This window comes from Entelurus aequoreus, linkage group LG16 (assembly GCF_033978785.1).
Source record: "Entelurus aequoreus isolate RoL-2023_Sb linkage group LG16, RoL_Eaeq_v1.1, whole genome shotgun sequence".
Lineage (NCBI taxonomy): Eukaryota > Metazoa > Chordata > Actinopteri > Syngnathiformes > Syngnathidae > Entelurus > Entelurus aequoreus.
The window spans coordinates 2207674-2279762 of record NC_084746.1 but is presented as its reverse complement, the minus strand read 5'-3'; the positions used below and the strand labels follow the sequence as shown (position 1 = coordinate 2279762).

Here is a 72089-nt window from a genome sequence, read left to right as displayed (position 1 = left end):
CCCAGCCCTCCCCTCTTAATACCATACATTTGTCTGCAGTAACAATATCACAACAATCCAATGGCAGCCGCAATTGAGTTCCGGCCTTTTCTCATTTTTAGTAAAAGAGAAGCCGGCTAAGTGGATCAGTGGCGTCGTCTAATGACAGCTCGTATTATGTCATATCCTTCTAAATAATGTTCATCTGCGAGGCAATGGAAGCTCATTTCTGTGGATTTCCCATTCCTTATAAACATATATATATATATATATATATATATATATATATATATATATATATATATATATATATATATATATATATATATATATATATATATATATATATATATATATATATATATATATATATATATATATGTATGTATATATATATATATATATATATATATATATATATATATATATATATATATATATATATATATATATATATATATATATATATATATATATATACACACTCATGTTTTTTGCAAATAATCATTAACTTAGAATTGAATGGCAGCAACACATTGCAAAAAAGTTGTCACAGGGGCATGTTCACCACTGTGTTACATGGCCTTTCCTTTTAACAACACTCAGTAAAGGTTTGGGAACTGAGGAGACACATTTTTGAAGCTTCTCCGGTGGAATTCTTTCCCATTCTTGCTTGATGTACAGCTTAAGTTGTTCAACAGTCCGGGGGTCTCCCTTGTGCTATTTTACCCGCACTCTTTTACTATGAAGCCACGTTGATGTAACACGTGGCTTGGCATTGTCTTGCTGGAATAAGCAGGGGCGTCCATGGTAACGTTGCTTGGATGGCAACATATGTTGCTCCAAAAGCTGTATGTACCTTTCAGCATTAATGGTGCCTTCACAGATGTGTAAGTTACCCATGTCTTGGGCACTAATACACCCCCATACCATCACACATGCTGCCTTTTACACTTTGCGCCTAGAACAATCCGGATGGTTCTTTTCCTCTTTCGTCCGGAGGACACAACGTCCACAGTTTCCAAAAACAATTTGAAATGTGGACTCGTCGGACCACATAACACTTTTCCACTTTGCATCAGTCCATCTTAGATGAGCTCGGGCCCAGCGAAGCCGACGGCGTTTCTGGGTGTTGTTGATAAACGGTTTTCGCCTTGCAAAGGAGAGTTTTAACTTGCACTTACAGATGTAGCGACCAACTGTAGTTACTGACAGTGGGTTTCTGTAGTGTTCCTGAGCCCATGCGGTGATATCCTTTACACACTGATGTGGCTTGTTGATGCAGTACAGCCTGAGGGATGGAAGGTCACGGGCTTAGCTGCTTACGTGCAGTGATTTCTCCAGATTCTCTGAACCCTTTGATGATATTACGGAGCGTAGATGGTGAAATCCCTAAATTCCTTGCAATAGCTGCTTGAGAAAGGTTGTTCTTAAACTGTTCAACAATTTGCTCAGGCATTTGTTGACAAAGTGGTGACCCTCGCCCCATCCTTGTTTGTGAATGACTGAGCATTTCATGGAATCTACTTTTATACCCAATCATGGCACCCACCTGTTCCCAATTTGCCTGCACACCTGTGGGATGTTCCAAATAAGTGTTTGATGAGCATTCCTCAACTTTATCAGTATTTATTGCCACCTTTCCCAACTTCTTTGTCACGTGTTGCTGCCATCAAATTCTAAAATTAATGATTATTTGCAACAAAAAAAAAAGTTAATCTTATTGAACATGAAATATGTTGTCTTTGTAGCATATTCAACTGAATATGGCTTAAAAATGATTCGCAAATCATTGTATTCCGTTTATATTTACATCTAACACAATATGGAAACGGGGTTTGTACTTGAATGCACGTCAATTATTTGTTCAAAACCTGCTAACAGTTTTATTTAAAGTCCTGTCAGGGTTTAATTTGAAGTGAAATTTCAGGATTCAGATTGTCCCCACTCACCTTTGCACAGAAGCATGCATGGACTTGATCCGGGACGTGCAACAACAAACCTTCCAGGTAAGCATACGCAGTTAATGTAAAGCAGGGGTCACCAACCTTTTTGAAAGCAAGAGCTACTTTTTGGGTACTGATTAATGCGAAGGGCTACCAGTCTGATACACACTTAGATAAATTGCCAGAAATAGCCAATTTGCTCAATTTACCTTTAACTCTATGTTATTATTAATAATTAATGATATTTACACTTAATTGAACGGTTTAAAAGAGGAGAAAACATGAAAAAAATGACAATTAAATTTTGAAACATAGTTTATCTTCAATTTCGACTCTTTAAAATTCAAAATTCAACCGAAAAAAAGAAGAGAAAAACTTAAAAAAAACAATTTATGGAACATCATTAGTAATTTTTCCTGATTAAGATTAATTTTAGAATTTTGATGACATGTTTTAAATAAGTTAAAATCCAATCTACACTTTGTTAGAATTTATAACAAATTGGACCAAGCTATATTTCTAACAAAGACAAATCATTATTTCTTCTAGATTTTCCAGAACAAAAATTTTAAAAGAAATGCAAAAGACTTTGAAATAAGATTTAAATTTGATTCTACAGATTTTCTAGATTTGCCAGAATAATTTTTTTGAATTTTAATCATAATAAGTTTGAAGAAATATTTCACAAATATTCTTTGTCGAAAAAACAGAAGCTAAAATGAAGAATTAAATTAAAATGTATTTATTATTCTTTACAATAAAAAAATACATTTACTTGAACATTGATTTAAATTGTCAGGAAAGAAGAGGAAGGAATTTAAAAGGTAAAAAGGTATATGTGTTTAAAAATCCTAAAATCATTTTTAAGGTTGTATTTTTTCTCTAAAATTGTCTTTCTGAAAGTTATAAGAAGCAAAGTAAAAAAATTAATGCATTTATTTTAACAAGTGAAGACCAAGTCTTTAAAATATTTTCTTGGATTTTCAAATTCTATTTGAGTTTTGTCTCTCTTAGAATTAAAAATGTCGGGCAAAGCGAGACCAGCTTGCTAGTAAATAAATAAAATGTAAAAAATAGAGGCAGCTCACTGGTAAGTGCTGCTATTTGAGCTATTTTTAGAACAGGCCGGCGGGCTACTCATCTGGTCCTTACGGGCTACCTGGTGCCCGCGGGCACCACGTTGGTGACCCCTGATGTAAAGCAGTCAATAGTTTGTTGTGCTTAATCACGCGAGCTAACTCGTTAGTTTTGACGGCCCTGATAATTGGATACATGGATAGATTAGATAGACGCACAAAGTGTTTTCTCACCTGCAAAACTTTCATTTTAATTGCCTTGACTTCTGGCACCAAGTGCTGCGGTATAAAAAGGTGCAGAAGAAGAAGACCTGCAGCAGCAAAGTCTATTTTTAGCGCGTCTGTTGTGCTTTACTGCAGGATGTGGGCGTGAAATGACAAGCGCGTGCGGTGCAACTTGTCTTTAATGATATATGAACCTCATCTCGTACGGACTACAAAAAGGAAGAGATTTTTCAACAGCGCCTTACCTTTTTGGTTTAAATATTCAACATATTTTAGCATAACAACAGAAGATGCTAAGCATCTGCAACTATATTTGTATCTGCTGTCGTGGAATTATGCATGGTTTAATTCCTGTCCAGTCCATAGTGGATCTAACATAATAGTGTGAGAGTCCAGTCCATACTGGATCTAACATAATAGTGTGAGAGTCCAGTCCATAGTGGATCTAACATAATAGTGGGAGAGTCCAGTCCATAGTGGATCTAACATAATAGTGTGAGAGTCCAGTCCATAGTGGATCTAACATAATAGTGTGAGAGTCCAGTCCATAGTGGATCTAACATAATAGTGTGAGAGTCCAGTCCATAGTGGATCTAACATAATAGTGTGAGAGTCCAGTCCATAGTGGATCTAACATAATAGTGAGAGTCCAGTCCATAGTGGATCTAACATAATAGTGTGAGAGTCCAGTCCATAGTGGATCTAACATAACAGTGTGAGAGTCCAGTCCATAGTGGATCTAACATAATAGTGAGAGTCCAGTCCATAGTGGATCTAACATAATAGTGAGAGTCCAGTCCATAGTGGATCTAACATACTAGTGAGAGTCCAGTCCATAGTGGATCTAACATAATAGTGTGAGAGTCCAGTCCATAGTGGATCTAACATAATAGTGAGAGTCCAGTCCATAGTGGATCTAACATAATAGTGAGAGTCCAGTCCATAGTGGATCTAACATAATAGTGAGAGTCCAGTCCATAGTGGATCTAACATAATAGTGAGAGTCCAGTCCATAGTGGATCCAACATAATAGTGAGAGTCCAGTCCATAGTGGATCTAACATAATAGTGAGAGTCCAGTCCATAGTGGATCTAACATAATAGTGAGAGTCCAGTCCATAATAGTGAGAGTCCAGTCCATAGTGGATCTAACATAATAGTGAGAGTCCAGTCCATAGTGGATCTAACATAATAGTGAGAGTCCAGTCCATAGTGGATCTAACATAATAGTGAGAGTCCAGTCCATAGTGGATCTAACATAATAGTGAGAGTCCAGTCCATAGTGGATCTAACATAATAGTGTGAGAGTCCAGTCCATAGTGGATCTAACATAATAGTGAGAGTCCAGTCCATAGTGGATCTAACATAATAGTGAGAGTCCAGTCCATAGTGGATCTAACATAATAGTGAGAGTCCAGTCCATAGTGGATCTAACATAATAGTGAGAGTCCAGTCCATAGTGGATCTAACATAATAGTGAGAGTCCAGTCCATAGTGGATCTAACATAATAGTGAGAGTCCAGTCCATAGTGGATCTAACATAATAGTGAGAGTCCAGTCCATTGTGGATCTAACATAATAGTGAGAGTCCAGTCCATAGTGGATCTAACATAATAGTGAGAGTCCAGTCCATAGTGGATCTAACATAATAGTGAGAGTCCAGTCCATAGTGGATCCAACATAATAGTGAGAGTCCAGTCCATAGTGGATCTAACATAATAGTGAGAGTCCAGTCCATAGTGGATCTAACATAATAGTGAGAGTCCAGTCCATAATAGTGAGAGTCCAGTCCATAGTGGATCTAACATAATAGTGAGAGTCCAGTCCATAGTGGATCTAACATAATAGTGAGAGTCCAGTCCATAGTGGATCTAACATAATAGTGAGAGTCCAGTCCATAGTGGAACTAACACAATATTGTGAAAGTCCAGTCCAACATCTGCGGTCCCCTCCAAGGTTTCTCATTGTCATCCCATCGGGTTGAGTTTTTCTTTGCCCTGATGTGGGATCTGAGCCGAGGTTGTCGTTGTGGCTTGTGCAGCCCTTTGAGACACTTTTGATTTAGGGCTATATAAATAAACATTGATTGATTGATTGATTGACACTCTAACCACAAGGCCACTGAGCAGGCTTAGTAATAACAATAATGAGGGCAAAATTAATTAAAATGCACAAGAGAGGTTGCACAAAATCAGGTAATTGTAAGTCAAGGAGCAGCTTCAGAAAAACAAAGAAAACGGTATTGTTTAACCTGCCAAGTTAACTACAACAATATTACGGGCAAAAGGAATCCAGGTTCGCAAAATAAAGCACAACGTAGAATTTGGCTGGCAGAGTAGACTTTGTATCAACTCTGAGGAGAGGTGCAGCATCTTGAAAAAAACAAAGAAAACATTTGTAAAATGCAAATGAGTAGGATAGGCATACTTGCCAACCCTCCTGTTTTTAGCGGGAGAATCCCGGTATTCAGCGCCTCTCCCGACAACCTCCCGACAGAGGTTTTCTCCCGAAAAACTCCCGGTATTCAGCCGGAGCTGGAGGCCACGCCCCCTCCAGCTCAATGCGGACCTGAGTGGGGACAGCCGTTCTCACGTCCGCTTTCCCACAATATAAACAGCTTGCCTGCCCAATGACGTCATAACATCTAGGGCTTTTCGAGAGTAGAGTGCACAACAAGGAGAGAGAGTTCTTGGTTTCTTATGTGAGTTTATTGTTAGGCAGTTTCATTAACGTCCTCCCAGCGCGGTAACAACACACAACAACAGCAGTCACGTTTAGTCTACCGTAAAGCAGTTTGTCTGCCGTAAACAGCAATGTTATGACACTCTTAAACAGGACAATACTGCCATCTACTGGATAGCCTGCAGAACACTGAAATTCAAGTATGTCTTTTATTTATATGTATAATAAAATTTAAAAAAATTTAAAAATATATATATATAGCTAGAATTCACTGAAAGTCAAGTATTTCATACATATATATATATATATATATATATATATATATATATATATATATATATATATATATATATATATATATATATATATATATATATATATATATATATATATATATATATATATATATTAGGGATGTCCGATAATGGCTTTTTGCCGATATCCGATATTCCGATATTGTCCAACTCTTTAATTACCGATACCGATATCAACCGATATATGCAGTCGTGGAATTAACACATTATTATGCCTAATTTGGACAACCATGTATGGTGAAGATAAGGTACTTTTTAAAAATAATAATAAAATAGGATAACTAAATTAAAAACATTTTCTTCAATAAAAAAGAAAGTAAAACAATATAAAAACAGTTACATAGAAACTAGTAATTAATGAAAATGAGTAAGATTAACTGTTAAAGGTTAGTACTATTAGTGGAGCAGCAGCACGCACAATCATGTGTGCTTACGGACTGTATCCCTTGCAAGCTGTATTGATATATATTGATATATAATGTAGGAAGCAGAATATTAATAACAGAAAGAAATGGGGGGAGGAGAATTGTTCATATGCAATCAAGGCCTTTTTCGTATGTCGATATAAATATATATCAAAAGTATTTGGCCACCTGCCTTGACTCACATATGACCTTGAAGTGCCATCCCATTCCTCACCCATAGGGTTCAATATGATGTGGGTCCACCTTTTGCAGCTATTACAGCTTCAACTCTTCTGGGAAGGGCTGTCCACAAGGTTGCGGAGTGTGTTTATTACTATTTTCCACCATTCTTCCAAAAGCGCACACTGATGTTGGTGGAGAAGGCCTGGCTCTCAGTCTCCATTCTAATTCCTCCCAAAGGTGTTCTGTCGGGTTCAGGTCAGGACTCTGTGCAGGCCAGTCAAGTTCATCCTCACCAGACTCTGTCATCATGTCTTTATGGACCTTGCTTTGTTCACGGGTGCACAGTCATGTTGGAAGAGGAAGGGGCCCGCTCCAAACTGTTCCCACAAGGTTGGGCGCATGGAATTGGCCAAAATGTTTTGGTATCCTGGAGCATTCAAAGTTCCATTCACTGGAACTAAGGGACCAAGCCCAACACCTGATAAACAACCCCACACCATAATTCCTCATCCACCAAATTTTACACTCGGCACAATGCAGTCCGAAATGTAGCGTTCTCCTGGCAACCTCCAAACTCAAATAGACAGACATACATATACACATACTGTACATATACATTCACTGTACAAATATACATATACACATACATGTACATATACATTCACTGTACAAACATACATATACACATACTGTACATATACATTCACTGTACAAACATACATATACACATACTGTACATATACATTCACTGTACAAACATACACATACACATACATGTACATATACACTCACTGTACAAACATACCTATACACATACATGTACATATACATTCACTGTACAAACATACATATACACATACATGTACATATACATTCACTGTACAAACATACATATACACATACTGTACATATACAGTCACTGTACAAACATACATATACACATACATGTACATATACATTCACTGTACAAACATACATATACACATACATGTACATATACATTCACTGTACAAACATACATATACACATCCTGTACATATACAGTCACTGTACAAACATACATATACACATCCTGTACATATACAGTCACTGTACAAACATACATATACACATACTGTACATATACATTCACTGTACAAACATACATATACACATACATGTACATATACATTCACTGTACAAACATACATATACACATACATGTACATATACATTCACTGTACAAACATACATATACACATACTGTACATCAGAGGTGTGGACTCGAGTCACATGACTTGGACTCGAGTCAGACTCGAGTCATGAATTTGATGACTTTAGACTCGACTTGACAAAATGTAAAGAGACTTGCAACTCGACTTAGACTTTAACATCAATGACTTGTGACTTCACTTGGACTTGAGGCTTTTGACTTGACATGACTTGCTACTTTCCCCAAAACCCAAACCTTAAAAAGTTATTTGGGAGCGCTCCGTATCTTTCATTTTATACGTCTGTGTCTATCAGCGTGTGTGCTGCGTGTCAGCGTGTGTGCTGTCAGTACAACAGCCAATCAAATTAGATCTACGTTGTTTTCATCACACAGCATTCATCCAATCCAATTGCAGGACAACCACCGAACAAGAATTGTCAAACAATGCGCCAGTGAGAAACAATTATGCCAAAGTTGGTTTCGTTCGGGTATAAAAACTACGACTTGGTCAACAAAAAACGAATTGCCGTATGCAAATCACGCAGTTCGAATATTACAGACGGAGACGCAACAACTTCCAACTTCGTTCGACATTTGAAGTTGCACAAAGAAGGGTAAGTTTTGAATGTAAGATAACGTTTATTGGCTAAGTAACATGACTTTTATTTGCTGTGTAGTTAAATCAGTGAGGCTGTAAACTCACTGCTAACGTTATAACCATAGACATGTTTTAAGGGTACGCAGCATCGAGCGCTACTGCCTACTGGCGCAGACGAGACGCGGGGCCGCCATCTTGGAGTGGTGATCCGCTCCACTCAGTGCAATTCATTTGGCAGGAGCAATGAACTGTCAGCACATTTAATTAATCTTACCTCACTGAATACCACTGATTTTCACGCGTTTTTTTTGTCATACGTGTAGCTATGATAACGGACACATGTTTTGGCGTTTTTATTATTCATAGTTTGCTTAACAGTAATATAATATTCTTATACGCTATAAATGACCAGACGTCCGAGATCAAAACTGGGAATATAATCCCAGAGAAGGGGGAAAAAAACGGTCAGCTATTTTTAAGTTGAAGAAACAATATGATTAGATTATATATACTTGCGTATATCCTACACAAACAATGTATGAATACATTAGATATCTATATATTTTAGGGACCTATAGACTGTAACTCTGTTGCTGCAGCAGCAGAGAGTTTATTCTGTCTTGACACTTTGTATTGATATTTTGTATTACATTCTTCCCTTAAATGATCATGTTTACAGTGATTGTTTTATATCTATTTTTTATGTATGTCGCTTTGGATAAAAGCGTCTGCCAAATACTTAAACATATATAAACACCTGAAAGTCTTTATATCAGCTAAAACCACCAATCTGTTTCACTGGATTCAGAATAAAACCAAATGCTGTCTTACCCGACAATGTTAGTATTTGAATATTGTTACTTGAAGACTTATTCCTGGTTACAATTATACTGTTAAGAAAGTATTGTCTTATACTTTGCCTAAAATGAGAATGCATCATAATCAGTGGCGGCTGGTGAATTTTGTTTTAGGTGGGGCTGAAAGTTTGTAAAGCAAACCCCTGTAGGGGCGTCATCCTCCCCCAGAAGATTTATTTGTGATTCTCACATACAAATATTGAAGATCTTTGCTCCTTCTCAACTTTGTGGTAATGTTATTTTCATAAAATACAACCAATAGTATGTTAATGTTTGTTTTTGCAAATGTGTTTATTCTGTAAAGGAATGAGTTAAATGTTTAAAATTGTTTAAACTATTAAAATGACTGGTTAATAGTGCTATTATGAATTGCAATGTCAGCACCATTTTTTTTCCTGCAATTTCGAATGCACTTGTTTTAATAAATAAATACAGCGTTTTAAAAGCATACACAATCTGTGTAAAAATATTAGTCTGTGGTTAAAAGGACTTGAAAGGACTCGAAACTCAAAATGCCGGACTTGGGACTTGACTTGAGACTTTCTAGTCTTGACTTTGGACTTGACTCGGGACTTGCCTGTCTTGACTCGGGACTTGACTCGAGACTTGAGGGCAAAGACTTGAGACTTACTTGTGACTTGCAAAGCAATGACTTGGTCCCACCTCTGCTGTACATATACAAGTATATATACATACATACACTCATGCATATAATCAGGTTTCATCAAACATATATTAATGTTGTTGCCCTAGGGTAAACTGGGTATTACACATGGCACACTGACAAAGCTTAACCTATTAATACTATAACAATCTACAAGGTTAATATAGCTGGCACACCACCAGCAGACATCATTAAGAAATTAAACTCAGTTGACAGTAAAAAGTCGTCGTCGCAATTGTTGGATATGACTTTAAAGCATAACCAAGCATGCATCACTATAGCTCTTGTCTCAAAGTAGGTGTACTGTCACCACCTGTCACATCACACTGTTAGAATAATTATGTATATATTATCACACTAACTTTAGTGTGCTTGGGGTCCGTTGCTTTAGTTATTGGCTATTGTGCTCAAGTTATACTTTTCTAATCTATGCAAGGACAAAACTTCTTGTCTGAGGGGTGGCCTCAGCCACAGATGTTATCTTTGTTTTAGCCCGCTAACAGCCAAGGACTTCAACGACCTCAACGAAGATAAGGTGACAGCACGCAGACGAAGCGGGGACTTCAAGGACCTCAACGAAGATAAGATGACAACACTCAGACGAAGCGGGGACAAGGCAAAATCACAAGACCCCCAGCACATTCCGTCACGTATTGTGCGTCCTGGACTTGCTTTGCATGATATATGTGACCAGTCCTTTTAGAGGCGGCCTTAGTGTTGTTGACTGTAGAACTCCTGAATAAATAGAGGGACGCAGGAGCTGAACCTTAGAGCGTAGGGCGAGACTGTGACTAAGTGTGCAGCTCCAGGCGTTCTCCTCATGACCTAAATTGAGCTGTCTCTGCATGATTCCTTGCTTCTTGTCTGATTAACAGATGTCATCAGTGTTTAAACCTGACACACACCCTGACTTATTTGGACTTTTTTGCTGTTTTCCTGTGTGTGGTGTTTTACTTCTTGTCTTGCGCTCCTATTTTGGTGCGTTGACCAGCATTCCTCCAATGGGGAATTCAAATTGCTAGTCTCTCCCAGATTCTTTTTATGGCAATAAGCTGATGTTCATATTCAATCAACAGGCAGTAGTTGGTATTTTGTGGTTTATTCTCCAAGCTTAGAGGACAAACGTGAGACCAATCTAGCACACCAGCGTTCCCCAGCCCGGTCCAAATCGGTCTCTCTTCCAACTCACGGAAGTGCTGTGATTTTCTCCTTCCTCCCCCTCCCCACCTGCTGTTTCCCCAGTCTAGCTGTGCTCCTTATCTTAGGAATGTAATGGCAGTCTCAACAAAGAGAATAAACAGCGCTCTGACTCTAACCAAGGACACTCGAATCCAAGCACTTTGTACCACACGAGACATTAGCTGATGTAAATATGACTATAGGAGTTTTTAGAAAGAAGTAACACTTAAATATGGATATGATTCTGATCTGCTTCCCACAGTGGCTTTTCCTGTTTTTTGGTATTTTCCTGTTGCAGTTTCATGTGTTCATTCGAGCGATATTCCCCACACCTGCTTTGTTTTAGCAATCAAGAATATTTCAGTTGTTTTTATCCTTCTTTGAGGGGACATTGTTGATTTTCATGTCATGTTCGGATGTACATTGTGGACGCCGTCTTTGCTCCACAGTAAGTCTTTGCTGTCACCCAGCATCCTGTTTTTGTTTACTTTGTCGCCAGTTCAGTTTTAGTTTGGTTCTGCATAGCCTTCCCTAAGCTCCAATGCCTTTTCTTAGGGGCATTCACCTTTTGTTTATTTTTGGTTTAAGCATTAGATACCTTTTACCCGCTGTCGTCTGGATATTGTGATCACGACAAACCATCGTCATCTCACACAACGTGTTTCCGACATCTACAAAGCAATTAGCTACCTCCTGCCACCTACTGATATGGAAGAGTATTACACGGTTACTCTGCTGAGCTCTAGACAGCACTGACACTCAACAACGGCACATTATTTGCGGATTATAATTACTGGATTGCAAAAAATATTTTTAACCCAAATAGGTGAAACTACATAATCTCCCACGGCACACCAGACTGTATCTCATGGCACACTAGTGGTTAAAAAACACTGAACTATATGATTTGCCTAAGAAGCTGGACAGGACGAAAAAAATAAAAAAAATAAAATCTTCCACGCGCAAAAGTTTGGTTCAGAAAATGTTGACTCCGATTGCACCGAACCCTTGAAACGTATTCAGGCCGACTAGAGTGGAAGCCATGTTTATTTCCGACCTCATGACATCATGTTGGCATACAGGTCAGCTTGCATTCACACTAGAAATCGCATTCTCTTCTGTAACGTGAATGGCCACATAAAAAACATCGGATTTGTTAAAAAAAAATCCGAATTGGACATCCGACCCTGCTGTGTGAATGTGGCCTATGAAGGCAAAGTTGTTGTTGTGTACGTGTCAAGAAGGAATATATCAAAACTAAATCAGTGTCAAGGCGGTCAACTGAGTTTTTCTCTAAATCAAAAGAATCCCGCTTGTCAAACTGTGACAATTTGATGTTATTTTGCTCAGTTTCGTCTCTCAGGGTAACCAACAAAGTCTGGAGTCTGGATGCTGCAACTGTGTTGGATAATGAGTGTTTTTTTTGTTTTTGGGGTGAGAATGCACATCACTGCAAGCTACTGGATCTATTTTTGGCTTTAGTAAGTCTGTCATTAGGGAAGTGACATGAAAACGCTTCCTCTCTTGCAAGAGCAACAGCTACGACGCCCACTTGCAGTACAGTAGTTATTGGTAAAGGGCCTCGGTGAGTGTACGGCACACTCACTACCTGCATTGACACCGCACTGATGCTGTGTTGGCGCTGCTGATGGTACGGCGCTGCATATCTACTCTTCGGTGTTGCTCAAATGTCAGCAAGCATCTTCTCAAGAAAGGGAAACCTCGATACACTTTAGAGGAGTCGGTGTGCAGCTTTTTGTAGCGGTGGATTTTTTCAGGTTCAAACGCCGAACAATCTATTAAACGAGACAAGAAGCAAGGAATCAGGCAGAGACAGAGTTCAATTTTGCTCATGTTTGGGGCTGCACTCAGTTACAGTCTCCCACCATGCTCTGGGGGGCAGTCCCACGTGCTCCTCTATTTATTCGGGAGTTCCCTAGTTAACATCACTGAGGCTGCTTCTCGGGGGAGGGGACACATATTACGCAAGCAGCCCCAGTAGACACAATATGTGATTATTCAGAATGCAAATTAGATTGTGCCCTGTCTCTGTTTTATCTGCGTTGAGGTACTCGATGTCCGTCCTTGGCTGTCGGCAGGCAGGGTCTGGAAACAAACTGCTGATGCGAGACTACTTCCTGTCAATGTTCCCTCTAACTTTTCATGTGTGTGAGCAAAGGCAAAAAGTCCCTGAGCATTGAGTGCAGGCCATGTGAGCAACATCAGACGTGCACACTGTGGCTACACCAGCAGCACACCTGTCCCAAACCTGACTAAATAACAAGTTACATCTCCATCCATCCATCCATTTTCTACCGCTTGTCCCTTTTGGGGTCACTGGAGCCTATCTCAGCTGCATTCGGGCGGAAGGCGGGGTACACCCTGGACAAGTGCCCACCTTATCGCAGGGCCAACACAGATAGACAGACAACATTCTCTTATTATTATAATCAAATGACAGCAGTCATTTCCATTTCTAATATAAGTGTTTAGGCCCACTTACAATGACAAAAACAACAAATATAGTTTTTCATGAACTGTGTACTGGTATTGTTTGTCTGGGTGGAGGTCCGGCTTTGGAAATAGTTTGTACCCCTTTCAGACATTGCATTTAGTTCCCATTAAAACCTTCACATGTTGCACAATGAGATGTAAGCAGGGGATCATGTGTACATTCCTGCAACTTCCTGTTTGTAAAAAATATATTTTTATTAGTATTTATTTAATATACTATAAGCATTTCATGATTAATATTTATAAATGAAGATTCCGAATAAATGACACTAGAATAAGCACACATTTGATTGGTAAATCATAGTGTAACGACCTGGAATGACACTTTATGTGTGGCGTTGGAGTTGTCCGACTTTTTGTGTGGCTGTAAACGCATCACTGGCTAAGTGCCATATGTGCATGTGTTGGCGCAAGTGAGAAAGAGCGAGCGGCTGCTGTTGATATAACAAAGTTGCTTTTGGTCTGGTTTGTACTGCAGAAAATGACCACTTATGCTAGATATCATTTTTTTTACTAATGTTTTGGTGATGTGTTTATGGCCGACAATAAAGAGTTTTGCTCAGTAAAGTGATGGATGGAATTCATGTCCTCAAAGCGTCTCGACAGACGTTACAATATTTGAACAATGACGACGAAAACTGTTTTCTCTGTCGTGTCCGTGTGTCGAAAATTGTTATGCGCTTATTTTTTTATTTGATTTTGTGCGTGGCATAGATTTGCTGTGCGCAGAGGACGCTTGAGCAGTGCGCAATTGCACAGGCGCGCACCTTAGAGGGAACGTTGCTTTCAGTGGAAGATAACAAGTTGTGTGCCTTTGCACAAAAAGAAAAGTACAATTCGAGCACAATAGATAATAACTATGGCAACGGCCTTTAAGCATAAGAGTTGTGTGATAACTTATACATAATTATTCTAACATTTATGCAGCACAACCATGGTCGTCTAAAAAGCTGGCAACACAAGTGAATACCGAGCATGGTGCTGCATGAGTTTGGACGCTGGGGCCGTAGTTTGGGGGACCCCTGGGTAAGATCTTCAACATCTCTCAGTGCTGTAATGGATGAGTTTAGGCAGAGACAGAGTTCGATTTTGCTCATGAGGAGAAACGTTTGGGGCTGCACACTAAGTTACAGTCTCCCACCATGCTCTGAGGGACAGAAAAGTACCACTGATAGTCACACACACACACTAGGTGTGGTGCAATTATTCTCTGCATTTGACCCATCCCCTTGTTCCACCCCCTGGGAGGTGAGGGGAGCAGTGAGCAGCAGCGCTGGCCACGCTCAAGAATAATTGTTGGTGATTTAACCCCCAATTCCAACCCTTGATGCTGAGTGCCAAGCAGGGAGGTAATGGCTCCCATTTTTATAGTCTTTGGTATGACTCGGCCGGGGTTTGAACCCACGACCTACCCATCTCAGGGCGGACACCCTAACCACTAGGCCACTGAGCAGGTTCCTTCCCATTCCCTGAAGCCACCTCCGCCGTACATCTTCCGAGTCAACCAACCCAAGGTATCAACTCAATTGAGAAAACACGGTGACAACTACCTTTTTGCACGTGTCGGCAATTCTGTTAAAGTGGTCTGGCGTTCCATCGCAGACCACAATGTTGCCGTGGCGTTGATGCATCCTCCTGTTGATGGGTCCTGACACTCGGCCCCCATTAAGTGCGACCCCTCGAGGTGTGGTGAATGATATTAGACTGACAAAGCCAATATCTGCACACGTCTGTGGTGGAGAGTGACGTGCAACTCACTTGATAACTTATTGGCTTTGCAATGAATGTCCATATTGGATTACAAATGAAAATGAGCCACATATGAACTCCCAGAAAAAAACTGGCGAAGGCCCGAGCCACGCAGGGCAGCGTCGTCCTGCGGAGGTTGTTTGTTGTCGGCTAACGCTTGGCTGAAGAATCCATAGCAATTAGCAGCGTGATTGCTTCTCAGCGAGTGCAAACTTTCAAAAAAGAAGCTCAGAAATGTTTCATCTGCTTAGTGTACTATGCTTCATATGCTAAGTTTACTATACTTCATATGCTAAGTGTACTATGTTTCATCTGCTAAGTGTACTATGTTTTATCTTCTAAGTGTACTATGTTTCATCTGCTAAGTGTACTATGTTTCATCTGCTAAGTATACTATACTTCATCTGCTAAGTGTACTATGCATAATCGGCTAAGTGTACTATGTTTCATCTGCTAAGTATACTATGTTTCATCTGCAAAGTGTACTATGCGTCATCTGCTAAGTGTACTATGTTTCATCCGCCAAGTGTACTATGCTTGATCTGCTACGTGTACCATGTTTCATCTACTGAGTGTACTATGTTTAAACTACTAAGTGTACTATGCTTCATCTGATAAGTGTACTATGTTTCATCTGCTAAGTGTACTATGCTTCATCTGCTAAACGTACTATGTTTAATCTGCTAAGTGTACTATGTTTAATCTGCTAAGTGTAATATGCTTCATCTGCAAAGTGTACTATGTTTAATTTGCTAAGTGTACTATGCTTTATCTGCTAAATGTACTATGTTTCATCTGCTAAGTGTACTATGCTTAATCTGCTATGTGTACTATGTTTCATTTACTAAGTGTACTATGTTTAATCTACAAAGTGTACTATGCATCATCTGATAAGTGTACTATGTTTCATCTGCTAAGTGTACTATGCTTCATATGCTAAGTGTACTATGTTTCATCTGCTAAGTGTACTATGTTTCATCTGCTAAGTGTACTATGTTTCATCTGCTAAGTATACTATGCTTCATCTGCTAAGTGTACTATGCGTCATCTGCTAAGTGTACTATGTTTCCTCTGCTAAGTATACTATGCTTCGTCTGCTAAGTGTACTATGCGTCATCTGCTAAGTGTACTATGTTTCATCTGCTAAGTATTCTATGCTTCATCTGCTAAGTGTACTACGCGTCATCTGCTAAGTGTACTATGTTTCATCTGCTAAGTGTACTATGCTTAATCTGCTACATGTGCTATGTTTAATCTACTAAGTGTACTATGTTTAATCTACTAAGTGTACTATGTTTAGTCTACTAAGTGTACTCTGTTTCATCTGCTAAGTGTACTCTGTTTCATCTGCTAAGTGTACTATGTTTCATTTGCTAAGTGTAGGATAGGATAGGATAGGTCTTTATTGTCATTGCAACAAGTACAACAAAACTATGTTTTCAGCACAAACCCGTTCAAGAGTAGACAAACAAACAGTGTACAGGGTTACAGAACAGGAACGCTGATGGGTCGCCAAAGGTGCCCCGTAAAAGATAAGAAAAAGGTAAAACGCTGGGGAAGAAGTTGAGTAAAAAAATACAATCTAGACTGGGCTCCTAAGGGGGTCTAGTCTGGAGTGGGAAAAAACCTCCATGCCATGCACACATAAACACGTTACATTTAATCACGACAACTCGCAACAGAGGGGCGGGGAGTTGGGACCCTGGAGGTCGACTGCTGCTATGAAGCGCTGCCAGCTGTCCATCACCCCGAGGGGAAAGAAGCGGTGGTGAAGGAGTGGGGTGGGGGAGGGTGTGTGTGTGTATGTGCCCATTGTCTTGGGTGTGGTGATGTAATGTCCATAGACTGGGGCCGTTCTGCATGCAAGCAAAAGTTTGACTCCAGGTGTCGTTGAGGAGGGAGGGAGGTCAAAAGCGTCCATCATTGTGGTGTCCTCGGGGGTGTTTTCAGAACAGCCTGGTCCTGTTTCCACAGCGTCAAGGCCATTCGAGGGAGTCAAATCGTAGATTTGGATGTTTGTTTTCCGTGAGCAGACAATACAATGACTTGTCTGTTCTATTCGTCCATGCTGGCTGCTCTCATATTCAATTTTCCTTTTCAGCAAGCTTCTCCATGATGTGATCCATCTTGCGATTCAGTTCAGAAATCACCACAGTCTGTGTTCCCACAGCCTGGCCCAAACCATCCATTGCGACGAACAGCCTTTGGGCTCCTTGAGTGGCTGCCATCGTCTTACGAATTTGACGATACACCAGAGCAATGCCCAGCCCAATCAGCAGGTGCCCCGCGATCACGGTTCCAAATAGGTAGATGTCTTCCATGTCCTCGATGGAAAGGACTGAGAGGCACATGAGTCTCCATTTATCCCAGGATCTCTCACGTACCCCGCAGCAATGGTTCCATCAGGGCAGCCAGGCTCCCCAGAACCTCTTTTCCTCGTCGAAAATATTTTGTCAATTGAGTCGAGAGTCCAGCTGATCATTTCCATGCCTGATGTTTAGATTTGGAGGACAGAGGCTTCAAAAAAGTTCAGACAAGACAAAAACAAAGAGAGCAAGCTAGGAGAAGAGGGACCAGAAAAAATGTGACCGCCCTCACCAGAGGCAAGACAGTGTACTAAGCTTTATCTGCTAAGTGTACCATGTTTCATCTGCTAAGTGTACTATGTTTCATCTGCTAAGTGTACTATGCTTCATCTGATAAGTGTACTATGCTTCATCTGCTAAGTGTACCATGTTTCTCCTGCTAAGTGTACCATGTTTCATCTGCTAAGTGTACTATGTTTCATCTGCTAAGTGTACCATGTTTCATCTGCTAAGTGTACTATGTTTCATCTGCTAAGTGTACCATGCTTCATCTGCTAAGTGTACCATGTTTTCCTGCTAAGTGTACCATGTTTCTCCTGCTAAGTGTACCATGTTTCATCTGCTAAGTGTACCATGTTTCATCTGCTAAGTGTGCCATGTTTCATCTGCTAAGTGTACTATGTTTCATATTGTAAGTGTACTATGTTCCATCTGCTAAGTGTACCATGTTTTCCTGCTAAGTGTACCATGTTTCTCCTGCTAAGTGTACCATGTTTCATCTGCTAAGTGTACTATGTTTTATCTGCTAAGTGTACTATGCTTCATCTGATAAGTGTACTATGCTTCATCTGCTAAGTGTACTATGTTTCATCTGCTAAGTGTACCATGTTTCATCTGCTAAGTGTACCATGTTTCATCTGCTAAGTGTACCATGTTTCAGCTGCTAAGTGTACTATGTTTCATCTGCTAAGTGTACCATGTTTCATATTCTAAGTGTACTATGTTTCATCTGCTAAGTGTACCATGTTTCATCTGCTAAGTGTACCATGTTTCATCTGCTAAGTGTACATAGTTTCATCTTCTAAGTGTACCATGTTTCATCTGCTAAGTGTACATAGTTTCATCTTCTAAGTGTACTATGCTTGGAGTGGATCTAGTCTGTTTGCTCTCAGTCCTGCTGGGCTTCCTTGACATGTGGCCTTGGCGGTGCTTTGTTATTCCTGGCCTGAAGTAATAAGAAGCGAGACGAGTGTCAACACTACATTTTGAGTGCACTGTGAGTCGCTTCAAATCTTCTTATGAACACTGGTGTCAAAAAGCCGAATACTGAACATTGAACTCCAATCATCTCCCCCTCGGCCTGTGAGTATTCATCTTCCATGGCGCTCTTCTGTGTTCTAAGACTCCTAGTGGGCCTAAAGGTCTGCGTAATGTGCAGCAAGAGTTCTATCGTGTGTGTTTGAACACTCTGACTTCAACTTTAGCCGCACTCTTGTAGCCACTCTCACTTCCATTGCAGCAAATGACTATTTGTTTTCAACTGAATAAATTAAGAATGAATACGTTTTAGAGGATGATATAAAAATGTCTGTTGCTGAGCAGCGTACATGTAAGAGGAAAGTACATACATTCATATATCGGTGGTGTCGACATTTAGGATATCTGTATGTGATGGATATTTTACATTTTTGTATAATCTTTTATTTTTTGCTTTTTTGTCAATGTTTACAAATTACGGGAATAATCCCTTTAGGGCAAAATCCAAAGGATTTAAAAGATTAGTTGTTAGGATAATTGTTTCTAAGTTATCAGAAAAACTTTGCAGCTTTTAAGTCCCATCCTAAAACTCATTTGTATACTCTAGCCTTTAAATAGACCCCCTTTTTAGACCAGTTGATCTGCCGTTTCTTTTCTTCTCTCCTCTACTCCCCTCTTCCTTGGAGGGGGGGTTGCACAGGTCCGGTGGCCATGGATGAAGTGCTTGCTGTCCAGAGTCGGGACCCCGGGTGGACCGCTAGCCTGTGCATCGGTTGGGGACGTCTCTGGGCTGCTGACCCGTCTCCGCTCGGGACGGTTTCCTGTTGGCCCCACTATGGACTGGACTCTCGCTGATGTGTTGGATCCACTGTGGACTGGACTTTCACAATATTATGTCAGACCCACTCGACATCCATTGCTTTCGGTCTCCCCTAGAGGGTGGGGGTTACCCACATATGCGGTCCTCTCCAAGGTTTCTCATAGTCATTCACATCGACGTCCCACTGGGGTGAGTTTTTCCTTGCCCGTATGTGGGCTCTGTACCGAGGATGTCGTTGTGGCTTGTGCAGCCCTTTGAGACACTTGTGATTTAGGGCTATATAAATAAACATTGATTGATTGATTGATTGATTGATTGATTGAGTGTTACATTGAGTTCCTGGCAAGAAGACAAAAGCTGTCTTTGAAACCTACCAAGAAGAAGGCTCGTAAAACTCCGCTGTTTTTCTGTTTTCTTTCATGTATGGTAATCCACAGAAAGATATTGTTCTAACCCAAGGACTTCAAAGCGGAGAGAAGGCAGGATCTGCCCAATTTCCAGACGACCTTTTTTTGAACCTCCTTTTTGAACTGTTTTACGAACTCTTTTTTTGAACTGACCGTTCCTGTGAACTGTTTACAACCTTTTCCGTGAACTGTGTGCGACCTTTGTCCTTTGGAAGCAGCTGTGGCCATGTGGTCGGGGAGGGTCCAAAATAAAAGAAGGAGGCCTGCAATCTTTTGGCAGAACGTAATGACACTGTACAAGGGTACAGATGTGCACGTTTCTCCTCACTGAACCACATTGAATTCTGTCTCTGTTTGATTATTTGCTTCTTGTCTTGTTTAATAGATGTCATCAGTGTTTGAACCTGACAGTAGTCTATAGTAGTTTTTACTTTTGTTTACTTGTTGTGTACCCTTGACTAGGGCTGGGCGATATGGCTGAAAACTGTATCACGATACAAGTGGTTTGTATTGGTCTATCGATAATTATTTAAAAAAATGTATGACCTAAGGAGCAGGAGAAAAATATACTTTATTTCAAGAGTAACTTCCTCCGGTTATAATCCCCTCAGAAAGGAAAGGAATTGTCAACACGAGCATGGAAAAACACTCAATGTAAACAAAATGGTAAAATCACATTGAACACTTGACAAAAAGTTAGGAACTGGGGCGGTATAGAGTGGCCAGCAACTCGAGGGTTCCAGGTTCGATCCCCGCTTCCGCCATCCTAGTCACTGCCGTTGTGTCCTTTGGCAAGACACTTTACCCACCTGCCCCCAGTGCCACCCACACTGCTTTAAATGTAACTCAGATATTGGGTTTCTCTATGTAAAAGCGCTTTGAGTCACTAGAGAAAAGCGCTATATAAATATAATTCACAATTCTTTAAACCTGGGGGCGTCCGAATGTTCCCCCTGAGGGTCGCAGGCTGAAAAAAAAAGAAAGAAAAAAAGATTCAAGGTCCCATTTTGATATTGTAAAAATCCTAAAAACCAACTCAAACTAGATAAGAATGTGTTTCTATATTTCACAGACAGCTTTTAAAGTTGACAAGAGTTTAGTGTTGTCCCGATACCAATATTTATTTTGATACTTTTCGGTACTTTTCTAAATAAAGGGGACCACAAAAAATTGCATTATTGGCTTTATTTTTTTTTAAAAATCTTACGGTGCATTAAACATGTTTATTATCGGCTCGATAGCCAAATGTGTGGTATCATGCAAAACTAATGTGAAGTGAATTATATTTATATAGCGCTTTACATAGTGAAACCCATTATCTAAGTCAGTGGTCCCCAACCACCGGACCGATTGGTACCGGGCCGCACAAGAAAAATTTTTAAAAAAAATAATATATATATATGCACATAGCAGCACGCACGGACGGGCAAGCGATCAAATGTTTGGAAGCCGCAGCTGCGTACTCACGGTAGCGCGTCTGCTATCCAACTCAAAGTCCTCCTGGTTGTGTTGCTGCAGCCAGCCGCTAATACACCGCTTCCCACATACAGCTTTCTTCTTTGCTGTCTTCATTGTTCATTAAACAAATTGCAAAAGATTCACCAACACAGATGTCCGGAATAGGGTGGAATTTTGCGATGAAAACAGACGACTTAATAGCTGGCCACAATGCTGTCCCAATATGTCCGCGTAATCCGTGACGTCACGCGCCAACGTCATCATACCGAGACGTTTTCAGCAGAATATTTCGCGGGAAATTTAAAATTGCACTTTATAAGTTAACCCGGCCGTATTGGCATGTGTTGCAATTAGAGATGTCCGATAATATCGGTCTGCCGATATTATCGGCCGATAAATGCGTTAAAATGTAATATTGGAAATTATCGGTATCGTTTTTTTTATTATCGGTATCGGTTTTTTTTTGTTTTTTGTTTTTTATTAAATCCACATAAAAAACACAAGATACACTTACAATTAATGCACCAACCCAAAAAACCTCCCTCCCCCATTTACACTCATTCACGCAAAAGGGTTGTTTCTTTCTGTTATTAATATTCTGCTTCCTACATTATATATCAATATATATCAATACAGTCTGCAAGGGATACAGTCCGTAAGCACACATGATTGTGCGTGCTGCTGCTCCACTAATAGTACTAACCTTAAACAGTTAATTTTACAAATTTTCATTCATTACTAGTTTCTATGTAACTGTTTTTATATTGTTTTACTTTCTGTTTTATTCAAGAAAATTGTTTTAATTTATTTATCTTATTTTATTTGATTCATTTTTTTAAAAAGTACTTTATCTTCACCATACCTGGTTGTCCAAATTAGGCATAATAATGTGTTAATTCCACGACTGTATATATCGGTTGATTTCGGTATCGGTTGATATCGGTATCGGTAATTAAAGAGTTGGACAATATCGGCATATCGGCAAAAAGCCATTATCGGACATCCCTAGTTGCAATGTTAAGATTTCATCATTGATATACAAACTATCAGACTGCGTGGTCGCTAGTAGTGGCTTTCAGTAGGCCTTTGAGCCTTTTTTAAAAGCATCCACAGTCTGTGGTGCCCTCAGGTGGTCAGGGAGAGAGTTCCACAGACTGGCAGCGGCGGAGCAGAAAGCCCGGTCTCCCATTATTCGTAGCTTTGTCCTCGGAGGTTGGAGAAGGTTAGCCTGTCCGGAGCGGAGGTGTGGTGTGGAGGATTTGGTGGTGAGCAGTTCTTTGAGGTAGAGGAGGGCATTGGTGAGTTAGTAGGGAGACTTTGTATTCAATCCTGAGTGTGCAGGAAGCCAGTGAAGGGATTTGAGAACTGCTTTGATGTGGTCGTATGTTACCCTTACTTGCTAAACAATTGTTGTAATAAAATTTTTGCATTTCTGCAATTATTGAAACGCAGAATCCATATCTGCATGAATAAAACCTTAATAATATTCTCCAAGCTCCGCCAATTGATTTTGGCTTTGGCATCCTCTGAATATTAATGGCAAAGAATATTACTGCGGTGATTGAAAGCAGCTTTTTTTTCTTTTTTCAGTTTTTTTTAATTTTTTTAGCAGGAACGAGGAGATGTGACTTTTCCGTTTGCACCCTGGAGGATCTCTTAGTTTCACTCAATGAATTGCTTGCTTTAAAATTGAATGCTAATATTTCATTCAGACTTTATGCATTGGGTTTTTTTCCCCCCCGCCGCTAAGCGATGATTAAACAGAAGCCGGGTGTCTCGCTCGGGGGTAAGATTTAGTTCACGCAACCTCGCGCTCGTCACCAAGACGCTCTGGGATGCTACGCGCTAACAATAGAAACAAAGACGTCTTGATGTCGAGAACAAAGAAGTGTAAGACGCCAGGAACATTACACTTTGTAAAATACTTGCTATTCAACGGCACTTGTTCAAGATCACGTAAAGGCCACACCTAACTGTTAGAATAATCATGTATATATATTATCACACAACTTTAGTATGCTTAAAGTCCTTTGCTATAGTTATTAGCTATTTTGCTCAAGTTAGACTTTTCTATTTGGGCAAAGACACAAACTTATTGTCTGAGGGGTGGCCTCAGCTAACAGCCAAGGACTTCAAGGACCTCAACGAAGATAAGACGACAACACGCAGACGAAGCGGAGACAAGGCGAAATCACAAGGCCCCCAGCACATTCCGTCACATATTGTGCGTCCTGGACCTGCTTTGCATGATATATGTGACCACTCCTTTTAGAGGCGGCCTCAGTGATGTTGACTGTGGAACTCCTGAATAAATAGAGGGACGCGGGAGCTGAACCTTAGAGCGTAGGGCGAGACTGTGACTAAGTGTGCAGCTACATGCGTTCTCCACATGAGCTAAATTGAACTCTGTCTCTGCATGGTTCTTTGCTTCTTGTTTGATTAATGATGTCATCAGGGTTTGAACCTGACAAACTGCATACAATATTCTATGCACACTTAAAGGTAAATACATACCTTTTTTGTATCAGCAGGTGGCATCATTCATTTTTCATTCAAATTTCGCTTTGTGGTCATTTGTCATATTTGCTGGTCAAGTTTCTTACGGACAAATTCTGGCTCACTTACAGTAGAATGTCAAGCGACCTCAATGCCGTCCTTGTTCAGAATCACCTTTTTTCCGTTTCCAACAACACCTAAAAAAACACCCAAAATTTACAAAAAACGAATCTGTCTGGAGCCGCAAAAAATGAAAAGCCTTATATAAGTGTTATAATGAAGGCAACACATGATGTAAGTGTCTATATTAGCTATATTAGCCTACTATCAAAATGACTTTAAAAGTCTTATATAAGTGTTATAATGAAGACAACACATGATGTAAGTGTCTATATTAGCTATATTAGCCTACTATCAAAATGACTTTAAAAGTCTTATATAAGTGTTATAATGAAGGCAACACATGATGTAAGTGTCTATATTAGCCTACTATCAACATGACTTTAAAAGTCTTATATAAGTGTTATAATGAAGACAACACATGATGTAAGTGTCTATATTAGCTATATTAGCCTACTATCAAAATGACTTTAAAAGTCTTATATAACTGTTATAATGAAGGCAACACATGATGTAAGTGTCTATGTTAGCTATATTAGCCTACTATCAAAATGACTTTAAAAGTCTTATATAAGTGTTATAATGAAGACAACACATGATGTAAGTGTCTATATTAGCTATAGTAGCCTACTATCAAAATGACTTTAAAAGTCTTATATAAGTGTTATAATGAAGACAACACATGATGTAAGTGTCTATTTTAGCTATATTAGCCTACTATCAAAATGACTTTAAAAGTCTTATATAAGTGTTATAATGAAGGCAACACACGACGTAAGTGTCTATATTAGCTATATTAGCCTACTATCAAAATGACTTTAAAAGTCTTATATAAGTGTTATAATGAAGACAACACATGATGTAAGTGTCAATATTAGCTATATTAGCCTGCTATCAAAATGACTTTAAAAGTCTTATATAAGTGTTATAATGAAGACAACACATGATGTAAGTGTCTATATTAGCTATAGTAGCCTACTATCAAAATGACTTTAAAAGTCTTATATAAGTGTTATAATGAAGACAACACATGGTGTAAGTGTCAATGTTAGCTATATAGCCTACTATCAAAATGACTTTAAAAGTCTTATATAAGTGTTATAATGAAGACAACACATGATGTAAGTGTCTATATTAGCCTACTATCAAAATGACTTTAAAAGTCTTATATAAGTGTTATAATGAAGACAACACATGATGTAAGTGTCTATATTAGCCTACTATCAAAATGACTTTAAAAGTCTTATATAAGTGTTATAATGAAGGCAACACATGATGTAAGTGTCTATATTAGCTATAGTAGCCTACTATCAAAATGACTTTAAAAGTCTTATATAAGTGTTGTAATGAAGACAACACATGATGTAAGTGTCTATATTAGCTATAGTAGCCTACTATCAAAATGACTTTAAAAGTCTTATATAAGTGTTATAATGAAGGCAACACATGACGTAAGTGTCTATATTAGCTATATTAGCCTACTATCAAAATGACTTTAAAAGTCTTATATAAGTGTTATAATGAAGACAACACATGATGTAAGTGTCTATATTAGCCTACTATCAAAATGACTTTAAAAGTCTTATATAAGTGTTATAATGAAGGCAACACATGATGTAAGTGTCTATATTAGCTATAGTAGCCTACTATCAAAATGACTTTAAAAGTCTTATATAAGTGTTGTAATGAAGACAACACATGATGTAAGTGTCTATATTAGCTATAGTAGCCTACTATCAAAATGACTTTAAAAGTCTTATATAAGTGTTATAATGAAGGCAACACATGACGTAAGTGTCTATATTAGCTATATTAGCCTACTATCAAAATGACTTTAAAAGTCTTATATAAGTGTTATAATGAAGACAACACATGATGTAAGTGTCTATATTAGCTATAATAGCCTACTATCAAAATGACTATGTGTCGCAGGCACAAGCAAATCTTCGTTGACAGAAATGTTGAAATGTAATATTTATTCTACACATTTTTACAACATTAGAAAACATTAGTAAATCAGAGACTACTCAGAAGGTTAAATAACTCATAGAAATGATTATTACATAATAATTACATAGAGATAATGTGTCATGAGACATGCAAAACTAAATTATATACAAAGAGGATAAAAGTAAAGGATATTAAATGAGCTCAAATATAGCTACAAATGAGGCATAATGATGCAATATGTACATACAGCTAGCCTAAATAGCATGTTAGCTTTGATTAGCTTGCAGTCATGCACTCACCAAATATGCCTGATTAGCACTCCAACAAGTCAATAATATCAACAAAGCTCACCTTTGTGCATTCACGCACAGCATAAAACGTTTGGTGGACAAAATGAGACAAAGAAGGAGTGGAAGATTTTACATGTAAACAAACCGTTGCGTCACAGTCCACACTATGGTGAGTTCAAGAACCGCCGAAATGAGTAGGACAAAAGGATGTTCAGCAATTAGTGTCATCAGTGAAGCATACACACAAACATATTCAACAGTGGTAGTTCTAACAATTGCGAAGGTGTGTGTCATGTTTGTCCTCAAACTAAAAACATACTAAAACAAAATAATTATTTCCCCCATCTTTTTCCATTCTCGATCCTTTTTTAAAAATGCTCCAGAGAGCCACTAGGGCGGCACCAAAGAGCCACCGCTTTAAGGCAATACTTATTCTTTAAAATAGGCCGAAGATAAACATTACAAAAGTGGAAAATGTATCCTAATTTCATACAATTCAGAATGTAACCACATTTTGGGACACTTTGAACTATCTCACACCTTTTTACAAAGAAAACTACCATACCTCTACCTGCTGTGGAACTCCCTTCATGTTGTAGAATTTAGAATTCAACCCAAGTTCAGGTACAGGTTGAACCTGGTTTGAAGTATTTCTATCTTTGATCAATTTCTTCAATGATTAAGGAGTCAAGCAGTGTTACGAAATGTTTTCCCATCTGTAAAGCATGTTTGTTTTTCTCATGCTGCTGCACCTTCCTTCAGCGTGTGGGTGTGCACACTACCAATGATCCTGATAACCAGGCCAAATTTAAGCCTTAAAGGCCTATTGAAATTATAATTTTTTATTTAAACGGGGATAGCAGATCTATTCTATGTGTCATACTTGATTATTTCGCGATATTGCCATATTTTTGCTGAAAGGATTTAGTAGAGAACGACGATCAAGATCGCAACTTTTGGTATCTGATTAAAAAAAGGCTTGCCCCTACCGGAAGTAGCATGACGTAGTCGGGTGAACATATCCGCAAAGTTCCCTATTGTTTACAGTGATGGCCGCCTGAAGTAAGAGAGATTCGGACCGAGAAAGCGACGATTTCCCCATTAATTTGAGCGAGGATGAAAGATTTGTGGATGAGGAAAGTGCAAGTGAAGGACTAGTGGGGAGTTGAAGCTTTTCAGTTTGGGAAGATGCTGTGAGAGCCGGGTGGGTGACCTGATATTCAGCTGGGAATGACTACAACAGTAAATAAACACAAGACATATATATACTCTATTAGCCACAACACAACCAGGCTTATATTTAATATGCCACAAATTAATCCCGCATAAAAACACCTATGTGTTTGTTATGCTAGCTCCTAGCTCCTAGCTCCCGTCCATATAACCCGCCAATACAATTCAAACACCTGCACAACCAACACAATCACTCAGCCCAAAGGACCGTTCACCTAACCCAAGGTTCATAAAGCTTATATATTTACCCAAAGTTACGTACGTGACACGCACGTACGGGCAAGCGATCAAATGTTTGGAAGCGCAGCTGCGTACTCACGGTACCGCGTCTGTGTATCCAAATCAAAGTAATCCTGGTAAGAGTCGGTGTTGTCCCAGTTCTCTACAGGCGTCTGTGTATCCAAGTCAAAGTCCTCCTGGTTAGAGTCTCTGTTGTCCGAGTTCTTCGATCTTGACTGCATCTTTCGGGAATGTAAACAATGAAACACCGGCTGTGTCGTGTTGCTGACTTCCCTCGCAAAATACTCCGCTTCGCACCGACAACTTTCTTCTTTGCTTGCTCAGCTTCTTTCTCCATAATGCAATGAACAAATTGCCGCTAACTGTTTTAATGACATTCAGACTTTAATCAATAACGGAGCAGCATCTCCTCATCCGTGGCTCACTTAGTGCAACAACAACGCCCGAAAAGTGTCCCGTGAAAAACCGTCCGACCGGAACTCTCTAATAACTAAAGTCCCTTGGGTGAATAATATAAACTCATTACACCGGTATGTTTTAGTGCTTTCATGGCGAGTTTACTGACAGACACACTGCAAAAAGTCAGTGTTCAAAACCAAATAAAAACATACAAAAATGAGGGGTATTTTATTTGAACTAAGCAAAATTATCTGCCAATAAAACAAGAAAATTTGGCTTGTCAAGACTTTCCAAAACAAGTAAAATTAGCTAACCTCAATTAACACCAAAATATCTTAAAATAAGTATATTCTCACTAATAACAAGTGCACTTTTCTTGGTAGAAAAAAAAGAGACCTTCTGGTACCTGCTGAGACCATCAGCAGGTACCAGAAGGTAAGAAAAGTTGCTTTTGCATAATATTGCGAAACAAAACGCCAGATAATGTCTTACCTTATACACACACCATAATAATACTCCTATGTTGAAGCACAGTACAATCCATCAAGCGGTGTGGCTTCATAGCTTACCAAAGTCCTACTAAAAGACTTTGAAAGATTCTTGAGCGCCGTGTGTAATGTTCTATACTTTCAATGGAACATATAAAATGTTGGTGTTGTTTACTTGAGTCATATTGCAGTCTACACGTATCTCTTATGTGTGACTGCTGACTAGTGTCCTGCAGAAGGTAATAAATGTCGTTTGGAGGATGTTGTCCTCTTCTACGGCAACGCAAAAAAACGTAATTTCCAGAACAACAACAAAGTGGGATTAAGGGAACTATTAGGTGTACAGGTAATGTTGAACAGCGTAAGTGTAAAAAGAAGTTAAACATTCAAACAATAAGGACACAATGAGTTGTACACTGCAAAAAGTGAAATCTAAGTAAGATGAAATATGTCAAATAAGGGTGATATTTGCTTATTTTCTGTCTGATAAGATCATTCTTCTCACTAAGAAGATTTTATGTTAGAGTGTTTTACTTGTTTTAAGTGTTTTGGTGCTAAATGATCTCAGTAAGATATTACAGCTTGTTGCTGAGATTTGATGAGCTATATTGAGTAAAACATGCTTGAAACTAGAATATCAACTGTTGTGTCATCAACACTCACAAGTAGAAAACTACTTTTTTTTAAAGTAATAATTTCTTATTTCAAGCATGAAATAAAAAATCATGATTTTGACACAATTGTGTCTCATAATTAAAACAGATGACAGCCGAATGGACTTTGCTGTTTTATTTCCAATGAAACAATAGAAAACACGTACTCATATAGTAGTACAGTTGGCACCAGGCCCGGCCCTAACCAATCTGGCGCCCTAGGCAAGATTTTAGGTGGCGCCCCCCCACATCGGCAGTGAAGTGTATATACTCACAAGAAACCGAATAGCTTTGTCTTTGACCTTTTTGGTTACTTAAAGAAAGCAAATTAACAATCAGAATAGTTAACAAGATAAAAAAAACTATGGATAAATAAATGAATACAAAAAATAAAAAATGAATATATGAAATACAATATTTTTTACATACATAAACACAAAATAAAACGTGTCAACAAGTTGCATAAAATAAATTAAAAATACAATATAAATAAGGCACTGCACAAAACAAGATATCAAACCAGTATGACTTTAACAACTATATTACAAAAAAAGGGGATCCAACAGAGTTCTCTATTTGTGCTTTTTAATATTGCATTAACTAGAATGACTTACAAATTACTGTACACCAGGGAGTACTGTAATTACCTAACGTTACATTATTATTTTCCATAACAATTTAGCCCCCTCCACAATATTAACCCGACGTTAAAACTGAACTAGCTATTTATTGATTAGGAATTGCCGAATCATGTAACATTAGCTTAATGCTAAAAAGCCAGGTTACTATCACATTCTGTAACAGACAAATAATTTCATGTAGGCTAACGTTACCTACCCTGCTACCTCTGTCTTTTTCTCGTTTCTCCTCTTCTTTTCTCTTTTTTCTTCCTGGGCACCTGACAGTTTTGGCCGTTTTGACATCTTGTGTTGATTTTTTGATGTGGTGACGTCCAAAAAGAGTCATGATACGGGAAGGGAGGGGGCGCACCGTGCCGGGGGAGGGGGGGGCGTAATGTTGTAACAAATAATATTTCTATTAAATAGGCTTTACTTTGCATTTTAATTAACGTGGGATTATTTTATGTATTTAGAAATAATAGAGGTTTTGTTGGGTTTTTTTCCTCCAACATTTGTGGCACTGGCGTGGCGCCCCCTGATGGACGGCGCCCTTAGCATTTGCCTATACGGCCTATGCCACGGGCCGGCCCTGGTTGGCACAGTACAGTAAACTGACAGTTAATATTTAAACTTTTTTTTCTTTTTCTTTTTTTTTTTTCTTTTAAATAAAAATAAAATAAAATAAAATAAAAAAAATGAGGCTTCTTGTGCGCTCTGTCTGGAAGACAAAAAAAGAGTTGAAAGCGGCACTTGAGATCCAAGCGTGGTCATAAAGCAGAACCCAGCAGAGCCCAGCAGAGCCTAGCAGAGCCCAGCAGAGCCCAGCAGAGCCCAGCAGAAACCTCTTGGGGCCGGGCTGCTCCTCCCTGAGAGTGTGACTCATCCTCCAAGGCTGGTCTCTTTCTGGACCTTTCCATTAATAACCATCTGAGCCCATCTGACCTACGCTTTCCAGGAGATTCACACCCTCTTTTGGCCACAAACACACTCAGGACCGGAAGATGCATGGGAGGGAAAGTCAAGTGTTTGTGGAGATTTATGCACGCCGTTTAGCACGACTATAGCACCGTGGTGCCAGCGACTGCACACATTTTAACGCCGTGGTCAGGTTCAAACACCGAACAATCTATTACACGAGACAACAAGAAGGAATCAGGCAGAGACAGAGTTCAATTTTGCTCATGAGGAGAGACGTAGTGGGCTGTACACTCAGTTACAGTTTCACCCTACGCTCTAAGGCAGTGTTTTTCAACCACTGTGCCGCGGCACACTAGTGTGCCGTGAGATATTGTCTGGTGTGCCGTGGGAAATTTTGCAACTTCACCTAATTGGTACCAAAAAATATTTTTTTGCAAATCAATCATTATAATCTGCAAATAATATGCCGTTAACGAGTGTCTGTGCTGTGTAGAGCTCGGCAGGTTAACCATGTAATACTCCACGTCAGTAGGTGGCAGCAGGTAGTTCATTGCTTTATAGAAGTCGGAACGCGTCGAGGATGGTTTGTCGTGATCCCAATATGCAAAGCACACAGGTAAAATGGTATGCAATGATTAAACCAAAAATTAACAAAAGGGAAAGGAAAAGGCACTGAAGCTTAGGGATGGCTATGCAAAACGAAAGCAAAACTGAACTTGCGACAAGGTGAACAAAAACAGAATGCTGGACGACAGCAAAGACTTACAGCGTGTGGAGCAGAGATGGCGTCCACAAAGTACATCCGTACATGACATGACAATCAACAATGTCCCCACAAAGAAGGATAGCGTACCCACAACTTAAAATAGTCTCGATTGCTAACACAAAGCAGGTCGGCCACTCAAAGGAAGGCGTGAAGCTGCGACAGGAAAACAAACTACAAAACAGGAAAAGTCACCAAAATAACAGCGCAAGACAGGAACTAAAGCACTACACACAGGAAAACAACAACAGACTCAAAATAAGGCACGACGACCTGGTGGAGTTTCATTTTTGAACCTTTTCTGCTGGTAGTGTGCCTCCAAATTTTCTTTATTAAAAAAATGTGCCTTGGCTCAAAAAAGGTTGAAAAACACTGCTCTAAGGTACAGCCCCCGTGCTCCTCTATTTATTCGGGAGGTCCCTAGTTAACATCACTGAGGCTGCTTCTGAAGGGAGGGGTAATGCAAGCAGCTCCCAGTAGACACAATATATGATTATTCAGAATGGAAATGTGCTGACACTCGTGATTTCACCCTGTCTCTGCTTTGTCTGCGTTGAGGTACTCGATGTCCGTCCTTGGCTGTCAGCAGGCAGGGTCTGGAAACAAACTGCTGATGCGAGACAACTCGCAATGGAAGATTACAAGTTGTGTGCCTTTGCACAGATAGAAAAGTACAACTTCAGCACAATTGATAATAACTATAGCAACGGCCTTTAAGCATAAGAGTTGTGTGGTAAATTATACATAATTATTCTAACAGCCGTAAAACAAACTTGGAGGCTAAACTGTTAAAGCCCCACTTAAGAACTTACAGTTTTGGCGGCGCCAGTGGACCAAAGCGGTAGTGTTTTGCCCGAAGGAAGACCACATTTCCCATGAGGACCAGCGCATAGGGTTAGTCAGTCAGTACGACTGATCTTTCCACAGCAGGAACTAGGGTTGTACTGGTATAGTGTCGCGGTACTAATGAATCAAAAACGGTACTATACTATGTTTGAAAAGTACCGGTCCCCGGGCATGACGGCGCGTCGTCACGTCGTGACATTGCTGGTTTTGCGAGCAGAGGAGCATGTTCGGCAGCGCACACAGTGTGTAGACAGAAAAGGGAAAGAGGACTAATTTTGGTGAAAAAAGTAAAGATAAAACTGAAGTTATAACACTGAAACACCCTCAGGAAGAGGTGCTTTAAGACATGGCTAGCTAGCTAGCGGTGAACGTCCATTCGCAGTCGGCAGCGTTTTAGCTACTTCTGAATCACTAACGAGGAATAGCTGAACTTGCTTCACTACACACCGTAGGAGGATACGATAGCTAACCGCTAACAGCAAGCTAGCATCCTGAATGTAAACAAATGTCATTGGTGGATCGTCATGGGGTCCATGGAGACGACTATCTTTGGACAAATGAGGATTCATAAACTTATCTTTTTGAAGCCGCACATACTGAGGATGAACTGCTGCCTCTCGAAGCGAGCGCGGAGGAAGGGTGAGACGTTGGAGCAGATATAGAAGACGACAGAGTGAGGTGAAAGTGACGAGGATAAATGTGGAACTTGGAGCCGAGCTATTTCGAAATAAATGGACTGCTTAGCCAAATGAAGTATTGTTGACAGTTTTTAATTGCATTTTTAAAGTAATTTGGATGTAGAGTTGATTTGTTACCATTAGCTGCATTGCTAGCCACCAAGAACGAATAGATTTTTACATGTTGGAGTGCAAAAAAAAGGCAAAATTCCCCCAAAAATCTTTAAAACATCGAAACTTTCAGATATGTTAGGCCACAACAATCACATAAAAAGCCTGTGAAATATTGGAGGGACTAAATAATGCAATTAAAATATCAATAATAGCAATATCAAAACTAATATGTACCTGTGCACACATTTTTCTCAGGTGGCAAAGTGTAAATACAAATAAAAACTAGGGATGTCCGATAATGGCTTTTTGCCGATATCCGATATTCCGATATTGTCCAACTCTTTAATTACCGATACCGATATCAACCGATACCGATATCAACCGATATATGCAGTCGTGGAATTAACACATTATTATGCCTAATTTGGACAACCAGGTATGGTGAAGATAAGGTACTTTTTAAAAAAAATAGTAAAATAAGATAAATAAACTTAAAAACATTTTCTTGAATAAAAAAGAAAGTACAACAATATAAAAACAGTTACATAGAAACTAGTAATGAATGAAAATTAGTAAAATTAACTGTTAAAGGTTAGTACTATTAGTGGAGCAGCAGCACGCACAATCATGTGTGCTTACGGACTGTATCCCTTGCAGACTGTATTGATATTAGAGGAATATTAGAGGAATATTAGAGGAATTATTACAGCGTGTAAGTGGGATAAAACAAACAACATGTTTACTTGACCCACTTCCTAGGAAACTTATCAAGGAACTGTTTGTATTATTAGGTCCATCAGTGTTAAATATTATAAACTTATCACTTTCCTCCGGCACTGTTCCCCTAGCATTCAAAAAAGCGGTTATTCATCCTCTGCTCAAAAGACCTAACCTCGATCCTGACCTCATGGTAAACTACCGACCGGTCTCCCACCTTCCGTTTATTTCCAAAATTCTCGAAAAAACTGTTGCACAGCAGCTAAATGAACACTTAGTGACTAACAATCTCTGTGAACCTTTTCAATCCGGTTTCAGGGCAAATCACTCTACGGAGACAGCCCTCGCAAAAATGACTAATGATCTATTGCTAACGATGGATTCTGATGCGTCATCTATGTTGCTGCTTCTTGATCTTAGCGCCGCTTTCGATACCGTCGATCATAATATTTTATTAGAGCGTATCAAAACACGTATTGGTATGTCAGACTTAGCCTTGTCTTGGTTTAACTCTTATCTTACTGACAGGATGCAGTGCGTCTCCCATAACAATGTGACCTCGGACTATGTCAAGGTAACGTGCGGAGTTCCCCAGGGTTCGGTTCTTGGCCCTGCACTCTTTAGTATTTACATGCTGCCGCTGGGTGACATCATACGCAAATACGGTGTTAGCTTTCACTGTTATGCTGATGACACTCAACTCTACATGCCCCTAAAGCTGACCAACACGCCGGACTGTAGTCAGCTGGAGGCGTGTCTTAATGAAATTAAACAATGGATGTCCGCTAACTTTTTGCAACTCAACGCTAAGAAAACGGAAATGCTGATTATCGGTCCTGCTAGACACCGACATCTATTTAATAATACCACCTTAACATTTGACAACCAAACAATTAAACAAGGAGACTCGGTAAAGAATCTGGGTATTATCTTCGACCCAACTCCCTCGTTTGAGTCACACATTAAGAGTGTTACTAAAACGGCCTTCTTTCATCTCCGTAATATCGCTAAAATTCGTTCCATCTTGTCCACTAGCGACGCTGAGATCATTATTCATGCGTTCGTTATGTCTCGTCTCGATTACTGTAACGTATTATTTTCGGGCCTCCCTATGTCTAGCATTAAAAGATTACAGTTGGTACAAAATGCGGCTGCAAGGCTTTTGACAAAAACAAGAAAGTTTGATCATATTACGCCTATACTGGCTCACCTGCACTGGCTTCCTGTGCACTTAAGATGCGACTTTAAGGTTTTGCTACTTACGTATAAAATATTACACGGTTTAGCTCCAGCCTATCTCGCCGATTGTATTGTACCATATGTCCCGACAAGAAATCTGCGTTCAAAGAACTCCGGCTTATTAGTGATTCCCAGAGCCAAAAAAAAGTCTGCGGGCTGTAGAGCGTTTTCTATTCGGGCTCCAGTACTCTGGAATGCCCTCCCGGTAACAGTTAGAGATGCTACCTCAGTAGAAGCATTTAAGTCCCATCTTAAAACTCATTTGTATAATCTAGCCTTTAAATAGACCCCCCCTTTTTTAGACCAGTTGATCTGCCGTTTCTTTTCTTCTCTCCTCTTCTCCCCTGTCCCTTGCGAGGGGGAGTTGCATAGGTCCGGTGGCCATGGATGAAGTGCTGGCTGTCCAGAGCCGGGACCCCGGGTGGACCACTAGCCTGTGCATCGGTTGGGGACATCTCTGCGCTGCTGACCCGTCTCCGCTCGGGATGGTTTCCTGTTGGCCCCGCTGTGGACTGGACTCCCGCTGATGTGTTGGATCCACTGTGGACTGGACTTTCACAATGTTATGTCAGACCCACTCGACATCCGTTGCTTTCGGTCTCCCCTAGAGGGGGGGGGTTACCCACATATGCGGTCCTCTCCAAGGTTTCTCATAGTCATTCACCGACGTCCCACTGGGGTGAGTTTTTCCTTGCCCGTATGTGGGCTCTGTACCGAGGATGTCGTTGTGGCTTGTACAGCCCTTTGAGACACTTGTGATTTAGGGCTATATAAATAAACATTGATTGATTGATTGATTGATATATATTGATATATAATGTAGGAAGCAGAATATTGATAACAGAAAGAAACAACCCTTTTGTGTGAATGAGTGTGAATGGGGGAGGGAGGTTTTGTGGGTTGGTGCACTAATTGTAAGTGTATCTTGTGTTTTTTATGTGGATTTAATTTTAAAAAAAACAAAAAAAAACGATACCGATTATAAAAAAAACGATACCGATAATTTCCGATATTACATTTTAACGCATATATCGGCCGATAATATCGGCAGGCCGATATTATCGGACATCTCTAATAAAAACAGTACAAAAATGATGAGGGAAAACAACAGATGGGGTTTATGAACAAAATGACTGGCAAATGGTGCGAATACAGTACAGCTTCATCAAAAAAAAAAAAAAAAAAGATGGTAAACGATAGGCAAAATAACCCAAAAAATCCAGTTCCCCTTTAAAAAATCGAAACTTTCAGATATTTTAGGCCACAACAATCACATAAAAAGCCTGTGAAATATTGGAGGGACTGAATAAGGCAATTAAAATATCAATAATAGCAATATCAAAACTAGTATGTAACTGTGCACACACTTTTCTCGGGTGGCAAAGTGTAAATACAAATAAAAACAGTACAAAAATGATGAGGGAAAACAACAGATGGGGTTTATGAACAAAATGACTGGAAAATGGTGCAAATACAGTACAGTTTCATCAAAAAAAAAAAAAACTTTTGTAAACAATAGGCAAAATTACCCCAAAAAATCCAGTTCCCCTTTAAAACATCCAAACTTTCAGATATTTTAGGCCACAACAAGTTAAGTTCAAGTTAAAGTTAAAGTCCCAACGATTGTCACACACACACTAGGTGTGGTGAAATTTGTCCTCTGCATTTGACCCATCACCCTTGTTCACCCCCTGGGAGGTGAGGGGAGCAGTGAGCAGCAGCGGTGGCCGCGCCCGGGAATCATTTTTGGTGATTTAACCCCCAATTCCAACCCTTGATGCTGAGTGCCAAGCAGGGAGGTAATGGCTCCCATTTTTATAGTCTTTGGTATGACTCGGCCGGGGGTTTGAACTCACAACCGACACTCTAACCACTAGGCCACCGAGCTGGTCACATGATAACAATCGCATAAAAAGCCTGTTAAATCTTGGAGGTGTCATGTCTGTGTGATCACGTTTTGTTTTGGTTATGTTCGGTTTGGTTTTTGGACCCTTTGTGCATTCTTGTTTGTTTTGTCACCATAGCGACCATTAGTTTCACCTGTTTCACGTTTTGCACTCGCGCACCTGTTGTCAATCATGTGCAGGCCCGGCCCTAACCAATCTGGCGCCCTTGCAAGATTTTAGGTGGCGCCCCCCCACATCGGCAGTGAAGTGTATATACTCACAAGAAACCGAATAGCTTTGTCTTTGACCTTTTTTTTTACTTAAAGAAAGCAAATTAACAATCAGAATAGTTAACAAGATAAAAAAAAATATGGATAAATAAATGAATACAAAAAATAAAAAATGAATATATGAAATACAATATTTTTTACATACATAAACACAAAATAAAACGTGTCAACAAGTTGCATAAAATAAATTAAAAATACAATATAAATAAGGCACTGCACAAAACAAGATATCAAACCAGTATGACTTTAACAACTATATAACAAAAAAAGGGGATCCAACAGAGTTCTCTATTTGTGCTTTTTAATATTGCATTAACTAGAATGACTTACAAATTACTGTACACCAGGGAGTACTGTAATTACCTAACGTTACATTATTATTTTCCATAATAATTTAGCCCCCTCCACAATATTAACCCGACGTTAAAACAGAACTAGCTATTTATTGATTAGCAATTGCCGAATCATGTAACATTAGCTTAATGCTAAAAAGCCAGGTTACTATCACATTCTGTAACAGACAAATAATTTCATGTAGGCTAACGTTACCTACCTGCTACCTCTGTCTTTTTCTCGTTTCTCCTCTTCTTTTCTCTTTTTTCTTCCCTGGGCGCCTGACAGTTTTGGCCGTTTTGACATCTTGTGTTGATTTTTTTTTATGTGGTGACGTCCAAAAAGAGTCATGATACGGAAAGGGAGGGGGCGCACCGTGCCGGGGGGAGGGGGGGCGTAATGTTGTAACAAATAATATTTCTATTAAATAGGCTTTACTTTGCATTTTAATTAACGTGGGATTATTTTATGTATTTAGAAATAATAGTACCAACTTTTTTTTTTTTTTTTTTTTTTTACCTCCAACATTCGTGGCACTGGCGTGGCGCCCCTTGATGGACGGCGCCCTTAGCATTTGCCTATACGGCCTATGCCACGGGCCGGCCCTGATCATGTGTGTATTATTTAAGCCCATAGTTGGCAGGAAGTCAGGCTGGCGACATTAACTCTGTTTGACTTCTGCTACCCATGTTACCCATGCTACCATAGTTCCATGCCACGTGAGTTTTGTCTATATTCTTGTCACAGTAAGTTCATAGTTTTTTGCCTTAGTGCTAGTTTTTGTTTCATTACTCAAGTTTGTTCTCCGCCTTTGTGCACGCCTTTAGTTTTGTACCTTTTCGCTAGTGTTAAAATAAATATGTACTTACCTTCACGCCATGTCCAGTCCAACTTTACTTGCATCTCGGGAAAACAAACACCCCAAAGTCCGCGTCGTTATGACAGGAGGCACTGAATAATGCAATTAAAATACCAATAATAGCAATATCAAAACTAGTATGTAACTGTGCACACATTTTTCTCGGGTGGCAAAGTGTAAATAAAAATAAAAACAGTACAGAAATGATGAGGGAAAACAACAGATGGGGTTTATGAACCAGATGACTGTAAAATGGTGCAAATACAGTACAGCTTCATCATGTCATTAATGTGCTGGAGGCGTGTAGAAACTCTGCAGCAGACATAAACATGATTCATAGCACAATAAATATATATTTACTTGTGCCCAACTTCCTAAAGAGGAAGCAGCCAGGAGAAAATGCAGGACTCCGCATCCTCAGATGGTGCTGATGGCGTCTATTTATAGCGCCGTGTGTGGGTTCTTTTCTTGTGTGGGCACATTTGTTGACGCTTTGATGAAATATTACCAGAGATGGAGTTCTTCGTCCCGGCGGAGCGGCTGGTGTAATGTGGAGATGTTTAATTATTCTGTGTGTGTGTCGAGGAAGTGCCGCGGGAGATTGTTTGCTCATCCGCGACCGCGCCGTGTTCTCAGCGACCGGCTCGGCCCCTCCGTCCTCCGCGGGCCGCCACTGGCGCTCGCCCCCTGCTGTGGTTGTCCTCTTTCATGCGGAGATGCTGCTTTTTTGCACACAACTCACTCAGCAAACCTGGAGATCTGCGGAACTACGCAGCGGAAATGCTGAGTGAGTGCAAAGCTAAGGAAGCTAGCGCGAAAGCGTAGCGTGAGGAATTAAATAAGTAGACCATGTAACTTGTTGCATAGGAAGACTGGAATATGTAGCGCTCTGATTAGAGACTTAGACTTCCTTTTATTGTCATTCAAATTTGAACTTTATGTAGCTCTCTGATTAGAGACTTAGACTTCCTTTTATTGTCATTCAAATTTGAACTTTATGTAGCTCTCTGATTAGAGACTTAGACTTCCTTTTATTGTCATTCAAATTTGAACTTTATGTAGCTCTCTGATTAGAGACTTAGACTTCCTTTTATTGTCATTCAAATTTGAACTTTATGTAGCTCTCTGATTAGAGACTTAGACTTCCTTTTATTGTCATTCAAATTTGAACTTTATGTAGCTCTCTGATTAGAGACTTAGACTTCCTTTTATTGTCATTCAAATTTGAAATTTATGTAGCTCTCTGATTAGAGACTTGGACTTCCTTTTATTGTCATTCAAATTTGAACTTTATGTAGCTCTCTGATTAGAGACTTTATGTAGCTCCCTGATTAGAGACTTAGACTTCCTTTTATTGTCATTCAAATTTGAACTTTATGTAGCTCTCTGATTAGAGACTTAGACTTCCTTTTATTGTCATTCAAATTTGAACTTTATGTAGCTCTCTGATTAGAAACCTAGACTTCCTTTTATTGTCATTCAAATTTGAACTTTATGTAGCTCTCTGATTAGAGACTTTATGTAGCTCTCTGATTGGAGACTTAGACTTCCTTTTATTGTCATTCAAATTTGAACTTCATGTAGCTCTCTGATTAGAGACTTACACTTCCTTTTATTGTCATTCAAATTTGAACTTTATGTAGCTCTCTGATTAGAGACTTTATGTAGCTCCCTGATTAGAGACTTGGACTTCCTTTTATTGTCATTCAAATTTGAACTTTATGTAGCTCTCTGATTGGAGACTTAGACTTCCTTTTATTGTCATTCAAATTTGAACTTTATGTAGCTCTCTGATTAGAGACGTTATGTAGCTCCCTGATTAGAGACTTTATGTAGCTCCCTGATTAGAGACTTAGACTTCCTTTTATTGTCATTCAAATTTGAACTTTATGTAGCTCTCTGATTAGAGACTTTATGTAGCTCCCTGATTAGAGACTTAGACTTCCTTTTATTGTCATTCAAATTTGAACTTTATGTAGCTCTCTGATTAGAGACTTTATGTAGCTCCCTGATTAGAGACTTAGACTTCCTTTTATTGTCATTCAAATTTGAACTTCATGTAGCTCTCTGATTAGAGACTTGGACTTCCTTTTATTGTCATTCAAATTTGAACTTTATTTAGCTCTCTGATTAGAGACTTACACTTCCTTTTATTGTCATTCAAATTTGAACTTTATGTAGCTCTCTGATTGGAGACTTAGACTTCCTTTTATTGTCATTCAAATTTGAACTTTATTTAGCTCTCTGATTAGAGACTTAGACTTCCTTTTATTGTCATTCAAATTTGAACTTTATGTAGCTCTCTGATTAGAGACTTAGACTTCCTTTTATTGTCATTCAAATTTGAACTTTATGTAGCTCTCTGATTAGAGACTTAGACTTCTTTTAATTGTCATTCAAATTTGAACTTTATATAGCTCTCTGATTAGAGACTTAGACTTCCTTTTATTGTCATTCAAATTTGAACTTTATGTAGCTCTCTGATTAGAGACTTAGACTTCCTTTTATTGTCATTCAAATTTGAACTCTATGTAGCTCTCTGATTAGAGACTTAGACTTCCTTTTATTGTCATTGAAATTTGAACTTTATGTAGCTCTCTGATTAGAGACGTTATGTAGCTCCCTGATTAGAGACTTTATGTAGCTCCCTGATTGGAGACTTAGACTTCCTTTTATTGTCATTCCAATTTGAACTTCACAGTACAGATAAGAACTGAATTTAGTCGCATTAGCTCATGTTAGTGCAGGATAAAAGAGCAATAAGGTGCAGATATAAATAAATAGATTACTGTACAGATGAATATATTGCACTTTTGCATACGCAATGTTTAAATATGAACTGTCAGTTTACTGTACTGTGCCAACTGTACTACTATATGAGTACCTATTTTCTATTGTTTCATTGAAAATAAAACGGCAAAGTCCATTTGGCTGTCATCTGTTTTAATTATGAGACACAATTGTGTCAAAGTCATGATTTTGTATTTCATGCTTGAAATAAGAAATGATTTCTTAGAAAAAGTAGTTTTCTGCTTGTGAGTGTTGATGACACAGCTTTGCAACACTTGATATTCTAGTTTCAAGCACGTTTTACTCAATATAGCTCATCAAATCTCAGCAACAAGCTGTAATATCTTACTGAGATCATTGAGGACCAAAACCCTTAAAACAAGTAAAACACTCTAACATAAAATCTGCTTAGTGTCAGGTTCAAACACTGATGACATCTATTAAACAGACGAGAAGCAAGGAATCATGCAGAGACAGAGTTACATTTTGCTCAATTGAGGAGAGACGTGCTTTGGGCTGTACTCTAGTTATAGATCCAAACTAGGTTCTATAAGTCCAGCCCACGTGCGTCCTCTATTTATTTGGGAGGTCCCTGGTTACATCACTGAAGCTGTCGCTGAGGTAAGGGGGGTAATCTCGACAGCTCCAGTTAGACACAATATATGATTATAAAAAAATGCAAATGTTCTGACAGTCGTGATATCGCCTTGTCTCTGCTCTGTCTGCGTCACGGTACTCGATGTCCGGCCTTGGCAGTCAGCAGGCCAAGTCTGGAAACAAACACTGATACGAGACTGGCTTGCAATCTTTTGAAGATTGCCAGCTTTGCACAGACAAAGAAAAATCAAATTTCAGCACAATTGATAATAACTATAGCAACGACCCTTAAAGGCCTACTGAAAGCCACTACTAGCGACCACGCAGTCGGATAGTTTATATATCAATGATGAAATCTTAACATTGCAACACATGCCAATACGGCCGGGTTAACTTATAAAGTGACATTTTAAATTTCCCGCTAAACTTCCGGTTGAAAACATCTATGTATGATGACGTATGCGCGTGACGTCAATGGTTGAAACGGAAGTATTCGGACACCATTGTATCCAATACAAAAAGCTCTATTTTCATCGCAAAACTCCACAGTATTCTGGACATCTGTGTTGGTGAATCTTTTGCAATTTGTTTAATGAACAATGGAGACTGCAAAGAAGAAAGCTGTAGGTGGGATCGGTGTATTAGCGGCTGGCTGCAGCAACACAACCAGGAGGACTTTGACTCGGATAGTAGACGCGCTATCCGACGCTAGCCGCCGACCGCATCGATGATCGGGTGAAGTCCTTCGTCGCTCCGTCGATCGCTGGAACGCAGGTGAGCACGGGTGTTGATGAGCAGATGAGGGCTGGCTTGCGTAGGTGGATAGCTAATGTTTTTAGCATAGCTCTGTGAGGTCCCGTAGCTAAGTTAGCTTCAATGGCGTCGTTAGCAACAGCATTGTTAAGCTTCACCAGGCTGGAAAGTATTAACCGTGTAGTTACAGGTCCATGGTTTAATATAGTGCCTGTGGTCAAGGCTCATATCGTTCAGTTTCGCTCCCACACCAACGGCACAACATCATTTTTACTTCATAAAATAGATTTACTGGTAGTAAGTAAGATACCAAAAGTTCGGAAATTGACACCTAGCCCATTTTGTGTAATCGGTGTTGAAAGCCGGTACTATTTTTCAGTGAGGCGCAGTGATATCTAGTGGGGAGTGGCGCGGTTTTGGTCACATGGACCAATCAGGTAGCAGCTTTATTCTAACAACATACCTGCTATGGCGACGACAACATCCGAGAGTGAAGAGGAACGAAAGACCTCAAAAGTTAGAAAAAAAGTGCGTAAAGAGGAAAATAAAAGATGCTATATGCATCTTTCATCTGTGAACAATGAGGACGTCCAGCACTTCACTCGGACACGGTGGGACACATACAGAAACTATTTAAAACAGTGGCTTTGTCTGCAAGACCAGAACAAGCATCTGGCAGAAATCTATAAACATTGCTCGGATGTAGATTTTGACGCTATTCCTGACGACGCTGGGTTTCACGCAAAATGCTACCGACGTTTTACAGATAAATCTGCATTGTTTTATGCCGAGAAAAGGACCGCACGGGCGGTGGGAGAACCATCTGCAGCCGCAGGTCAGTCAGCAGGCACGTCTGAAACTCCCCGAAAGAAACTTCGATCTCGTTCAGGTTTGCCCGTTGCTTCTGCCGGCCCCGTCCTGCCAGCCATCTGTATAATTTGTCAAAAAGTGGAAAAGTACACTCGTGTGGGAGGAAAACGCCAGAGGGATCAACTCACACAAGCAGAAACCGTGTCGGCAGGTATGTGACACACACACACACACACACACACACACACACACACACACACACACACACACACACACACACACACACACACACACACACACACACACACACACACACACGTGTGTGAATCTATAGTAATAATGTTACAGTACATAGCGTAGGATTGAAAGAATGTGTTGTTACTTTGTAATAACCAAATGGACCATTTATACACTGTCAGAGTTAAGGGGAGACCTTGGAATTTAAAAGTTTGAGAACCACTGGCCTAGAAAAGGAAGCCCCACCCATCCCCCCATATACCTTCACACCACAGCCCCAATCTCTCTCTCCCCCCCACACACACACACACACACACACACACCCCTGGACTGATTTACACATCACAACCCCCACCCCTCCCCCCGCACACCTTCACACCTCACCCCTCATCCCTGAACTGACTGAACTGTGACCACTACCCACATCCCTGCTGTGACTTCATGTCACCTCCACTGCTGCTACAATAATTGAAGAATGCATAGTGCACTTTATACATCATCATTGTCATATCATCCATTATCATCTTCACTGTGAACTGAATGTGCAATACTGCTTCTGTCTACTCATGCCCACTATAGATCTGTTGTAAGATCCACACTTTAATTTACTTTATCTTATTTCTTTATTTTTGTTTCTTATTTTATTTTATTATATTTATTAGTATTAAACATCCTTAGCATTTACATTTTTAGTAAGTTTATTGTAAGTGTGCAATATAGTTTAAGTTTATTCTTGTTTAATTTTTTATATTCTGTGATTCTTTATTTAGCTTAAGTTTATATTTATATTTATATTTTGTGAATTTGCAAGGGGGACCAGCAAAATAAGCTTTTCATTGTGCAGTGTGACTGTCTGTTTATCTGTGCATATGACAATAGATATCTTGAATCTTGGAATGTTTAGCTGGGAGTTCAGCAGCTCACATCACAGAGTCGTAAATCACAGGGTCATAAATACCTCTCCAACCCCCCACTCAAGACACACACACACACACACACTTTTTTACTTGTAAATCTCTGATTTTGCCAATAAAGCTTATTCTAATTATTTTTCTTTTAAAGGCCAGTTGCTGAAGGCAGCTGAGATTAAGAAAGATGCTGCCATTCTTCTGCACATCAACGACAAAGACTGTGTTGCTATAGAGGTCCGGTACCATAGGACCTGTTACAGACAGTACACCAGGTTCTTGTCACTGTCTACAGCAACGCACACTGCAACCAGAGATGAAGAAATGTGAGTAATTACACTGTACTGTCATTTTGCTCACATTTAAAAAGTAAAAAAAATTTCAACAACATGCAGCTTATATTTAGTTTTGCTTAAAGGCCTACTGAAATGAATTTTTTTTATTTAAACGGGGATAGCAGATCTATTCTATGTGTCATACTTGATCATTTCGCGATATTGCCATATTTTTGCTGAAAGGATTTAGTATAGAACAACGACGATAAAGATTGCAACTTTTGGTATCTGATAAAAAAAAGGCTTGCACCTACCGGAAGTAGCGTGACGTAGTCAGTTGAACATATACGCAAAGTTCCCTATTGTTTACAATGATGGCCGCATGAAGTGAGAGAGATTCGGACCGAGAAAGCGACAATTTCCCCATTAATTTGAGCGAGGATGAAAGATTTGTGGATGAGTAAATTGCAAGTGAAGGACTAGTGGGGAGTTGAAGCTATTCAGATAGGGAAGATGCTGTGAGAGCCGAGGGTGACCTGATATTCAGCTGGGAATGACTACAACAGTAAATAAACACAAGACATATATATACTCTATTAGCCACAACACAACCAGGCTTATATTTAATATGCCACAAATTAATCCTGCATAAAAACACCTGCGTGTTTGTTATGCTAGCTCCTAGCTCCTCTGCTAGCTCCTAGCTCCATAGAACACGCCAATACAATTCAAACACCTGATCAACACACACAATCACTCAGCCCAAAAGACAGTTTACCTAACCCAAGGTTCATAAAGCTTATATATTTTTAAAAAGTTACGTACGTGACGCGCACATACGGTCAAGTTATCGAATGTTTAGCAGCCAAGGCTGCATACTCACGGTACCTGATATTCAGCTGGGAATGACTACAACAGTAAATAAACACAAGACATATATATACTCTATTAGCCACAACACAACCAGGCTTATATTTAATATGCCACAAATTAATCCTGCATAATAACACCTGCGTGTTTGTTATGCTAGCTCCTAGCTCCTCTGCTAGCTCCTAGCTCCATAGAACACGCCAATACAATTCAAACACCTGATCAACACACACAATCACTCAGCCCAAAAGACCGTTCACCTAACCCAAGGTTCATAAAGCTTATATATTTTTAAAAAGTTACGTACGTGACGCGCACTTACGGTACGGTACGTGTTATGCTAGCTCCTAGCTCCTCTGCTAGCTCCTAGCTCCATAGAACACGCCAATACAATTCAAACACATGATCAACACACACAATCACTCAGCCCAAAAGACCGTTCACCTAACCCAAGGTTCATAAAGCTTATATATTTTAAAAAAGTTACGTACATACGCAAAAAAAAGCCAAAGCTGCATACTCACAGTAGCACGTCTGCGTCTTTGTCATCCAAATCAAAGTAATCCTGGTAAGAGTCTGTGTTGTCCCAGTTCTCTACAGGCGTCTGTGTATCCAAATCAAAAGTCCTCCTGGTTAGAGTCTCTGTTATCCGAGTTCTTCCATCTTGACTGCATCTTTCGGGAATGTAAACAAAGAAGCGCCGGCTGTGTACTGTTGTGGCTGACTACGTTCGAAAAATACGTCCATTTCGCACCGACAACTTTCTTCTTTGCTTGCTTGGCTTCCTTCTCCATAATGCAATGAACATGATTGAAACAGATTCACGAACACAGATGTCCAGAATACTGTGGAATTATGAAATGAAAAGAGAGCTTTTTCGTATCGGCTTCAATGTGGAAGGCATACCCGTGTTCGCCGGGCTACGTCACGCGCATACGTCATCCGCAGAGGCGTTTCGAACCGGAAGTTTAGCGGCAAATTTAAAATGTCACTTTATAAGTTAACCCGGCCGTATTGGCATGTGTTATAATGTTAAGATTTCATCATTGATATATAAACTATCAGACTGCGTGGTCGGTAGTAGTGGCTTTCAGTAGGCCTTTAAGATACAGCTTTGAAAGCATGACTCTTTGCACATGTTAAGTGTGTGTGTGTGTGTGTGTTTTCAGACAACCCTTTGCTGACAGCTACAACCTCTTCTGTGACCAAGTGATCCGTCAAAGGATTATAATTGACAAAGAGGTGCTGAGAATGGACAAGCTAAGGAAGTTGTTCGTGGACACCGTTAAGAAGCACGAAGATCTTGATGCTTCAGGCTACAGGTAACTGAAACAAAAATAATAAAATATTCATACTGAAAAGTTTATTATTTATAGATTTAGTCTCTCCCCATAAAGGCTATGAGAGTATGTTTAAAGTAATTTGATTATCATTGATGTGTGTGTGTGTGTGTGTGTGTGTGTGTGTGTGTGTGTGTGTGTGTGTGTGTGTGTGTGTGTGTGTGTGTGTGTGTGTGTGTGTGTGTGTGTGTGTGTGTGTGTGTGTGTGTCTGTGTCTGTGTCTGTGTCTGTGTGTAATGTGCTCATATTTCCCTTTAACTTTATGTTTCAGGAGGGATAAACTGAAAAGAAGGTTGGTCCGTGATTTCCCCCAGCTGGTTTTCCACTGCCCTCCCCAGCGCAACGTCTCTGAAATGGTTTTTGTTGAGACATTATCGTTAGCAGACAGGGTACCTCTGCCATCAGGCACATCACCATCAACTACTGTTCATGTATGTCTGCAAAAATGTCTTGTACTGATTTATGTCACTGCCAGAACTGTGGAAATGTTTCAAAGGAAACAGAAGAAAGAGGTGCATGGGATGATGACACAGATGAAAGTGATATTGATGAGTAATTACGCACCATGTCACCATGTAAAATTTGCCACTTTTGTTTCTTTATCAAGATGTTTGATTATCGAGATGCCACACTGCCATTTTAACGGTAAAGCTTAAATAATGTCTGTATTACCTTTTTTTTCAAATTTGTTTTGGTCTTTTGTGTGTGTTTGTGTGTGTGTGTGTGTGTGTGTGGGGGGGGGGGGGGGGTGGGGGGTATAAATGACACATGCTGTGAAACAATTTGCTACTTTAATAAATATTTATCATATTTTATACCAATTTGGGCCTTTACTGCATCTATTTTAATCTTGTCCATTTTTGCCTTATTCCAGTTTTGGGGTGCATGGTAATATTTTGCTAGATTTTAAGCCACTTTTGGCCACGGTGTGTTACTTATTTTGTACCTTTGATTACATAGAAGGTTGTGACATTTTTTTAATGTATGATACATAAGCTTTTAGCTAAATTTAATAAGTGTGTGCTTCATTGTGCTGGGGCAAATCACTTCAGTTGAATCGTTTTTTAAGAAATTTGCTACATTTCATGATCTAAATTCACATATGAGTATACTAAGGCACCAATATTTGTTTCAGATGTTAGGTATATGTATTTATGATATTTGAGAAAGATTTTGTGTTGCCAAAATGAATAAGACATATTTTACAAGCCAAAACTGCAGCACAAGATTTTCGTTTTTTGTGATTTACCTCTATATACATTTCTGGCTTGTGACAAAATTTGGCTAGGTATCATGTTCTGAACTTTTAACCCAAAGTCCAGAAGGGTATTATCTATGCAAAAATGCATTGAACAAGTTGTGCTTAGACGTGGGAGCGAAATTCATTTTCTAGGCACTTTTTCTCATGTCAGCTCACCGTCTAATAGTATTGTTGATCTTCTGTCTATCCTTCCAGTCAGGGGTTTATTTCTTTTGTTTCTATATGCAGTTAAGCCCGATGCTATCACGTTAGCTCCGTAGCTAAAGTGCTTCGCCGATGTATTGTCTTGGGGATAAAAGTCACTGTGAATGTCCATTTCGCGTTCTCGACTCTCATTTTCAAGAGGATATAGTATCCCAGGTGGTTTAAAATACAAATCCGTGATCCACAATAGAAAAAGGAGAAAGTGTGGAATCCAATGAGCCAGCTTGTACCTAAGTTACGGTCAGAGCGGAAAAAAAATACGTCCTGCACTGCACTCTAGTCCTTCACTCTCACTTTCCTCATCCACAAATCTTTCATCCTCGCTCAAATTAATGGGGTAATCGTCGCTTTCTCTGTCCGAATCGCTCTCGCTGCTGGTGTAAACAATGGGGAAATGTGAGGAGCCTTTCAACCTGTGACGTCACGCTACTTCCGGTACAGGCAAGGCTTTTTTTTATATCAGCGACCAAAAGTTGCAAACTTTATCGTCGATGTTCTCTACTAAATCCTTTCAGCAAAAATATGGCAATATCGCGAAATGATCAAGTATGACACATAGAACGGATCTGCTATCCCCGTTTGAATTTTAAAAAATTCATTTCAGTAGGCCTTTAAGCATAAGAGTTGTGTGATAATATATACATTATTATTCTAACACTTAGTGAGAAGAATGATCTTACCAGACAGAAAATAAGCAAATATCACCCTTATTTGAGATATTTCATCTTACTTAGATTTCAGTTTTTGCAGTGTATATAAGTAAACTTTGATTGATTGATTGAATGTTTTTTTAATTAATCGCATGCCTTAATGCGTCAACGTTGACAAGCCCAAGTCTTTGCTACTTTTTTGTCACGTCTGATGTGAGAGTAAGTATTCCTTGATCACTGAAAACCGGCTTGATCTTTAAATAGAGTTGATCTGTTGCACCAACCTAGCCCCCAACTCCCCTCCCAACTCCCCTCCACACACACACACACACACACACACACACACACACACACACACACACACACACACACACACACACACACACACACACACACACACTTCCATGCTATAATCCTCAACTTTCCCCCACGGGATTCACCTGCTGAGCTTCTGTCAGGCAGTCTTAGCCGATGCGTTCATGGATCTGCATGTTATGAGGATTCGATGACGTCTTACAGCGAGACGCTTCAGCGAGTCTTTGGCGGCACAAGCTGGGGGGGTTGGCTTAGGCTGCCGGCATAAATCTGCACAAAGAAATAAAAATGCGCTCGCCACTGCTTAAAGATGCGGCTCACTGGGACTGTTCGTGTAGTTTTATAGTCACTGACGCATCATGGAGCATATAGTGGCTGCCCTGGTGCTTGGTGTGTGTGTGTGTGTGTGTGTGTGTGTGTGTGTGTGTGTGTGTGTGTGTGTGTGTGTGTGTGTGTGTGTGTGTGTGTGTGTGTGTGTGTGTGTGTGTGTGTGTGTGTGTGTGTGTGTGTGTGTGTGTGTGTGTGTGTGTGTGTGTGTGTGTGTGTGTGTGTGTGTGTGTGTGTGTGCGTGCGTGTGTGTGTGTGTGTGTGTGTGCGTGTGACCCACCCATAATGTGTCACATTTTTGTGTTGATTTATTTATTTTATTTTATGGTTTGAATTCGTTTTTGGAGCTGTCATTCCACATTTATTACTATTCGCATTGGTCAGTAGGGGGCAGTAGGGCGTTTCTTCCCAATTGAATTCGATCACCTGCAGACCGGAAGCTTCTCGTCATTCTGATGAGAGCGACCCGTCTGTAAACATCTGAAACGTTCTGTGTGATTTTCCCTCCTGTATAAAAGGTTAGTTTTGGTGAATCAACTCACTGAATAATATCCATGTGATCTTTGTAAGTTTAAGTACACATTCTGATGGTGGAGCCTAACTCTGAAGTGTTTGTGAGTTGTAGTTTGTATTTGTGAATGAATCCAGTGCACAGCTGCAGTAATCAATACAAAATGGCGACGTGAGTGCGCAATGTTTGTATAGGACAGGAGTCACCAACCTTTTAGAAACCAAGAGCTACTTCTTGGGTAGTGATTAATGCGAAGGGCTACCAGTTTGATACGCACTTAAATAAATTGCCAGAAATAGCCAATTTGCTCAATTTACCTTTAACTCTATGTTATTATTAGTAATTAATGATATTTTCACTTAATTGAACGGTTTAAAAGAGGAGAAAACACGAAAAAAAATAACAATTAAATTTTGAAATATAGTTTATCTTCAATTTCGACTCTTTAAAATTCAAAATTCATCTGAAAAAAAGAAGAGAAAAACTAGCTAATTCGAATCTTTTTGAAAAAATAAAAAAAAGAATTTATGGAACATCATTAGTAATTTTTCCTGATTAAAATTAATTTGAGAATTTTGATGACATGTTTTAAATAGGTTAAAATCCAATCTACACTTTGTTAGAATATATAACAAATTGGACCAAGCTATATTTCTAACAAAGACAAATCATTATTTCTTCTAGATTTTCCAGAATTATTTTTTTTAAAAGAAATTCAAAAGACTTTGAAATAAGATTTAAATTTGATTCTACAGATTTTCTAGATGTAATTTTAAACATAATAAGTTTGAATAAATATTTCACAAATATTCTTCGTCGAAAAAACAGAAGCTAAAATGAAGAATTAAATTAAAATGTATTCATTATTCTTTACAATAAAAATTTTTTTTTTACTTGAACATTGATTTAAATTGTCAGGAAAGAAGAGGAAGGAATTTAAAAGGTAAAAAGGTATGTGTTTAAAAATCCTAAAATCATTTTTAAGGTTGTATTTTTTCTCTAAAATTGTCTTTCTGAAAGTTATAAGAAGCAAAGTAAAATAATTAATGAATTTATTTAAACAAGTGAAGACCAAGACTTTAAAATATTTTCTTGGATTTTCAAATTCTATTTGAGTTTTGTCTCTCTTAGAATTAAAAATGTCGGGCAAAGCGAGACCAGCTTGCTAGTAAATAAATACAATTTAAAAAATAGAGGCAGCTCACTGGTAAGTGCTGCTATTTGGGCTATTTTTAGAACAGGCCAGCGGGCTACTCATCTGGTCCTTACGGGCTACCTGGTGCCCGCGGGCACCGCGTTGGCGACCCCTGGTATAGGAACTTCTGATCCTAATTCAGACTCCCAAATTAGAGCTCCCATTTTCTTATTGATTTTATAATGTATATTTGTGTAATGTGTGTGTTCTGAAAGAGGTTTTACATGCTATGTTGTTGTGTTTAGACATGGTTATATAAGTTAAGCTCTCAGGAATGGTCATTGAACATTTCAAGTACAGTAACTTAAAGCTGCTATTATAAGAAGAAGAATATGAAGAAAAGTAAAGTATTTAAATGAATGTTGCTAAATTGTGCATTAAGTTAAAGGTGAATATTCCTGAGAAAGATAAGACAGTGAAATAATGTCTAATTGAGCTCTATATTGTATGTTTTGGAGTGATGTGGATATGTAAAAAGTATATGGTAAAGGAATACAGTATTGTTATGGTAATTATTACTCCAGTGATACAGTAACTGTTTAATGATAGTTTATTGAGTGTTTTGATGAACATAGAGGTGAAGATAAAGTCAAATACATTGACATGATAATACAAAGTGACAAAATATATGGGAAATGAAGTGAATTGTGGATTTGTAATTTCTGTTAATAAATTCTGATGAGAGCGACCAGTCTGTAAACATCTGAAACGTTCTGTGTGATTTTTCCTCCTGTATAACAGGACATTATTATCTGACTGCTTGTCCTGGCTACCTGGGACCTGCAACATGTGCTGTCGGCATAACATCCAACCCATACAACAGAAATGCATTAATAAAACATCATTATTTTAATATTTGTTTGGCTAAAATGTGACGTGGTATGAGGAAGTATGAGCTTGTCGTGTAATTCAACATGAAACGCTATATAAAATGCGTGCATATTGCATGGCGGGGAGCGGAACTGCGACTACTTTTGTGTCACAACGATGGAATATAAAGCGCTCGGAGCCTCTCCGCAGGGGGGAGGTGGGTGGGCTTCTCAAGAACCAGACTGTCGCTCGAGGTTCGGATTGAATTGCAAATCCGCCCGGAGAGATCTTTTGTTCAATCTTCCACGGCGACTACAGGACACCTGGTGGAATTTTACGTACGCGGCAGAATACAAAAGATGGCACGGTCTAATTCAGGGGTCACCAACGCGGTGCCCGCGTGCACCAGGTAGCCCGTAAGGACCAGATGAGTAGCCCGCTGGCCTGTTCTTAAAAATAGCTCAAATAGCAGCACTTACCAGTGAGCTGCCTCTATTTTTTAAATTGTATTTATTTCCTAGCAAGCTGGTCTCGCTTTGCCCGACATTTTTAATTCTAAGAGAGACAAAACTCAAATAGAATTTAAAAATCCAAGAAAATATTTTAAAGACTTTGTCTTCACTTGTTAAAATAAATGCATTAATTTTTTTTACTTTCCTTCTTATAACTTTCAGAAAGACAATTTTAGAGAAAAAATACAACCTTAAAAATGATTTTAGGATTTTTTAACACATATGCCTTTTTACCTTTTAAATTCCTTCGTCTTCTTTCCTGACAATTTAAATCAATGTTCAAGTAAAAAAAAATGTTATTATTGTAAAGAATAATAAATAAATTTTAATTTAATTCTTCATTTTAGCTTCTGTTTTTTCGACGAAGAATATTTGTGAAATATTTCTTCAAACTTATTATGATTAAAATTTAAAAAAAATATTCTGGAAAATCTGGAGAATCAAATTTAAATCTTATTTCAAAGTCTTTTGAATTTATTTTAAAATTTTTGTTCTGGAAAATCTAGAAGAAATAATGATTTGTCTTTGTTAGAAATATAGCTTGGTCCAATTTGTTATATATTCTAACAAAGTGCAGATTGGATTTTAACCTATTTAAAACATGTCATCAAAATTCTAAAATTATTCTTAATCAGGAAAAATTACTAATGATGTTCCATAAATTATTTTTTTAAGTTTTTCAAAAAGATTCGAATTAGCTAGTTTTTCTCTTCTTTTTTTCGTTAGAATTTTTATTTAAAAAGTCGAAATTGAAGATAAACTACGTTTCAAAATTTTATTGTCATTTGTTTCGTGTTTTCTCCTCTTTTAAACCGTTTAATTAAGTGTAAATATCATTAATTATTAATAATAACGTAGAGTTAAAGGTAAATTGAGCAAATTGGCTATTTCTGGCAATTTATTTAAGTGTGTATCAAACTGGTAGCCCTTCGCATTAATCACTACCCAAGAAGTAGCTCTTGCTTTCAAAAAGGTTGCTGACCCCTGGTCTAATTTAAGACATCTCCAATATGTCAAAAACAACCCAACAAAACACACGCTTCACCTCTTAAGGCCCAAGCTGTTTGTTTACATGCTTTTTTTTATTTCTCTTTGCTATTTGGGCTTATTGGACCCTAATTAGAACAAAAACTAAGAATCATCTTTTGATATGATGTACTTAGCCCATAAGTACACAAACGTGTACTTCATGTTTAGTGACATGCTAATTCTTATTTTTCCAAATTCCATTGTATGTTATACTCTTCTGACACCACCAGATGGCAGTATAAGTGTCCACACAAGCGGCCATAAGACCCCAAGTCAGTAATGTACACCATTTTGGAAATAAGAGCTGAAACTCATTTGTATACTCTAGCCTTTAAATACACCCCCTTTTAAGACCAGTTGATCTGCCGTTTCTTTTCTTTTCTCCTCTGGCCCCCTCTCCCTTGTGAAGGGGGGGACAGGTCCGGTGGCCATGGATGAAGTGCTGGCTGTCCAGAGTCAGGACCCGGGGTGGACCGCTCGCCTGTGCATCGGTTGGGGACATCTCTGTGCTGCTGACCCGTCTCCGCTCGAGATGGTCTCCTGCTGGCCCCACTATGGACTGGACTCTCACTATTATGTTAGATCCACTATGGACTGGACTCTCACACTATTATATTAGATCCACTATGGACTGGACTCTCACTATTATGTTAGATCCACTATGGACTGGACTCTCACACTATTATATTAGATCCACTATGGACTGGACTATCACTATTATGTTAGATCCACTATGGACTGGACTCTCACACTATTATATTAGATCCACTATGGACTGGACTGTCACTATTATGTTAGATCCACTATGGACTGGACTCTCACACTATTATGTAAGATCCACTATGGACTGGACTCTCACACTATTATGTTAGATCCACTATGGACTGGACTCTCACTATTATGTTAGATCCACTATGGACTGGACTCTCACTATTATGTTAGATCCACTATGGCCTGGACTCTCACTATTATGTTAGATCCACTATGTACTGGACTTTCACAATATTATGTCAGACCCACTCGAGGTCTATTGCATCCGGTCTCCCCTAGAGGGGGGACGGGAGGTCACCCACATATGCGGTCCTCTCCAAGGTTTCTCATAGTTATTCACATTGACGTCCCATTGGGGTTGTGAGTTTTTCCTTGCCCTTATGTGGGCTCTGTTCAAAGGATGTCGTTGTGGCTTGTGCAGCCCTTTGAGACACTCGTGATTTAGGGCTATATAAATAAACATTGATTGATTGATTGATTGACAAAAGGTGCTGTCCACGCATGTGGCCACTAAGCCTTTAGAGGTTGGTACGCTTCAAATATTATACCTTTAAAAACACGCAAATGTCGTTACTTTTAGCCACTTGGGGGCAGTGTTGTGTGCTGAAACAATTTCTACGAGATTCCAAAGCAGGGATACCGACCTCAACGACATTACCACCTATTTAAATCGGGGCTCTCAAACTCACAGCCCTCTGGTTAAACTCAGAGTTTATTATAATTGAGGCCCGTGCACAATCTATGGATAATATTTAATAAAGAAGGAGGAGCGCAATCTTTTGGCAGAGCGTGCCGAGATACTCAGTGTGTCCAGGCGTGTCTCCTCAATCGAGTCCAAATTGAATTATGTCTCTGTTTAATTCTTTGCCTCTTGTCTTGTTTAATAGATGTCATCAGTGTTTGAACCTGACAGTTTTCTTCAAAATATGTCAAGTTTTTTCTCGCACAAATCCCGCACGTTCGGCTTAAAAATAACAGCACATCTGGTCTAAACAACAAAACAACGGGAAATTGTCTACCATGCTTTGTCAAAGATGTTTTGTATTGTTATCCTGCGATATTTCTAGCTAAATGAATGCTTTCTGGCCGATTGGAATAAAGTGTACTGTAATAGTGGCGGCGATATGACGGCGGTAGACTGTCTTTGAACAAGGCAGCCTTGTATTCATGTTCACAAATAGCACCGTCAAACTCAATAAGCAGAAGTGCGACACAGACACTCGATGGCTTCATCCTTGAACATTTTTCTCTTCTCGTTTATTCGCTACTACCGAGACTAGCTTTAATGTCTGCCACTGCCCTCTGCAGCCCACACCGGGTAATTACAGTTCACTACACAGTATTACCATCCCTTTGGTATATTATTATGTAACCTCTTCTGATTGATAGTCCGCAATTACAGAATGTTTAACATGCTGAATATTACATTTGATGAATAAATGGAGAAGGTTAAGAGATATAAATACATTTAAATTGCGCAACATATAGAGAATATCAAAAGCATTTATTCAGGTAGAAAAAAAACATCACAGGTGACATGACCAAACATCTTTGACAATCAAAGCATGATCGTGTTGTGTTAATAATGAGAGAAACTGCTATCTAAAGATATTGTTGCTCCTCTTGATGCAAGTGCTTCTACAGGAGGAATACAAATTCTGCATTTCTACAACATAGAAAAGCTGGCAAGACACCAAGGCACTGCAGCTATTTTTTTTTCTCTTTAAAAAGGTGTTTATGTCCTTTTTTGTTGAGCTGTTTAATAAGCATAATGTTTAAAAAAACATTTAATTAAAGCAAAATAATTGTCCAATCATGGTATAAAAAACTTGAGAATGATCTGTCTAGGACACACTTATTATTGATGAAAAATTATATTCACCTGTGAATAATCACAATACATTTTGAGCTAACTATGGACAAACTGTGATTATTGCGATTTAATATCTTAATCATTTGACAGCCCTAATATAAACGTATATATATATATATATATATATACATGTGAATATACACACATATATACATGTAGTCGAGGTTACTGTGGTTTATCCGTTATACTGTGCTCAATAGCAGGGTAGAGCAGAGTATGCGCTAGGTCAGGAAAGAACACAAAGGCTATTTCATCCCTACAAGCCTGTTTCACAGCTTTCCCTGCTCTTCAGGGAATTTCCCCTGAAGAGCAGGGAAACCTTGTAGGGATGAAATAGCCTCTGTGTTTTTTCCTGACCTAACACATATATATATATATATATATATATATATATATATATATATATATATATATATATATATATATATATATATATATATATATATATATATATATATATATATATACATGTACATATATATATACATGTACACACATATATATATATATATATATATATATTTATACATGTACATATATATATATACATGTACACACATATATATATATATATATATATATATATATATATATATATATACATACATGCACATATATATACAGTATATACATGTGTATATATATATATATGTATATGCGTATATATATATGTATATATATATGCATATATTTACATTTTCCTGAGGGAACTCTCCTGAAGGAATCAATAAAGTACTATCTAATCTAATATATATATATATATATATATATATATATATATATATATATATATATATATATATATATATATATATATATATATATATATATATATATATATTCATATATATATATATATATATATATATTCATATATATATATATATATATATATATATATTCATATATATATATATATATATATTGTATATACATACACACAGAATATTTTAAAGTGTTGTATTTGTATATTGTCCCTTTTGTTAATGTTAAATTGAAGTTCTGCATCTCAATTGGCCATCCAATATTAATTCATACCGAAAAGAATTTGCTAAAAACTAAATTAAAAACCAAATTAGATTTAAAAAAATGTTCAGAATTCTTCAGCGTTTTCTTTTTTTAAGATTCTCAGTTTAAATATCTAGAAAATAAATCATGTTCAAGCAAGATGTTCCTTTAATCATAAAAATGCTAAAATATATGTTTATCCAAATTAGAATAATCATCTCTACTACAAGAACATTGTTGCTTCAAGCTGACTAAACATAACTGTGGGAAGTTCAGTAAATGCATCAATTTTATGTATCATTTTACATATTTTATTCATTTCTGCAAAACAGCTGGCCTAAATATTAAAATGCATTGTTTTATCACAGTTGGGGAAAAAACCAGCTGAATCTGCATCCTGCTTTATACTGTTTGTCCACAAACATGCGGCTCCATTTCCACTTGCGACGTCTTCCTGCTGCGGCTCTGAAGAAAGTGACTCTGTGAAGTCAGCGCGGAGACCAGCTAAAAGTTGTCCGTGACAAACTCAAACAACACCGCAACAAAAAAACCACAAGGGGGCAAGTGAAGGCAATGGAAACAAATCCGCCTGATGTCACACCGGATGCGATTCTGCAGGCTGAGCGGCTTTCTTTCAGTGTCACCACTTCCAAGACTTGCGGCATGCAGATTTGTCCCCTCTGAAAAGCCACGAGATGCTAAACTCTGCATTTGCCAGAGCTCTTTTTTCTAATGCTTGCCAAAGAGCCAACTGTCAGTCTTGCAAAATAACATTTAGTGCAGCACAGCACCGCTACTTATTTCGTTCCTACCAGGGTTGTACAGTATACCGGTATTAGTATAGTACCGCGATACTAGTAGAATTATTTTCGGTACTGTCAGGTTCAAACACTAATGACATCTATTAAACAAGACAAGAAGCAAAGAATTAAACTGAGTCAGAATTCAATTTGGCTCAGTGGGGAAAGACGCCTGGACACTGTACCCTTGCACAGTGTCTCAGCATGCTCTGGCCAAAGATTGTACGCCACCTCTTTTATTTGGACTTTCCCTGATTACATGGCAACAGCTGCTTCTAAGGGACGTGGGTCGTAAACAGCCATCACCTTTGGTTACGGAACAGCTCAAAATTAAAGGCCGTGAACAGTTCACAGAAAAGGTCGTAAAACAGTTCACAGAAACGGTGCCTGGAAGGGGAGTCTGGTCCTGCTTCCTCTTCGCTTTTGTAGTTCTTGGGTCAAGACAATATCTTTCTGATGATTAGAAACAGAACACCTTCATGTTGCTTCCCCCCCTACACAGTGGAGTTTTACAAGCCTTCTTCTTGGTAGGTTCAAAGACAGCTGTTGTCTTCTCGCCGGGAACTCATTTCAACACAAAGTATTCTGATAACTTAGATACAATTATTCTGACAGGTACTATACCGCCTCTGAAAAGTACCGGTCCGCCCCCGGTCTTGTCTTTTCACTATTTTATTTAAGGACAAACTTGCAATACTAAACATATGTTTAATGTACCATCAGAATTTTTGTTAAAATAAAGCCAATAATGCCATTTTTGTGGTCCCCTTTATTTAGATACGTATCGTGTGTTATTCATCAGTCCAGAGAAGGCATCTCCACTGCTGTAGAGTCCAGTGGCGACATGCTTTACACCACTGCATCCCACGCTTTGCATTGGACTTAGATTCAGCTGCACGGCCATGGAAACCCATTCCATGAAGCTCTCTGCGTACTGCACGTGGGCTAATTGGAAGGTCACGTGAAGTTTGGAGCTCTGTAGCAACTGACTGTGCAGAAAGTCTTTGCACTGTGCGCTTCAGCATCCGCTCACCCCTCTCTGTCAGTTTACGTGGCCTACCACTTGGTGGCTGAGTTGCTGTTGTTCCCAAACTCTTCCATTTTCTTACAATAAAGCCGACAGTTGACTTTGGAATATTTAGGAGCAAAGGAAATTTCACGACTGGATTTGTTGCACAGGTGGCATCCTATGACAGTTCCACACTGGAAATCACTGAGAGGAAAAGGATGGGCAATGCCTGAAGAGCTGCAGCCTTCCACCATGGCCCCTCACTCCCTCCCCTCTGTTGCTAAATATCTCGAGATGTACGTTGTAATATGTATATGTGCTTAGGAGCCCAGTCTAGATTGTATTTTTTTACTCATCCTTCCCCAGCATTTACCTTTTTCCCATCTTTTACGGGGCACCTTGTGGCAATTGTTGCGTTGACCAGCATTCCTCCAATGGGGAATTTAAATTGCTAGTCTCTCCCAGGATTCTCTTATGGCACATAAGCTGATGTTTATATTTAATCACCAGGCAGAAATTGGTATTTTGTGGTTTATTCTCCAAGCTTAGAGGACAAACGTGAGACCAATCTAGCACACCAGCGTTCCCCAGCCCGGTCCAGCTCGGTCTCCCCTCAAACCCCCGGAAGTCCCGTGATCTTCCCTCTGTCCCTCGCCCCCACTCCCTTTGTTTAGACTACTCCGAGTTATCTCTACTCTGACGCATTCCAATCTAGAAACCCTTGTCAATAAAAGGAACAGTACGAGATACCATAATCTAAAACTGAGTTGCCAGTATTTTACTTCTTTATTGTGTAGCTTGAATAGCAGCACAAGGTTACTGTACATACTGTACATCTCCATGCGAGTGATAGACAACATGGCAATGAGCAGACTCCACCATGAAAGAGCAACACAATTCGCACAAAAACCCCTCCGCGGTTGTCAAGCAACACCAAGGGCGCACAACTGCGTCGCTCGTTGGCAGTTTATGTTTTTTGTTTATTTCACGTGGGTTTTTTTCCCCGTCACAAACTTTTGTCGCCGTTTAATTGGAAAAAGACGGCAGCCAAGGTTGATTAAAGTATTTGTGAAAAGATTTTTGATGAAGTGCAGCCGTCATGCTCATCCCCTTTTGATGAATTCCGGCGTGTCGGCAAGACGGAACGTTTGGCTCGTAACATGGTGGAGAAAATAATCAAGGATTTGATCTGCTTGAAATACAAAGTTATGAGAGGAAACTACCTTCAAAGTAACCCTGAAGTATAGAATGGTAGAGCAGTGGCTATACTGGATGTTTATCATAAATATATGCTATTTAGTTGGTTCTTCAGTGGCTATACTGGATGTTTATCATAAATATATGCTATTTAGTTTGTTCTTCAGTGGCTATACTGGATGTTTATCATAAATATATGCTATTTAGTTTGTTCTTCAGTGGCTATACTGGATGTTTATCATAAATATATGCTATTTAGTTTGTTCTTCAGTGGCTATACTGGATGTTTATCATAAATATATGCTTTTTAGTTTGTTCTTCAGTTACACATACAAATTAAACAAAATGCTTATGGCAACATTCTGGTTGCGTACTCCCGGTACCGCGTCTGCATATCCAACTCAAAGTCTTCCTGGTAAGAGTCTCTGTTGTCCCAGTTCTCCACAGGCCAATAGTAAAGCTTGACTGTCATCTTTCGGGAATGTAAACAATGAAACACCGGCTACGTGTTTGTGTTGCTGCAACCGGCCGCTAATACATCGCTTCCCACCTACAGCTTTCTTCTTTGCTGTCTTCATTGTTCATTGAACAAATTGCAAAAGATTCACCAACACAGATATCCAGAATACTGTGGAATTTTGCGATGAAAACAGACGACTTAATAGCTGGCCACAATGCTGTCCCAAAATGTCCGCGACAATCCGTGACGTCACGGGCATACGTCATCATACCGATACGTTTTCAGCAGGATATTTTGCGGGAAATTGAAAATTGTACTTTACTAATCTAACCCAGCCGTATTGGCATGTGTTGCAATGTTAAGATTTCATCATTGATATATAAAGTATCAGACTGCGTGGTCGCTAGTAGTGGCTTTCAGTAGTATAGGAAAGTGTAGCTGCCATTATGATGTGCACTCATGTTTTCTAATGACCGTAAGTCTTGAACTATACTAAGTATTTCAATGGTTGGAATCTGCGCTTATGGATGATATACTAGTTACTATGGTCATCTTATTAGTTAATATGGACATCTAATTGACGAGGCACCAAGCAGTGTGGGTGGGGAGCGTTTCCACAAAGTGTTTCCAGAGCGGCCAGCCTGAAATGTGGGTGTCAGGGACAGACGCGGAAGGACATTTTTACAACAAAGTTCTAAAGCTTAATGATATATCAAATTGTAGGTGGGTTTTTTTTTTAACTTTTTGCGTTGATGTTTCTGTTGCGTTTCGCTTGATGGCAAAATATGTGGATGGAGAGGGGGTGTGACGTTCATATGTTGTCAATATTCAGTGTTTTATCCTGCATAGTTAATATTGTAAACCCCACATTCTCTATTTTCATGTACATTCTGGGTGTCTCATTCAGTAAATAAATGTAAAATTCCATTCCGTTTAAGGCGGTCTGTCATTAAGTTTTTAGCATTCAATCAGACATTATTGTGAGGTTTTGTATTATCCATCCATCCATTATCTACCGCTTATTCCCAATGGGGTCGCGGGGGGGCGCTGGAGCCTATCTCAGCTGCATCTGGGCGGAAGGCGGGGTACACCCTGGACAAGTCGCCACCTCATCGCAGGGCCAACACAGATAGACAGACAACATTCACACACTAGGGACCATTTAGTGTTGCCAATCAACCTATCCCCAGGTGCATGTCTTTGGAAGTGGGAGGGGCCTATCCCCAGGTGCATGTCTTTGGAGGTGGGAGGGGCCTATCCCCAGGTACATGTCTTTGGAGGTGGGAGGAAGCCGTAGTACCCGGAGGGAACCCACGCAGTCACGGGGAGGACATGCAAACTCCACACAGAAAGATCCCGAGCCCGGGATTGAACCCAAGACTACTCAGGACCTTCGTATTGCGAGGTAGACGCACAAACCCCTCTGCCACCGTGCTGCCCTTGGTTTTGTATTAGTGTTCCTAAAAATAGATATGGCCCCCAGACACATGTTTCTAAATTTGGCCCCCGAGTCAAAATAATTGCCCAGGCCTGACTTAGAGGCAAGATCGCGGGGATGCAATTTACGCATTTTTGAGATCACAGAAAGACCCGCCTGACCACATTTGTCGCCGGAGTACTACAGAAAGCACTGAAGCTGGATGAACCGCCCGTCTGAGACAAAGCACACCACACCCTCCAAAACGCTCCGGATGAAGGGCAGTAACCAAGAGCCTTTGCGGTCAAGTGTCACTGCGACCAATTCGTGAATCACTTGCAGCACTAAACCTCATCTCTGAACGCAGTTCAAGGTTTTGGACGTTTCCTGACTACACACAAGCAGCAGCACGGCAGCCGACTGCATTCAAGCTGGCAAGACTGAAGTGTGTTTCTGGTCTCGTCATCCTCGTCTGGACAGAAGGATGACAGCAGTGCGGCTGGATCAAGAGAGCGTCACGGTCCCTGCAGTGTCTTTGGTTCCTGGCTTCCCAGTCTGGCACACCTGCCGCTGATCAGCCCACTCACCTGCCTGCCATCGTCTAATCACCTCCACTCCACAAAAGCCCAGGGGCCGTACTTATCAAGCTTCTTAGAGTGCCATTTTACACTTAAGTCCTGAGAATTTGCGAAATTTAGTCCTACTCTCAAACTTAAGAATAAAAGCTTTTTATCAACGTTCTTAAGTCTAAGAATCACTCCTACTCTCCACGATATTTAAGAGACCTTCAGAGGTGTCTTAAGTGGTTAGGAGTTGCCAGCAGGGGATGGCACTGAGGCAAGAGAGACGTGCGCGAACGTTCAGGGAGCGGAACGATGTCCTGGATTTGTTTGATGACGAGCAGCTGATCAAACGGTATCGTTTAGACAGAGCGGGTATTATTTTTGTCACAGATTTAATACTTTTCGATTCCTTGTTGATTTCTGCATGTGTCTGCAGTGGGCTAGTATATATAGAGCCACCCACACCAGTTTCAAATGAGTTGCCTAATTAATGAATTGGAAAGAAAATGTTATGAGAGTAGCGTATGTGTGTGGCCGTGAGGTGAGTGACGTCAGTGAGTGTGTGGGCGATAGAAGAGAGGGAGCGGTAGCGTGTGTGCCGGCGGGGACTAGTTTGTTTTGTATTATTTTGTAGTTTATTGTCAAAATATACACTCCCCGTGTCCACTTAAATATTTCCAAGATATTTCTTTATTCTTAGACAACGGATTCCCTTCCGTGATTGGTCATTTCTATGGACACAGAAATGACGTCACCTAAAATTCTGTTTACGGCACATAGTAATGTCGTAATTCAGCTCTGAGTGTGACACTTAAGATTCAGTCCTACACTTCGCTGAAAGTGTGAGTAAGACGCTTGATAACTAACTTTTAAGTGCAGCTTTCAGCGAAGAATTTATTTACTCTTAAGTCAACTCTTAGCAGACTTCTTAGGAGTCATTCTAAGAAGCTTGATAAGTACGGCCCCTGGTCTCCTCACACGACGCTGCCGGATCAATTCACAACTCTCCAAGTGGTGACGCTTCTCGCCGGTTCTTATAGCATTTTGATGATCTTGTTGATCTGCCATTGGTGCTTTTTGCTCCCGGTGTCTTGTTCCTCGTCTCACCCTTGTTGTCCTCTGCCTCCAGTGCCTACCTCCTCCAAGCCTGCCTGCGTGCCAAACACCTCCACACCAGCCAACGACACCTTTCCCTCATCCCTCGTTTACCTAAATGAAACCCTTTGGACTTTGAATCTGCCTCTCCTGTCTGCTTTCGGGTCCGCCAGCTTGTTAAATCGTGACGTCGGAGACCCTTTACGAAACAAAATGTTGCTTTATTACAAGCGAGCGTCATTATTCAGGTCTGCAGTACTAGGTCAAAAATGAAGGACTTCTGTCTTAAAGGCCTACTGAAATGATTTTTTTTTATTTAAACGGGGATAGCAGATCCATTCTATGCGTCATACTTGATCATTTCGCGATATTGCCATATTTTTGCTGAAAGGATTTAGTATAGAACAGGGGTCACCAACGCGGTGCCCGCGGGCACCAGGTAGCCCGTAAGGACCAGATGAGTAGCCCGCTGGCCTGTTCTAAAAATAGCTCAAATAGCAGCACTTACCAGTAAGCTGCCTCTATTTTTTGAATTGTATTTATTTACTAGCAATCTGGTCTCACTTTGCCTGACATTTTTAATTCTAAGAGAGACAAAACTCAAATGGAATTTGAAAATCCAAGAAAATATTTTAAAGACTTGGTCTTCACTTGTTTAAATAAATTCATTAATTTTTTTACTTTGCTTCTTATAACTTTCAGAAAGACAATTTTAGAGAAAAAAATCCAACCTTAAAAATGATTTTAGGATTTTTAAACACATATACCTTTTTACCTTTTAAATTCCTTCCTCTTCTTTCCTGACAATTTAAATCAATGTTCAAGTAAATTAATTTTTTTTATTGTAAAGAATAATAAATACATTTTAATTTAATTCTTCATTTTAGCTTCTGTTTTTTCGACGAAGAATATATGTGAAATATTTCTTCAAACCTATTATCATTAAAATTCAAAAAAATTATTCTGGCAAATCTAGAAAATCTGTAGAATCAAATTTAAATCTTATTTCAAAGTCTTTTGAATTTCTTTTAAAATGTTTGTTCTGGAAAATCTAGAAGAAATAATGATTTGTTATATATTCTAACAAAGTGCAGATTGGATTTTAACCTATTTAAAACATGTCATCAAAATTCTAAAAATTAATCTTAATCAGGAAAAATTAGTAATGATGTTCCATGAATAATTTTTTTAATTTTTTCAAAAAGATTCGAGTTAGCTAGTTTTTCTGTTCTTTTTTTCGGTTGAATTTTGAATTTTAGAGAGTCGAAATTGAAGATAAACTATGTTTCAAAATTTAATTGTCATTTTTTTTCGTGTTTTCTCCTCTTTTAAACCGTTCAATTAAGTGTAAATATCATTAATTATTAATAATAACATAGAGTTAAAGGTAAATTGAGCAAATTGGCTATTTCTGGCAATTTATTTAAGTGTGTATCAAACTGGTAGCCCTTCGCATTAATCACTACCCAAGAAGTACCTCTTGGTTTCAAAAAGGTTGGTGACCCCTGGTATAGAACAACGACGATAAAGTTCGCAACTTTTGGTCGCTGATTACGAAGACGGTGTGGATATCAAGTCTTCCATTCCAAATTTAGTGTCAAGGAACAGCTCTTTTGATAGGGAAAATGTGCAGTTTGTATCTGTGGCTGATATAAATGGGCGCTTCGTTATCGTTTAGGGCAAGCTGCATCATTTTCCAATGGTCTTAGCCAATATTTATGGCCTTGATTTGGACAGCCCTGATTTCAATAATCAAATCTTCATTTGCCTCCCATTACTTAATGTTGGGAGGAGATTTCAATGAAGTCCTGCAACCTTCTCTTGACCGCTCTAAAATCTCAGCAGGCCCTTTTTCCAATGTTGCTGATAATATTAGGACATCCGTTGGGGTGGTAGATCTATGTAGATTTAAAAACCAAACACTGAAGGAGTCTACCTTTTTTTTTCTGCTGCACATCAGACGTATTCAAGGATGGAATGTTTTCCTTGTAGACAAAAAAAACAAATGCTTCAGCTATGATTGTGTAGTCATCTTTGACCACTCCACGATGAGCTTTGGCTCCAGAACAATGTAGTCACAAGGCGCTACCGACCTTTCAATCCTACACTTTTAGCAGAAAAAGAATTCGTGGGCTTCATTTTCCGCTCAGGTTGACTTTTTCCTTGAACCTAACCAGCTGCCAGAAACCAATATATTTACGTTACGGAACAAACTAAAAGTATACTTGAGGGGTCGGATGATACAATACACATCTCGACTGAACGAAAGCAGGTCGAAACGCTTCACAAAATTAACACCGCCTATTAAATACTGAAATGACATTTTTTTTATTTAAACGGGGATAGCAGATCCATTCTATGTGTCATACTTGATCATTTTGCGATATTGCCATATTTTTGCTGAAAGGATTTAGTAGAGAACATTGACGATAAAGTTTGCAACTTTTGGTCGCTGGTAAAAAAAGCCTTGCCTGTACCGGAAGTAGCGTGACATCACAGCGTGCTCACATTTCCTCATTGTTTACACCAGCAGCGAGAGCGATTCGGACCGAGAAAGCGACGATTACCCCATTAATTTGAGCCAGGATGAAAGATTTGTGGATGAGGAACGTGAGAGTGAAGGACTAGAGTGCAGTGCAGGACGTATCTTTTTTCGCTCTGACCGTAACTTAGGTACAAGCTGGCTCATTGGATTCCACACTCTCTCCTTTTTCTATTGTGGATCACGGATTTGTATTTTAAACCACCTCGGATACTATATCCTCTTGAAAATGAGAGTCGAGAACGCGAAATGGACATTCACAGTGACTTTTATCTCCACAACAATACATCGGCGAAGCACTTTAGCTACGGAGCTAACGTGATAGCATCGTGCTTAAATGCAGATAGAAACAAAAGAAATAAGTCCCTGACTGGAAGGATAGACAGAAGATCAACAATACTATTAAACCATGGACATGTAACTACACGGTTAATGCTGTGCCGCCTGTCGAAGCCTAGCAATGCTGTTGCTAACGACGCCATTGAAGCTAACTTAGCTACGGGACCTCGTCAGAGCTATGATAAAAACATTAGCGCTCCACCTACGCCAGCCAGCCCTCATCTGCTCATCAACACCCGTGCTCACCTGCGTTCCAGCGATCGACGGCGATACGAAGGACGGTCGGTGGCTAGCGTCGGATAGCACGTCTGCTATCCAACTCAAAGTCCTCCTGGTTGTGTTGCTGCAGCCAGCCGCTAATACACCGATCCCACCTACAACTTTCTTCTTTGCAGTCTCCATTGTTCATTGAACAAATTGCAAAAGATTCACCAACACAGATGTCCAGAATACTGTGGAATTTTGCGATGAAAACAGAGCTGTTTGTATTGGGATACAATGTGTCCGAATACTTCCGCTTCAACCATTGACGTCACGCGCATACGTCATCGTACGTAGACGTTTTCAACCGGAAGTTTAGCGGGAAATTTAAAATGTCACTTTATAAGTTAACCCGGCCGTATTGGCATGTGTTGCAATGTTAAGATTTTATCATTGACGTATAAACTATCAGACTGCGTGGTCGCTAGTAGTGGCTTTCAGTAGGCCTTTAAGAGAAAGCGATTGCAGCTATTTGGGATACAACACTTCTCAGACGGCAAGAGAACTTTCCAATGTCCAGGTCAGCTGCGATTCTACTTGACGAGTCAATGAGAATGCGGGCTCTGCGGCAGGCCCGCAGACCACACCCAGCATGGAATTCATTACAGGAGACTAATAAGAGCTAATAAAGTTTGACATCGATTTCTGTCTGCCGCCTTTCTCCATGCCTGTAGGCCTTTAAACGCCGTCTCCTTTAAGTCGGTCATTACATGCAGCGTTTTTATTAACGTGTCTGTTTGGGGACACGTTGTCTGGATCGACCTGCACCGTGTTAAAAGTTATTAAAAACAGTCACCGCTCGCCGTTTACCTCCCCTTGCAGGTCGACTTCCCCAGGAGCCGCACGCCTACTCGATGCCTTCTCCACGCTTTGACGTCTCCCTCCCACCCGCTCTTCGTCTTTATTATTACTCTTCTCTCCAAGTCCATCTTCCACTGTCTTTCCTGCACTCCCACGCGCTCCCATGGGTGCTCTCTCCGGCTGGGTAAACCTCTCACACCGCGTCCTCTCTAACACTCCTCCTGTCCTCCAGGCGCCACGTAGCAACAAGTAACAAGCTATTGTTCCACGAGCTGACACTTGTTATGTTCGTGGACAACTTGTTCAATTTGCTCTCCTCCGCAGAACTGTTAAAAAAAAAAAAGTGACGACGATGATGATGTCCAAAACACCCTGTCGACCTTGGTGGGAGTTCTGGAATGAAACCCAGACACACCTGTGGGTAATTCAGACAGTGGTGACTCGGTTTTCATTAGTGATCCGTTTGAAAAGGTCAAACAAAGCTCATTTTTACCATATTTCATGAAGGGTGTCCAACCATAGGTGGCGACCTTGCCGAGCACCCACGTGGAATTGATGGCAACTTTCAATCTTTCAAATCATTTAAATCAATCAATCAATCAATCAATCAATCAATGTTTACTTATATAGCCCTAAATCACGAGTGTCTCAAAGGGCTGCACAAGCCACAACCACATCCTCAGCTCAGATCCCACATAAGGGCAAGGAAAAACTCAACCCAATGGGATGACAATGAGAAACCTTGGAGGGGACCACAGATGTGGGGACCCCCCACACCTCCTGGGCGACCAGATCTAGCATAATAGTGTGAGAGTCCAGTCCATAGTGGATCTAACATAATAGTGTGAGAGTCCAGCCCATAGTGGATCTAACATAATAGTGAGAGTCCAGTCCATAGTGGATCTAACATAATAGTGTGAGAGTCCAGCCCATAGTGGATCTAACATAATAGTGAGAGTCCAGTCCATAGTGGATCTAACATAATAGTGAGAGTCCAGTCCATAGTGGATCTAACATAATAGTGAGAGTCCAGTCCATAGTGGATCTAACATAATAGTGAGAGTCCAGTCCATAGTGGATCTAACATAATAGTGAGAGTCCAGTCCATAGTGGATCTAACATAATAGTGAGAGTCCAGTCCATAGTGGATCTAACATAATAGTGAGAGTCCAGTCCATAGTGGATCTAACATAATAGTGAGAGTCCAGTCCATAGTGGATCTAATATAATAGTGTGAGAGTCCAGTCCATAGTGGATCTAACATAATAGTGAGAGTCCAGTCCATAGTGGATCTAACATAATAGTGAGAGATTCCAGTCCATAGTGGATCTAACATAATAGTGTGAGAGTCCAGTCCATAGTGGATCTAACATAATAGTGAGAGTCCAGTCCATAGTGGATCTAACATAATAGTGAGAGTCCAGTCCATAGTGGATCTAACATAATAGTGAGAGTCCAGTCCATAGTGGATCTAACATAATAGTGAGAGTCCAGTCCATAGTGGATCTAACATAATAGTGAGAGTCCAGTCCATAGTGGATCTAACATAATAGTGAGAGTCCAGTCCATCACAGACTGGAGCGATTGCTGACTTGAATCGCAAGGTAGATTCCATCTTGATGAAGTTAGAGAAAGAATAAATTGGAATTGTCAGAGCCAGCATATAGAGCAGGAATGTCATTGTTTTGACTGCTCGAAGAAAAAAACAACATCTTAATCTACGATTTGACTCCCTCGAATGGCCTTGAGGAACAGGCTGTTTGAAAACACTCCCCTGAGGACTCCTCAAAGATGGACGCTTTTGACCTTTCCCTTTTTTTTCAAAAGCACCTGGGTCGGACTCTTGAACTCTTGAACTCTTGGGGCCGGCCTCGGCCCATAAAGACAATTCCAACATCTCACCCAAGTTAATTGGGCATACATGCACGCACACACCCCTCCCCAAATCAACGCCTTCACCACTGCTTAATTCCTCCGGGGTTGTGGGGGCTGAGTAGCGCTCAACAGCAGCTGCCGGCCTCCAAAGTCCTGTTGGATGACTCTGTTGCGAGTTGTTGTGATTACATGTACCATGTTTATGTGTGCCATGCTATGTGAGGTTTTTCCTCGGACTCAGTCTGGACCATTCCTGAGGGTCCAGCCTCAGACTGATATTTTTTTTACTCTCCCCCCCTTCCCCAATGTCACCTTTTTCCCACCTTTTTAAGGAGCGCCCTAAGTGGCTGATCCGTTGGCGGTCCCGTCTTGTCTCCCTGTAACGTATGTCTGCTCTTAGCGGGATTGTGCCGAAAATGTAATTTCAGTTCTTATGTGTCTTGTACATGTTAAGAATGGACAAATAAAGCTCTGATTGATTGATTATAGTGGATCTAACATAATAGTGAGAGTCCAGTCCATAGTGGATCTAACATAATAGTGAGAGTCCAGTCCATAGTGGATCTAACATAATAGTGAGAGAATCCAGTCCATAGTGGATCTAACATAATAGTGTGAGAGTCCAGTCCATAGTGGATCTAACATAATAGTGTGAGAGTCCAGTCCATAGTGGATCTAACATAATAGTGTGAGAGTCCAGTCCATAGTGGATCTAACATAATAGTGAGAGTCCAGTCCATAGTGGATCTAACATAATAGTGAGAGTCCACTGCATATTTCAGTTGTACTATAAAAAACAAAGTTGTCTTTGACAGAAAAGGCATAAAACCTTTTTTTTTTTTTTTTTACTTTATATCAACCTGAGGTTGATATAGAGATTTACTGTAAGCGTTAAATAAAAAAATAATAATAATTTGACTTATTTTTTACATTTTAATGACTGAGACCCTTTATGGTCCCCGGAATTCCTAAAGGTTAAAAAAAAAAAAATCCATATATTTTGTTAAGGTTTGAAAATGAAAAATATCAAAATTTTTCCGTGTGTGGCCCTCAGTGGAAAAAGTTTGGACACCCCTGATTTAGGGGGAATATAATCCATTGTGCAAAGGTGACACAATAGATCATAAAGATGCACGGGGGAACAACAGGGAACTAAAAAAAAAGGGCTATTAAAAACCTAAATGGACCTTAGGAAGTTGGGCATTTATTTAATGCAAGGTGAGAGACTGCAGGAGGGATAATAAACATTTTGTGCATGAATATCTCCCTGGTAAAGTCAATCAAAAGTGGTGGCAGCAGCTGTCGTATGAATGACTACACATGCCTGACCTTGCTTTAAAGAAGAAATCAAACTGAACAACAGCACAATCTCCTCCTCCTCAATGAGCATAAAGACAGCCAGCAAGGGAAAGATGCTGGAAATGACAGAATATGAGAACATGGCGGAGGAAATGAACCTTTAATGGAACTTTAAGTGCTTCAGACCATCGCAATCTTCCCAGGCAAGACAATAACACGACGCGTGGCGGTCTGGAGACGTTGCTAACGAGCGAGGACGGCGTGATGGAGCGCCGCCTCGGTTTATGGCGCCGGGAGGACTCAAAGGACAAAATGGAATGGTGGGAAATGAAGGTTTGAATAGAAAGAAATGTGTAATAATTGAGCCATTGAGTGGACTCGAACCTGCACCGCTTGGCCGCAAACAGAACGAGCACTGCTTAGTCGCTTTCGACTAGTTTGTTTC

General features: G+C 39.5%; 1 protein-coding gene across 1 annotated transcript; it reads left to right on the top strand.

The window, feature by feature from the left end:
* The first annotated feature begins 43313 nt into the window (after positions 1-43313).
* LOC133631434 (uncharacterized) lies at positions 43314-45365 on the top strand. The gene is made up of 3 exons (XM_062023636.1): positions 43314-43915; positions 43970-44101; positions 45190-45365. Exons 1-3 carry the CDS (start codon positions 43549-43551, stop codon positions 45363-45365), a joined length of 675 nt encoding a protein of 224 aa, XP_061879620.1. The 5' UTR covers positions 43314-43548.
* The last annotated feature ends 26724 nt before the right edge of the window (positions 45366-72089 follow it).

Excerpts from the sequence above, each read along its gene's own strand:
- LOC133631434 (XM_062023636.1), top strand. The coding sequence starts at position 43,549 with ATGGCGACGACAACATCCGAGAGTGAAGAGGAACGAAAGACCTCAAAA. Across the intron at positions 43,916-43,969 it reads AGAACCATCTGCAGCCGCAG|GTTTGCCCGTTGCTTCTGCC; the intron begins GTCAGTCAGCAG and ends GATCTCGTTCAG. Across the intron at positions 44,102-45,189 it reads AGCAGAAACCGTGTCGGCAG|GCCAGTTGCTGAAGGCAGCT; the intron begins GTATGTGACACA and ends TTTCTTTTAAAG.